This window comes from Hibiscus syriacus, unplaced genomic scaffold, assembly GCF_006381635.1.
Source record: "Hibiscus syriacus cultivar Baekdansim isolate YM2019G1 unplaced genomic scaffold, ASM638163v2 tig00003715_pilon, whole genome shotgun sequence".
Taxonomy (NCBI): domain Eukaryota; kingdom Viridiplantae; phylum Streptophyta; class Magnoliopsida; order Malvales; family Malvaceae; genus Hibiscus; species Hibiscus syriacus.
In genome coordinates, this window is record NW_024061980.1 from 44,198 (window position 1) to 116,286 (window position 72,089).

General features: G+C 36.3%; 2 protein-coding genes across 3 annotated transcripts; both read right to left on the reverse strand.

Moving 5' to 3' along the window:
* Window positions 1–830: 830 nt before the first annotated feature.
* LOC120179798 (structural maintenance of chromosomes protein 3-like) lies at window positions 831–42,434 on the reverse strand. Of its 2 annotated transcripts, none has more exons than XM_039185292.1 (29): window positions 41,489–41,503; window positions 41,308–41,383; window positions 41,059–41,097; window positions 40,888–40,955; window positions 40,732–40,803; window positions 26,782–26,861; window positions 26,584–26,662; window positions 26,344–26,461; window positions 26,056–26,231; window positions 24,232–24,477; window positions 24,014–24,135; window positions 23,135–23,279; window positions 21,898–22,064; window positions 21,705–21,804; window positions 21,273–21,409; window positions 20,968–21,169; window positions 5,679–5,766; window positions 5,435–5,584; window positions 4,780–4,931; window positions 4,475–4,666; window positions 4,204–4,387; window positions 4,054–4,124; window positions 3,824–3,975; window positions 3,359–3,527; window positions 3,113–3,259; window positions 2,084–2,179; window positions 1,418–1,592; window positions 1,033–1,224; window positions 831–935 (listed from the first exon to the last, which is right to left on the reverse strand). In XM_039185292.1, exons 1-28 carry the CDS (start codon window positions 41,501–41,503, stop codon window positions 1,034–1,036), a joined length of 3,609 nt encoding a protein of 1,202 aa, XP_039041223.1. In that variant the 3' UTR covers window positions 831–935; window position 1,033. The 2 variants fall into 2 exon arrangements, with proteins under 2 accessions (XP_039041223.1, XP_039041217.1); XM_039185286.1 differs by lacking the exon at window positions 831–935 and adding an exon at window positions 42,370–42,434 and having other exon boundaries at window positions 1,034–1,224; window positions 41,489–41,528.
* Window positions 42,435–48,579: 6,145 nt separating this feature from the next.
* LOC120179814 (E3 ubiquitin-protein ligase RHF2A-like) lies at window positions 48,580–50,778 on the reverse strand. Its single transcript, XM_039185298.1, has 5 exons — window positions 50,263–50,778; window positions 50,040–50,145; window positions 49,444–49,934; window positions 48,965–49,323; window positions 48,580–48,629 (listed from the first exon to the last, which is right to left on the reverse strand). Exons 1-4 carry the CDS (start codon window positions 50,367–50,369, stop codon window positions 49,014–49,016), a joined length of 1,014 nt encoding a protein of 337 aa, XP_039041229.1. The 5' UTR covers window positions 50,370–50,778; the 3' UTR covers window positions 48,580–48,629; window positions 48,965–49,013.
* Between the last annotated feature and the right edge of the window lie 21,311 nt (window positions 50,779–72,089).

Sequence of the window (72,089 nt, forward strand, 5' to 3'; positions counted from 1 at the left end):
AGGAGCCTAGAAGAAGAATATTCGAGCAATTATCATCAAAACAGATAGCAGAGAGGCATGTCACTTCTTGTGCAAGGGGTGGAGTTGGAGGGGTTGCCTCCAATGGTTCCACACATAATCCAGCTTATTAGGAAGGTGCAGTTTCGACATATCCTTCGGAAAATAGGGCTGCCGACTTCATGGCCAAAGCAGCGTGGAATATGCCTGCTGGACTTCATTCTTTCACTCAACCACCAGAGGAAACGAGAGAGCTAATCGATGAAGAAAAGGCACGGGGCGAACAGGCCAATGCTCCTTTAGTTTAAATTAAATTGTTCTCTCTTTTACATTAAAAAAATCAATCAAAATTAGAAAAATAATATAAAATTAATTTTTTAACTAGAAATGTTATCTATTTCATGGTAGAAATTTCTCCGAGAACCATGAATGAATTTAATCAGCTGTTTCTTTAATCAAGACATCATATTAAACTTTTATAGACTTTTTGTAAAATATTTTTTGGACTTTATACTTTTAAATCCTTAAATCTAAGCATGATATTTTCAATTTTCCATGACTTGCGAGGACAAGAAAAAACCCTATTTTTCCCATTTGTTTAATAAGTCAAATTCTTACCAAAACCCCACTGCCCCATTAAAGAATAACGGCTGTAGCTTTTCTAAGTTAAAAACGACAATGAGTCATTTCAAATTTGATCAACGAGTTGACTTCCAACTTTGTTTAACAGACAGCTAGAGAGTTTCAAAGCTACCAAGCTTAGTTGCAAATTATTTAACACAAATATGCCTAATACTATGTTAAATCCAGACATCTGTCTGAATAAAACGGGCAAACATCACTCCAGTCCAGTCCCTATAGCACCTATTCTTTACACAGCAACTGGGAAGTATACATTGCACAACAGCCAAACAGCTTGTGTTCTTAGCATGGGGCTCCTGTACATGCGAACGACCAACGGCGGTCCATCAAAACCATAGCCCAAGAACTTGAAAAGAAAGAAAGGGTAAACAGGTATAATGAATAGGTTCTGACCTTAATCGGCAATGTGAGACTGATCGTGATCGATAAAATCTAACGCGTCTTCCTTGGTGACAAGATTAACACTGCTCACCCTGTTTTTATGTGTCACACCATAGATCTGATCAGCAACTTTGACAAGCTCTGGCCGAAATGTGGTTGTTATGAATTGCGTATTTGCCATGTCTGCCAGTCGACGAATCATATCTAGACAGAAACTGATTAAGGATCTACCCGCTATTTAAGATTTGTTCATTTCTACTTACATTAAGTGAGAAAATGAAGAGCAGGCAAAAGAGTACAATTGTAATGAAAAAATCTCAGATACAGATGAAAATAAAAATGGAACCATTAATTATTAATAGTCAATAGACCTATTTATAAAGTAGAATTAGGATACTTCCAACAGCAGTTCGGTACTGAGGATCTAGAGCCGCATCTATCTCATCAAACAGATAAAATGGAGCCGGATCACATCGTTGAATTGCAAAAATTAATGTAAGGGCAACAACAGTTTTCTGTCCTCCAGACAATTGCTTCATTGATTGTGTCTCACCTTGCCCGGTAAAAGAAACCTATGACATGTATAACAAAAGCTTAGAAACATTACCCTAGAAGGTGTAAAAGATTATGCTTTCAGGTCAGCAATAAAATCGAGTCAGGTGCTGTACGATTATTTGCAAGTCAAGCCTAACTTTCAGGTTTAGACTTCTACCACCTTTACAAATACAGACCACATGAAAATAGGCAAATAAGTACTAGACCAGCAATGTTTCTCCTTATGTTTGTCTTAACTTTGATTTTCCCTCGAGCACTCATGGCTAACATCAGTGTACAAGACAATCCAGATATGAAATATGACAGTACAATCTTCCAAATCTAAGGCAAAAACTTTAAAGAAAAAGCATTGAGCATGCCTATATCCATGGTATCCAGTGTCCAAGTATCTTAGATTTCTACAGAGTTATACGATTCAACTAGTGCACCATCATATAGCTAGCAAGGGCAGTCAAATAGCAAACTTCGATCTCTTTTGTAAAAGATACGATGTGTAAAGTACACTCACCTTCACTTTTACACCAATGTATTTCTCAACTCTTCCCTCCAAATCTGCCTCTCGAGGTCCATCATCATGATCATCTTCGGCAGCAAGATCACCATCCTGTAGGGGAAAAAATGCAACACAATTATAATGAAAATAACAAGTTAACTCTCCACATATGATACTATACATAGACCTAATTAAGAGAACGAAGTACTGAGCACACAATTACAACTCTGCCAATACAGCATTAACATATATCATAAATTATTTCTAAGCTTTCATTTCATATATGATATATCTAATGTCAAATACATTATGCAACATGTAGAGTAAGAAATTTCTTTTCATTTTTTATGCTGTGAATGGGTGCAAGGGTCAAATACAACATGTTTCTTAAAATCCTGCTAAGATTGATCTAGGTTTTCACTCCAAGATTAGTGTAAGTTGGACATAAAAATACAGATTTTTTTCGAAATTATTTCTTGGCACATAATCAAATGAAGTTAACTGGATTCTTTGGACAGATACGGGTGTAGAATAGAACAGATAGAGTGCTTGAAATGAATCTAACGGTTAGAGCTAAATCTCCTCATGACAGCTCTCATAAACAAGACATAAGTCAGAGAAAGCAAAATGACTAAAAGAACCTATTCAACCTGAGGTTTGGTCTCAATGTTTCATCTAGATGCCTTAATGGGGGGACTTCCCCCAAGGCTGGGGTCGAGCCAGCTCAGCATATGTAATGAAGCGGGGCGGGACCGGGGGAAGCATTGACAACAAATGATACCTATCATATTATCTTAATGAGATTCGTTACAGATCTAAAAAAAATGAGATCATTAGAGGGGGAAATTGATGTTCCAGATGGAATAGACAAAAAACGACGCTCCAAAACCATAAATAAGAAATGACAATTGACAAGTTCACTAATCAGACAATTATGGATTGGACCAAAAAAACCAAACTAGACAACAGATGAGACACTACAATTTACAAGATCATTTGAAAACATTAAACAGAAAAAGAATAAATTAAGAAGCCCCAACAAACCTTTTTCTTCATCATCACCAAATGACCATGACCACCTTGCACAAGTTCTGAAAATACTTCTCTAAAGTGTCGGGCAACACCTTTGAAAGTTCGTTCTATTGACTCATCCTTGCGCTGATCTAGAACTGCTATAAGTTCCTTAATTTTCTGTAAAAGTAAATATAATGAAGTATAATGCAAGTTTAAGCTTAGCAAAATTCAATTTGACATCCCCATTTTCCAGGAAGATAAAGCTTTTGAGTTTACCTCATCACCTGCATCCAGCTCAGCCTGCCTTTTCTGCAGTTCTTCTCTTTGCTCTGTGAAATTTACATACTGGTCAAGTGCTTTCTTGTTGACATGGCTGAACTGTTGCAGTTGCTCATTGCACCTATGGAGCATTTTCTGCAACTCTTTTATCTGCTTTCGCTTATATCTATCATTTTCAACACGGAAAAGAAAGAATTAAATAATTTAAAAATGATAGATATGGATGCAATGTAGAATATCAGCAGATAAGCAGATACTATCACAACTAACCAAACTTATTGCATATCATATAAAACAAGAAACATATTTCTACATCGATTAGAATACTCAAAACGATCTAAAGACATAAGAAATCCTAAAATGAATATATTTATTGACAAATATCTTAACTTTTATGAAGCCCAGATACCACTTAGAGGTGAAATAAAGGATAGACACTAGAATTTCGAGTAGAAATTATACGTTTCAAAAGCATCTGATGACAAAGGGCCCAACTCCCTTATTTTCTTTGAGAACTCTTCCTGCCTAGCAAGGAGACTGCTCCTTCTACTTAACAACTGTTCTAACTCTTTTGCTTCATTCTGAAGTGTGATCTCATAATCAGCTTCCAATCCCTGCACCGCCATGGGATTTTCTCAGCTCTAGCAATAAGCATCAACGATTAGTGCTAAATATTATCAGAAACTAGTTACCTTAAGACCGTTCTTCTCATCTTTGATTCCCCTAAGTTGCTTTGTTAGCTCATCAATTCTATCAGAAACTCCTGCAGAGAAAAACCAACAACATTGAACGTTAGATCTAAATCCAAAACAAATATTATTCATTAACTATTCAAAGCTTACTTTTAAGTTGCTGCGTGGCATCTTCAACCAATAATTTAGCATCCATCAATTCTTGCCTCTTTGATTCAGCTTCATCAAGCAATGCATCAGCCTCTACCGCAGATATTATTGCTTCCAACTCTTGTTTCCGCCTCTTAAGGTTTGTTGTGAGATTAGTCTCGAGTTCAGCTTTTCTCGATTCAGTCTGACAATCCAGTTTGTACATGGTGAAAAATATGTAAATGCATACATGTCACAGCAAAAGAAATCAAATAATGTTCAGTGCATAAACCTCAATGCGATCACTCCTGCAATTGATAAGTTCCTCCTTAAGATCTGTTATCTCAGGGTTCAATCTTGACAGAAGGTCCTTCTCTTCAGGGGTTAAGTGATCAATAAGCTCTGTGCCCATTTCAGCTCGTTTCACTGCCATACTAGCTCTAAGCTGATCAATTTGCATCTGCACATCTGCAAGTGATTTTCTCTATAACCAAATAACAAGAGTCAGTGCAGATTGAACTAGATAAATACTTGCAAATAGCAAAAGAATAATCCCCACATAAGGTACAGGAAGTCAAACAAAAGTCTGTTTTATACCTTATTTTCAAGAGCTTTAGATGTATATTGTTTTTGCTTATCAGCATTAGCAATGTCCTGCTTATGCTGTTCCAGCAATGATTTGTCAAGAACCCGCTTAGCATCAAGTTGCTGCTGTTCAGTGACAAAAGCTGTAATTTGCTGCTCTAACTGTAAGCTAAATTAAGTTCAAACAAAGCATATAAGGCTTGATGGAAAACAATTCACGATTACAAAGAATGCAGACCTCGTGCCATGCTTGATAATTTTGTCATATAAGATTTTTAGTTTACCAATCCTCCAAAATTAATGGCTTTGATTTTAAAAGATGCTTCAAAGGAAAAGTTCATCTAAAAAACTAGGACTTAAACAAAACAGTTTATCAACCATCATACATTGGGAATAGCAAATACAAAAATGGGAATTGATGGCTGGGCTAAGGATAAACGATCAATCTCCAAAAAAATCCAAATTTAAGTTGGAAGTAAATGTTTTCATGCAACTTAAATTTAAAAGATTTATCCACAAACAAATACCAAATTCACAATAAAACCCTGTTAACTTTAAAAAAAATAAAAGATGCAAAGCTAAATGTACACAATTTCCCTATACCCTAAAACATAGAAGTTAGCACCTTGCTGCCAAAAGGGAAGTTTAAACTACAGAAAAAGGATATTTTGAAGCTCCATGCTGATTCCTTTCAGTTCTTCTTCCTTCTTATTAATAGACTTTGTGCTTTGCATAACTATATTCATGTACTTCAATTTTGAGCGCCTATAATCATAAAATCCCCCCGTCATACCACCCTTCTTGCTAACTTGATCACCTGTTATCAAATGAGCAGGAAGTTGTTAGAGCATTTGAAACACAAGCCCAACCCAAACCAAAGAAACGAAGAAACCATCATTGCCAATGCCAACCTTCCAAAGTTATGCAATCCAGTCCATCAGTTCGAGCAACTCTTGTAGCAACGTCTATGTCTCGGCAGATCACTGTTCTACCGAACACCTGACAAAAAACAGAATAAAGAATACAGGAAAATGAACAGAATGATGAGAAAACATTCACACAATATAGCAGTTAAGAAAACATTACAACCATCACTTAGACTTGGTATTCTTTTCCCAACAAGTGATGTACCCAACTGCAAACTAGGGTTATTTTTCCTTTTGGCAAACTTTACATCTTATTAGACCATCTTCAAATTAGATAAGATGTGAAGTCAACCATCTTCAAATTCCATTGATTTATTATCCAAAATATTACTAACATTGGGTGCTAAAATGGGAGAGAGAGTAAGAGAGAGAAAGAGAGAGAAATCGAAAAGTCAAGCTTCTTCAGTCAGAGTTCGAGAGGTTCCCTTTGGAATAACTTGGCATGTCTTCGGTGATAATCTCAGTAGGAGAGTTCACATGAGAGCTTTATGGGAACGGTTTAAACACCATGGAAAGGTCACCAGGGTATTCATTCCTATTGTTAACAAGAGACCGAATTACAAGGTTGCTACATTTGCTTTTGTTCATTTTTGCGAGCAAGGTGGATATGCTTGACGTTGTTAAGAAGATGAACAATGCCATGGTGGATGGAAGGAGAATTAAAGTAGGTGTTGCAAAATATGAGAAGCCTCGGTTCCAGAGGAGGTCGGGTGGTGCGAATACTGAGGGGTTGAAAGGTGTAGAAGCTTGGATGAGAGGATTGAAATCCTTTGTGCAATCTGAGGAAAAGACGGTCTTACTTAACAAGTTTCACGATGGTAGGTCATACAAAGATACGGTGGTAGGGGATAGTAGACCATAAGAGGGTTCGCATGATAGAATAATTGGAGGTCTAGGGGCAACGAAAAGACCTTTGAATGTATTTATTCCAGTTAAGGATAGGGAGTGGTTAAAGTCGTCCTTAACTGGCATCTATATGTCGGTCTTCGATGTTGAGTTTGTCCAAAAGGCTATTTGGAATAAGGGCTTCAACGCAAAGGTGGTCAGGTGGGGATACGCAAGGAATGCTTGCGTCATCGTCTTCCCGTCGGAGAAAGAGAAGAAGGAAGCGCTGGAGGGGAAGTTGAAGGAACTGAGCTTCTGGTTTGAGATGTTGGAGCCACTCTCGGTGGATGGGAGTGCTCCTTTAGCGTTTTGTGCGGTTTCTATGATCACAGTTCCCTTAAACTATTGGAGTGAATCATTCTTTTCCAGTCTGGCGTCTAGATGGGGGAAGCTGGTGAAGACTCAAGACGAAACTCTCCAAAGGGTGGATTGCAATGAAGCTCAATTACTTCTAAGGGTCAAAAGCTCCCTTGATGTCCCAACCCGTATCAATATCAATACGAATGGGAGATCGTACGTGATAAAAATCAAGGATGAGTTGACTGAGATTTTTTTTCCGGAATTATCTGCTTTAGATGAAGAGGATGTGTCAATAGAAGCCTCGGAGGAGGACTCGTAGGAATGGAGTAGGAGGGATGCTCAGGGTGGCCGGATGGGTCAGGAAATTCAACCAACAAAGCCGAATTCTCAAGAAAAGGTGGAGGCTTGGATACAAAGAGATTGAACAGGTGGCAGTACAGGGAACTATTTTGGGATTAATGATATGGGTGGCTCAAGGCAGATTTCTTCAACAAGTTTGTTGAGGGATGAGACAATTGAAGGCATAAACCCCACTCAGCAGACTGTGTCGGGAGAAGTTAATGGGGTAGTGAAAATAGTAGGCGTTTGGATGGAATTTCGAATGGACTTGACTCCCCTTTACAGGTTAATGGGTCCAACAGGAGACTGAATAATTTTATTGAGAGTGGACTTGATAAAGATAAACTTAGTAGGCCGTTAGGAGTTGATGATAATAGATTAGTTGGGTCAAGTGTCTCTCAGCCTCGATCAGCATCCCAAATGGGCCCCCTTTTTTCGGTTCGACACTGGCTGTCAAGTAGAAGTGCGTATGTCGGTAAAACTGAGAGTGGACTCTTTGATCGAGTTTATTCAAGATCAAGGAGAAGGGGAGCAAAGAGCTGCAGTGGTCAAGGTGTATCAATTTTATCTCCGAAAAAACTGGAGCTAGAGATAGAGGCGTTAGCATGTTGGAATGCCAGCGAATTGTTGGGCGTCACGTTTAGAGGTGGGAAGAAAGCTTTTATAAACGAATTTGTAACTTTGGCAAAGGAGAAGGGGAAGCAAGGGGAAAGTTAATTGGATAGGGTATATGTAGAAATCAGAGTAATTCTCTGTAATTTCTTATTCTTTTCAATAGGACAGATTACATATTTATATACAAATCATCTCTCTAAAGTAGGAAACTCTAAGAAAGGAAAAATACTAATCCTAGGAGATATGATCCCTTAAAATAAGGGATTGTAGAATATTTACAGAATCCCTTAATTAAAGGATATTTACATAATCATATATTTCTATAATTTCTATACTCCCCCTCAAGCTAGAGAATATACATTGTATAATCCCAGCTTGAATAGGAATTTATTGAAAACATGCTTTGGCAAATCCTTAGTAAGAATGTCTGCAACTTGTTCTTCTGAAGGAATGTATGAAAGTGTGGTTGTCTTTTTGTTAACTTGATCAGCAATAAAATGCCTATCAATCTCAACATGCTTTGTCCGATCATGTTGAACCGGGTTCTTAGCAATTTGAATAGCAGATTGATTATCACACAAAACTTCAAAGTGATCCTCTTGATTAGTGACAAGTTCTTTCAGTAGTTTAAGTAGCCAAATTCCTTCGCATATTCCCAATGCTAGTGCTCTGAATTCAGCTTCAGCACTACTTCTTGAAACGACAGATTGTTTCTTACTTCTCCAAGTTGTAAGACTTCCCCAAACAAAGGTGTAGTAGCCACTAGTGGATCTCCTTTCAGTAAGCTCTCCGGCCCAACTAGAATCTATAAAGATCTTAACAGTTCTATCTTGTGTCTTCTTAAACATTAAATCGTGTCTTGGAGTTTTCTTCAAGTACTTGAGAATTCTATTTGCTGCTTCCATATGCTCTTCAGTAGGATTAGTCATGTGCTGACTTATCACATTTACAGGAAATGCTATATCTGGCCTTGTCAATGATAAATAAATTAGTTTCCCAACTAATCTTTGAAATTTCTCTTTGTCTACCAAGGACCCATCTTCTTTGTTAAATTTCAAGCTTGTCTCCATTGGTGTATCATTCGGCTTACAATCAAGAAAACCAGTTTCTTTGAGTAAATCAAGTACATATTTTCTTTGGTTGATCACAAGTCTTTTTGACCTTGCCACCTCCATTCCTAGGAAATACCTTAGCTTTCCCAAGTCTTTGGTTTCGAATTCCTTATTTAACAACTTCTTCAAATTGCAAATCTCTTCATCATCTCCGGTAAGAATTATGTCGTCCACGTACACAATAAGGATAGCTTTCTTATTTGTAGAAGTTACTTTGATGAAAAGTGTGTGATCGGCGAGGGATTGGTTGTAGCCATTTTTTAGGATGACTTTAGTGAACCTCTCGAACCAAGCTCTGAGTGATTGTTTTAACCCGTATAAAGACTTGATGAGCTTGCACACCTTGTTACTTCCTTCAACAGACTTTAAGCCAGGTGGCAACTTCATATAGACTTCTTCTTCTAGCTTGCCATTAAGAAAAGCGTTTTTTACATCAAGTTGGTGTAATTTCCAATCGCAATTTACAGCCAAACTTAGGAGTACTCGAACAGTATTCAGCTTCGCCACAGGTGCAAAAGTTTCTGTGAAATCTATCTCATATGTTTGTGTAAAGCCTCTAGCCACTAATCTCGCTTTGTAACGTTGGATGCTACCATTTGAGTTATACTTTACAGTAAAGATCCATTTACAGCCAAAAACCTTTTTTCCTTGAAGAAGATCCGTAACAGTCCAAGTAGCATTTTTCTCCAGTGCACAAATTTCCTCTTCAACAGCCCTTCTCCATTTTGAATCCTTTAGAGCTTTAGCTATGCTTGTGGGAACCTATTCTTTATCCAAGTTTGCTGTAAATGCTTGAAAAGACGGCATCAATGAATTATAACCAACAAATTTTTCAATAGGATGCTTGGTGCACTGTCTAACCCCTTTTCTAATAGCAATAGGGAAGTCATCTAGAGTAGGGGAAGTGGACTTACTGATTTCTTCTTCTATTTCGGCAACTGGACCCAAATCCAATTCTTGGCAAGCATCAGATTGCAAAACAACCTTAGGAATATGTTTTCTTTTCCTTGTATAGAAACAAAGTTGTTTGATTGGTGTTGTTTGTGGAATATTTTGAATAGGAGTAGGTATATTTTCAGGAATGGTATTTAAAGTGGGTATGGGTGAAGTAGTGATAGGTACTACCGGTGGATCAATGGGAGTAGTTATAGGTGACAAATCTCTAGGTAAGGACAAAATTGGTGGCAATTCTGAAGGTTGAGAATGAAGAGTAGGAGGAGATACCTGATGTGGCTGAAAATCTTTCCATGTCTCTCCCTGAATTTTAGCATGAGTGAAATAGGGATCCTGCTCATAAAATGTTATATCCATAGTGGTAAAAAATATTTTTGAAGGAGGATGATATCATTTATAACCCTTCTTAAGTGAAGAATACCCAACCAGTACACACTTTAATGATTTAGGATCTAACTTGGACTTATTAGGAGCAATGTTTTGGATAAAAACAGTACAACCAAATATTTTAAGTGGAAGAATGGAGGAGATAGGTTTAAAATGGGGAAAGTATTGCAAAAATATAGATTAAGGTGTTTGAAATTGTAAAACCTTACTAGACATTCGATTGATTAAATATGTGGCAGTTAATAAGGCTTCCCCCCACAAATATCTTGGAACAATTGTGGTAAATAAAAGAGAACGAGTAACTTCAAGGAGGTGTCTATTTTTTCTTTCGGCAATACCGTTTTGTTGTGGGGTGTCAACACAAGAACTAATCTGAACTATGCTCTTTTCTCTGAAAAACGCACCCAAAGACTTAGCAAAAAATTCACTGCCATTATCAGATTTAAAGAGCTGAATTTTAGACCCAAATTGAGTGAGAACCATGTTATAAAATTGAGTAAAAACACCAACAGTTTCAGATTTATCTTTTAGCAAATAAGTCCAAGTTATCCTACTGTGATCATCAATTAAAGTGATAAACCACTTACAATTATCAGCATTCTTCACCCGAGAAGGACCCCAAATATCACTGTGGATCAAAGCAAAAGGGTGAGAAGTCTTATTTGTAGAAGGAGAATAAATTGATTTAGTATGTTTGGCAAGAGAACAAACTTTGCAAGAAAAAGAATTTGATCTTTTATGAATGAATAGAGTAGGAAAAACTTTTGCAAGACAATGAAAACTAGGATGACTTAAACTATAGTACCATAATATAACATTATCAACTTTTTCTAAAGCGGTGAAAGATTTCGAGATTTTGGTTTTAGTAGAGGCAGGAAGAATGTAGAGACCATTCTGCAAGCTGGTCTTACCAATCATCTTCTTAGAGTTCAGTGCCTGCAAATTACAATCAATATCATTAAAAATTGCAGAGCAGTGCAAGTCGGTGGAAAGTTTACTAACGGAAACGAGATTGCAAGCCAGATTTGGTACAAAGATGACATTTTTAAGTACAATCTGGTCATTGAGAATAACAGTGTCATGTCCTTCTATTTTGCACAAAGAACCATCAGCCGTTTTGACAACTTTACCAAAGTTTGAAAAAAAATTGCAAAACAAATCCTTATTACCAGTCATATGATCCGTAGCACCAGAATCAAGGATCCAATTAGGGGACGAATGGGAGGAGAAAAAAACTGTAACATGAGGTTTACCTTCTGATTCTTTCATGACCAGATTACCTTCTGATTGAGCAGCAGAACCAGAAAATTTTTCTGGATTTGAAGTGATCTCCGGAGTAGGAGAAGAAGTTGTGGACATCGTCTAGGTTGGAAAGAAATCATAACCTAAGCTGATACCATGTAGAAATCAGAGTAATTCTCTGTAATTTCTTATTCTTTTCCAATGTTATTAAAACCGGACCGGACCGGCCGGTTCGACCGGTTGAACCGTGAACCGGTGACCTGTCCGGTTAACTCCCAAAATCGGATTAGCACAGAACCGGTAAAGAACCGGAAGAATCGGCAAAGAACCGGAAGAACCGGTTGAAAACCGGGAAAACCATGGTGAACCGGCTGAAAACTGGCAAAATCAGTTTGAACCGCCGGTTCACTTTTTTTTCTTTAAAAAAAATTAAACCAAACGACGTCGTTTGTTCAACGAGTCAAATTCGAGTATTACTGAACTCGACTCGAACTCGAAAACTTTAAAAGTAAGCTCAACTCGACTCAAAAACTCACGAGCTAAAAATTATCAACTCGAAATATAATATTAAAACTTGAAATCGAAAGGGCTCGAACTCAAAAAAAAATTTAGAAGTTCGATTTAAGCCTAAAATTTGAGCTCAATTGAAGCGAAAGAATAGTTCGCTTTGTGCTCACCAAAAGGCTCCATGATTTTGAATGTCAAATTACCTCTATTATTTATAGAAGTAAGTTGGGATGCTCTTCTATGTTTCTTAGCCATGTGGGATTGTTTTGTTCTCATATTTTTACTCTTTAAACTTTTGGGATACTCTTCTATGTTTCTTAGCCATGTGGATTGTTTTTTTTTAAACAATTAAACCAAATGACATCATTTGTTATGATTTTTTTAAGCCTCAATTTTATTTTTTTTATTATAGTTATATAATTATATTTATTATTTAATATGTTTTACCTTAAATATTATGTTGTAGTTGATTTGAATCATTTTGTTTCACTTGATTTTATGGTTTTTTTTTTTTTGATAGAAGTTGGAGGTCTCATTAAAAACTCCCTTCGTATTCTTCCACATACTTAGAAGTATGTTGAAGAACAAGGAAGGGAGAAAAGAGTGCCTCATATTTTATTAAATATAATACTAAGTACATGAGGTAACACCAAACCCACATGCGGGAATAAACACCAATACAACCCATATCACCTAGAAATCTTACATCGTCAACCAAAAAGCCCCTAAATCACCTCAAGATGTAAGATAACATAACAAAAGTGTTACATATATATTAATATTGCTTTGAATATTATGTAAAATTAAAAAAAAAAAATTATTTTATATAAAATCCGGTTCAACCGCGGTTGAACCCAGTTGAACCAGTGAACCAGTACCTTCACCGGGTTTAATGTCCGGTCCGGTTTTGAAAACATTGTTCTTTTCAATAGGACAAATTACATATTTATATACAAATCATCTCTCTAAAGTAGGAAACTCTAAGAAAGGAAAAATACTAATCCTAGGTGATATGATCCCTTAAAATAAGGGATTGTAGAATATTTACAGAATCCCTTAATTAAAGGATATTTACATAATCATATATTTCTATAATTTCTACAGTATATAAGGTATTGGAGTTATCAGTATGGGTAAGTTGTCCTTAATGTCGTGGAATGTCAGAGGTTTGATTAGGAGGGTTAAAGCTAGAGTTGTAAGGCGGACAATTGACGAGAAGAAGCCCACTTTTCTATTTATTCAAGAATCGAAAGTTGAAGTAGTGCGCCTAGCGTTATTACGGAAAATTGGGGGAAGCTGCTACGTGGTTCGACGATGTCTTCTATAGTTGGCTCTGTTGGTGGTGTTATTTCTATGTGGAATGAGAATGAGTTTGTAGTCTAGTCGAAATACATCCATAGAAGTTTTATTGCAATCACGGCCAAATTGGAAGGAATATCTGGTATTTGCTGCTTTATAAATGTGAATGGACCGAGTGTTGATTCAGAGAAAGAAGAGTTCTTTGCGAATCTCTAGTCCTTCATAGAGCAACTTGATTGTCCAATGTGTTTGGGCGGAGACTTTAACGTGGTCTTATCGCAGGAGGAGAAATTAAGTGGACCTGTGAATTCATTTTCCATGGGTTCATTCAACGATTTTGTTTGCAAGGCGAATATGGTGGATCTTCCTTTGTTTGGAGGACGTTTCACATGGTGTAACAACAGGGAAGCTTCAATTTTTGTAAGACTTGATCGATATTTATTAGATCAAAGGTTTCTCTCTTTTTTTCCTAAAGTTTGTCAAAGCTTGCTTCCGAGGTCAATTTCCGATCATAATGCCATCATTCTGGAAAATAGCGAAATTAATTAGGGTCCTAAACCCTTTAGGATGTTTAACTACATTATGGAGGAGGAGGGGTTTAATGAGATGATGGAGTTGTTCAAGATTCGTAGAGACGATGAGAAGTCAATTTTCAATTTGCTTAAAGGGGTAAAATATGCAATAAAGAGATGGTCAGGGAAGAGGCATTTGGAGTTACCTGGCAGAATTTCTAGTCTTGAGAGATCAATCCAGGAGATGGAATTGGCTATGCAGTAGGGTTATCCTACGGTGTCTATGAAGTTATTGGTTGAAGCGAAAAAAAGTTATGGGATCTCTATAAAAAAGAAGAATTGATTTGGCTACAAAAGTCGAGACTGAAGTAGGGGTTGGAAGGTGACAGGAACTCAAGATTCTTTCATCAGTGTGCTGGAATTAGAGGTAGACTGAATGGAATTAAGTCTCTCAAAGTGAATAAGGAACAGATTTCTGATCCAAGATTGATTAGAGCTTGTGCGGTGGATTTCTTTAAAGAAGTGTATAATCAAAAAACTGCTTTGGATGTTGAAGAAATAGATTTGGTTTTTCCAAAACTCTCGGAGGTTCAAAGTTTGATTCTAGAGAAGCCTTTTCGGAGGAAGAGATTTGGGATGCAATAGCACACTCAGATAGTAACAAAGCCCCAGGACCCGACGGTTTGAATTTAAGGTTCTTCAAAAACAATTAGCCGAACTTGAAAGAAAAGATTGTAGTTTTCTTCAATGAGTTTTACAATGGGAAGGTTTGGGAGAAGGGGGTGAATCATTCATTTATCACTCTTATTCCAAAGAGGGTCAATTAGGATTGTTTGGAAGATTTTCGGCCTATTAGCCTTGTAGGAAAGCTATATAAAATTCTTTCGAAGGTGTTAACAAGAAGATTGAGGTTGTGCATTAATGATATAATTAGCCCTTCACAATTCGCTTTTATTCTGAGGAGACATTATGGATTGTTCATTTATTGCGACTGAGGGTATCGAATTTTGGAGGTAAAAGGTTGAAGGGGGTTGTTTTTAAAGTGGATTTTAAAAGAGCGTACGATTCATTGGTTTGGTCGATTTTGTTGAAAATCATGGAGTATGGGATTTGGTGAGAAATGTTGTTCTTGGATTTTCAAATGTGTCCACGGCTTCCATAATGGTGCTAGTAAATAGGTCACCTACGGAAGAATTTCAAATTGCTAAAGGGTTGCGTCAGGGCTGTTCATTATCCCCTTTGCTTTTTAATTTGGTGGGCGAGTTGTTAAATCTGCTGCTTATTAAAGCAGTGAACACTGGGCTATTTAGAGGTTTCGAGTTAGGTAATCAAGAATGTTCCTTCATGTTGTCGCATTTGCAATTTGAGGATGATCTCATAATTTTTTGCAATGCCTCTTTACAGGAATTGAAGAATGCAAGAAGGGTGTTACTAATCTTTGAAATGATGGTCGGGTTGTAGCTAAATCTAACAAAGAGCATAATTTTGGGCATTAACGTTGATCCGAAATTGACAAAGGACTAGGCCAAGGCTATTGGTTGTTCGATGGGGTCATTTCCGACAGAATATCTAGGTTTACCTCTTGGGACTAAGAGGAATTCGATGGCTATGTGGGAGCCGATTATTGAAAGATTTCATAAAAAGATGGTTGGTTAGAAGGCTTCATCTTTATCCTTATCAGGAAGGGTGGTATTGGTGAAATCAGTGTTGTGTGCTCTTCTCATCTACTTCTTTTCTATCTTTCGTCCGAAATTGATAAAGGACTGGGCCAAGGCTATTGGTTGTTCGATGGGGTCATTTCCGACAGAGTATCTAGGTTTACCTCTTGGGACTAAGAGGAATTCGATGGCTATGTGGGAGCCGATTATTGAAAGATTTCATAAAAAGATGGCTGGTTAGAAGGCTTCATCTTTATCCTTATCAGGAAGGGTGGTATTGGTGAAATCAGTGTTGTGTGCTCTTCCCATCTACTTACTTTCTATCTTTCGATTACCAACATGTGTTTTGAAAAAGTTAAATTTCATAATGGCACCTTTTCTTTGGGAGTTCGACAGATAAGAGGAATATCCATTGGGTAAATATGGCTTCAGTGTGTAGGCCATTTGGCTACAAAAGTCGAGACTGAAGTAGGGGTTGGAAGGTGACAGGAACTCAAGATTCTTTCATCAGTGTGCTGGAATTAGAGGTAGACTGAATGGAATTAAGTCTCTCAAAGTGAATAAGGAACAGATTTCTGATCCAAGATTGATTAGAGCTTGTGCGGTGGATTTCTTTAAAGAAGTGTATAATCAAAAAACTGCTTTGGAAGTTGAAGAAATAGATTTGGTTTTTCCAAAACTCTCGGATGTTCAAAGTTTGATTCTAGAGAAGCCCTTTTCGGAGGAAGAGATTTGGGATGCAATAGCACACTCGGATAGTAACAAAGCCCCAGGACCCGACGGTTTGAATTTAAGGTTCTTCAAAAACAATTGGCTGAACTTGAAAGAAAAGATTGTAGTTTTCTTCAATGAGTTTTACAATGGGAAGGTTTGGGAGAAGGGGGTGAATCATTCATTTATCACTCTTATTCCAAAGAGGGTCAATTCGGATTGTTTGGAAGATTTTCGGCCTATTAGCCTTGTAGGAAAGCTATATAAAATTCTTTCGAAGGTGTTAACAAGAAGATTGAGGTTGTGCATTAATGATATAATTAACCCTTCACAATTCGCTTTTATTCTGAGGAGACATTATAGATTGTTCATTTATTGCGACTGAGGGTATCGAATTTTGGAGGTAAAAAGGTTGAAGGGGGTTGTTTTTAAAGTGGATTTTAAAAGAGCGTACGATTCATTGGTTTGGTCGATTTTGTTGAAAATCATGGAGTATGGGATTTGGTGAGAAATGTTGTTCTTGGATTTTCAAATGTGTCCACGGCTTCCATAACGGTGCTAGTAAACATGTCATGTAACATCCTCAATATCGGGTTAGTGATCAAATTGTAAAGTTTCAGAATTTGATGACTAAAGTAGAAGAATGAAATAATTCAATGATTATTTGAATATATATTGAAGGTTATTTAGTAATTATTAAAGGAAATTAAGGGTTAAATGGTCATTTGATCATTCAAGGAATGATATACACGTGAAAAGGGGAGGGAACTCTCCAGAGTGCTCTTCTCCTTTCTTCTTCTTCATACGTGGGGGAGCAAGCCAAAGGTAAGTTTCTTTGTTTGTAAATGAATTGTTGATTTTAAGGTTGGGTTTTGATTATTAGATGATAACTAAGCTTAAGGAAAGCTTAAATCATCTTAAAAACAATGGATGGAGGGGTTAAGAGAGATTAAAGATTTGGAGTTTTTATATGAAATTTTGGAAAGGAATTGATAAGTAGAATTTGAAGTTAAATTTGACTTGTCAATAGTTAAATTAAGAGATTTGGAGTGATATAATTGGATTTAGAACATATTGAAAATTTGGTATGATTTTTGAATCTCATATGGAAGATAGGATTTTGAGGTTTAAGATGAAATAAATGAATATAGATTGGGTTAAGTATGTGTACTAGAGTTAAGAATGAAAAGGGGATGATATATGAAGTGTTTGAGAGGAAATGAAGTAATTTTCGGGTTGAAAATATGATTTCTGGGCAAGGGGAATCGGTACCCATTCAAGGGGAACCGATACCCCTTCAAACGATAGAATTCCAGAATGTCTTGAGGGAATCGATACCCCCATGGTTGGGAACCGATTCCCCCTAAAGAAAAATGTTAATATTGGTTTAATAAGTTCGTTTAAGTTGCTAGTATTCAATTACAAGGTGTAGGTATCTAATGATTACCTCGAAATGTACATTTATGTAGATTCTACGCATAAAGAATTCCGGAACGTTTGGCAAGTAAGATCGATCAAGGGGAAAGATAAGAGATTGGAATTGACTAGTGAGGCCAGGTGAGTGCATATTAATTAGTTTATGGTGCTAAATGGAAACAAGACTTGCAACAAGTCTATTTCCTCTGTTAGAATGCATGAATATATGATTATACGTATATGAATGACATGAATTGTATGTATGCATGATTATATGTGTTAACATGCTTTGAATGTAATGTTATGAGAAGTATGTGCTATGTAATGTATATATATATGAACATATGTGAAACTGAACTATGTGAACATGAGAAAACAAAGTATAAGATATGAACTATGTGATCCTATGAGAATATGAAAAGAAGCTATGTGACTACAAGTATATGTTATGAGATAAGATCTATGTGATTGCATGCAACATATGATATTAGATATATGTGGTATGTGACAGAAAAGAAGGAACATGTGGTTATGAGATCAATGATTACACGTACATGTGATACGTGACTGAAAAGAAAAGATATGTGGTTATAAGAGAAAGAATATGAATAAGTAATGTGAACTGTTATAAATGATAATGCCCATGTTATGTGATATGAGAGCTAGGGGTATAGTTGGCATGCCAAGGGTCGAGGGTTTACCTATGTTCTTCGGGACATATGGACTGTTTACCTATGTTCTTCGGGACATATGGACTGTTTACCTATGTTCTTCGGGACATATGGACTGTTTACCTATGTTCTTCGGGACATATGGACTGTTTACCTATGTTCTTCGGGACATATGGACTGTTTACCTATGTTCTTCGGGACATATGGACTGATTACCTAGGTTCTTCGAAATCTATGGACTGGTCCTTCGGGACATTGATCGAGCTGTGGTGACAGCATATGTGTGCACAACCTCAATGTACTCACATACCTTAAGTTCTCACTAGTGTACATGGGCTAATAAAGTGATTAAACAAGCATACTGAATGTGATATGTATACGATGGGGTTATAAGTGGTTTGAAATGTGTTACGTGAACCATATGATGTTGTGTGTGTATAGTGTTTAATTGAAAAGGTTAACAATAAAAGTATGTGATTACATGATAAACTGTTAATGATGAATTATGTGTCTGTATGTATTTACTGTAATTAATCTGATATGATTTTATATGATACGAAGAATGCATGGAATTGGTATAACATGATAGAACAGAACATGCATGTATTGATATATGTTATGAAGTGCATTGTAAGTCGTTATGCCTCACTAAGTCTTCGACTTAGCGTGTGATTGTTTCACACGTAGGTTTCGAGAAGAGGAAAGAGTAATGCGGAGCAAGACAGGTCAGTTTTCCTTACCAAATGTCAGATCAGAAAATGTATGTACTGTTTACAGAGTGTAGTTGGCATGTAGTCTAAAAATATAAATGGTATGAACTCTGATATCTGTTGTAAACGTTTTGAAATAATTTAAATGTTATCAAAGTTTTTAAATTACCCACTATTTTATACGAATGAATGTTTAAAAAGTCAATGTGACACTTCGGACTCGTATCCGGGTCGGATACGGGTTGGGGGTGTTACATGTCACCTACGGAAGAATTTCAAATTGCTAAAGGGTTGCGTCAGGGCTGTTCATTATCCCCTTTGCTTTTTAATTTGGTGGGCGAGTTGTTAAATCTGCTGCTTATTAAAGCAGTGAACACTGGGCTATTTAGAGGTTTCGAGTTAGGTAATCAAGAACGTTCCTTCATGTTGTCGCATTTGCAATTTGAGGGCGATCTCATAATTTTTTGCAATGCCTCTTTACAGGAATCGAAGAATGCAAGAAGGGTGTTACTAATCTTTGAAATGATGGTCGGGTTGTAGCTAAATCTAACAAAGAGCATAATTTTGGGCATTAACGTTGATCCGAAATTGATAAAGGACTAGGCCAAGGCTATTGGTTGTTCGATGGGGTCATTTCCGACAGAGTATCTAGGTTTACCTCTTGGGACTAAGAGGAATTCGATGGCTATGTGGGAGCCGATTATTGAAAGATTTCATAAAAAGATGGTTGGTTAGAAGGCTTCATCTTTATCCTTATCAGGAAGGGTGGTATTGGTGAAACTACCCGATTTTATTAAAAATTATATGATAAAACTACCCGCAAATTTTATTTTTTTTAAATTAATCAACCCAAGTCCAATTGTTGCATTGTATATTACTAATAGAAAAATAAAAGTCCATTTAATTAACACAGGTTAGATTACACGTGTTTGGTTGATTTTTTTCTTTCTTTTTCAACTTTTTTCAAGCTTGAATCGAACTCAAAATCGAGCTTCAATCGAGCTACTAAGATTTTTTTGAGTTCGAGCCTTTTCGAGTTCGAGTCTTTTCGAGATCGAGTCGAGTTTCAATATTATACTTTGAGTTCGAGCTAATCTTGATAATTTTTAGCTCGAAAGTTTTCGAGTCGAGTCGAGCCTAATTTTAAACTTTTCGAGTTCGAATCGAGCTCAGCAATACTCGAGTTCGAATCGAGCTCAGCAATACTCGAGCTCGACTCGGCTCGTTTATAACTCTAGGTGAAAGACATTGCTACTTTAATGGTTGAACAGGAAGTTATAGTTAGGCATATTTTGAGATCCGCCAACTGGGAGGCGGATGGGTTGGCCAAGGCTGGAATAGGATGATATTGTGTTGTAGGTCGGGGTATTTATGTTTAGGTTTAGGTTTTATGGTGGTTGTTGTAGTGTGTTTTATGTTTTTGGTTGGGTTATGTATTATGGTGGGTATTGTTTGTATTGTACTGGTTTTGTTATAAGTATTTCATTAATAAATTTTTTAGGCATTCTTTTCTTCCTTCTAATGTCTGTCAAGCTACAGATGTAGTTTGAAGGTTATGAAAGGGGCTTTTAACGAGGCCTCCCATAATTTTATAAAAAAAAATTCATTGTTTTTTTTTTTTTTTGATATTACAAAGTGGGGTTAAATTTTTAAAATAAATATAACAGCAACCCCAAACTCCACATCTCCTTTTCTGTGCTAAAGCAGTAAGGCCAAAAACTTTACCTATATCAAAACATGGTGAAACAAAGACCATATTGAACCTATCTAGCCAAGTGCAATAGGATGATGTTATCCCTGAGCAACTATTAGAAATCATTTTATCTAATGATAAATGATCTGTCACTTTCTCAATTGAAGAAAGAGTTTCAAATTTTCCTCATAGTGAAGAAAATGTCATCTTGGCTCTCGCAGACATCAAAACTCGTGCCCATTTACGGAAAGAAAAGAACTAACCTGTGCAAAGGCTGGAGCAAATTTGGAAGAAAAGTTTAATTTCTTTAACAGAGGTATCACATCAGAACTTTGTGGATACGTAACATGCGGAGCCTTCACGCGGTTAAGCGGTATGAAAGTAACACGCCCTCCTTTCAGTGAATTAAGATGTCGAATTATCTGAGTTGATATCTCATCCGTTTCAACCACCACATGAAATAAACTGTCAATAGAAAAACCATGTTTAGTCAGCAGCATGCACAAGGAAAGTCAAGTAGTTATCGAAAACATACAGTCTTGGAATTGAAATATCTGGAAGATTATACCTGTTTCCAGCAGTTACTTCAACTGCAGTGAAAAACTTCTCATCACAATTAAGCAGCTCAATAATTGGACCAAACACTCCACCTATATTATATTCTCTGCATATCTTCCTAATAGAATTCAGCCCCCTTCTTACATCCTGATAACAAATAAAGAAGTAAAAGAAGAAAAAAGTAAAAAAAACATTAAGATCAAAAAATGAAACCCCCATGTAAGAATCTCCTTTTTGGGCCTGGGGATAACTGGAATTTTACAAAACCAAAAACTAAGCAAAGATTAGTCTTCTACATGAAGTACCAAAAAGGTATAGAGGATATTAGCCATTAAAAAAACCAACTGCCATCTAAGAATCTGTTTCTCAAATCCTTTCTAAGCATTGAAGCAAAGGAGACATAAAAAAAATTAAGAGAAGCAAAGGGCAAGCAATCACTTACTCCAGGTGTTGCATGATCAAGGCTCTTCTCTGCTTTCTCAACTTCTGATTTCAGCTTATCAATTTCAGCAGAAAGCTTACTTTCTTTCTCCCATAAGGACCTAGCCAAAGATAATAAAAAAATTGAATCAGTTTGAGCACTTGAATAACTGAATACTGACTAGACAAATAACTAAATGTTTCAAAGGGCATACTTCCTTTGATCCTGCAGCTTATCTCTTTCTGTTTTCTGAGAATTAAACCGAGACTTGGAAATTGAAGATTCCAACTCTTTGATTTCAGCTTTGCGTCTTTCAATAGAACTATCCAAGCGCTCCAACTCCTCATTAAGCCCAAAAATTTCCTCCTGAAGTTTTTGCTCCTGAAAATACAAAAGTAATCAGATGTTATCAAAACATAAAACCCAGTTATAAAGCAGAATGACATACTTATTTCCCAATAAGAGAATAAGTAACTCAGGAGCAAAAAGGTACAAGGAAAAAGCAAGGAACACAAGGAATATAGAAAAATGAACGATATATCATTTAGATTTAGTTCCTCCGAAGCTAGCAAGCATACAAACTTTTTTTTTTATAGGAATAGAAGGCCTCATTAAAAACCTCCCTCATAGTTGCCTCTTGTAAGGAGACAAATAGCGGAAGGAGGAAAAGAGTGCCTAAATTTATTAATAACCCATAATTACATAAGATTCCAAACATTACATAAAATTACCTAACATAAACCATAACCAAAATAACACACCGTAACCACTACTCATAACAACAACCTCCACACACACTAACCAATTCCTGAAGCAAGCATACAAACTTGACAAAAAGGTATCCAAGAAAAACTAAGCTGAGTAAACAATTGGTAACCAAGAATTCACATCATTTAAATCTGTTATCCTACTAAAAATTGTTTATAACCCATACCCCCAGCCAGATATTAAGTCTTCCCCTATGTACTTACTACTAACACAAAACGCCAGTGTTGTTTATGAAATGACTTCCCTTCTAAGATATTTCCCTGCAGAATCAAATGATAGAATGAATGCTGTCCATTAACCATGCCACTCAGAAATGTAACAACCAACCTCTTTTCCAAATAAAATACTCTCTTCAGGATGGCCCCATCAGATTGTATAGTCAAGCCAATTAAGTATTATCAAACCATTAACCATTACAGCCTGCATTATTTAGGCTATATATGTCATTAGATGAAACAAAAGCACTACAAATACCAAAAGGCCCACTAAATTAAGATGGACATAAAAATATTGTGTATTTTTAAATACTCATTTTATTCAAGTTCTTTGGTCATTTACTCTAATGCTTCTCCACTGAGTTGCATTTCCCAATTACACTGACACAATAACGTCTCCACCCAACAGAATTTCCTAACAGCAACCAATATAAGATCTCAAAAGTCAAAACCAATGTTGAAACAAACCTGCGATGAATTGGAATAAAGCACTTTTTCCAAATCCTCAATTTCCCTTTGAAGCCATTTATCACGAGCAGCTTTACTAGAAAACTGAGTAGCACGACCTTGTTTCTGATAGAGGATGCTAAGTTGCTTTTCACGCTCCATGATCCTATAAATTGTAAGAAAAAATAGCATGAAAGAAAGAACATCAACCATAAAGTCTATTAGTTGGAGGGCAGACCATTCTATTATTTAGAAGGAAAAAATTGATATAAACCACAAAATGGAACTGCATAAAGGGCCAGTTCTCCATTGCTTTGCAAACCAGTTGTTGAGCCAAAATCACTTTTGGTACTAAAAGCAATAAAGAAAAAGGTTAAAAAACTTTTGAATAAAAAGTGCTTTTCAAACCAACTTCTAGAAAAGCTAAAAAAATAGCTTTTGGCTTTTGATATAAAACTATTAAATTACCATTTAACGTATTTTTTATTTTCTAACATCGTATCTAAAACGGACATTTTAACTTTTCACAACACTTCTTTTACAGCAATGCCAAACACCTTAAATTAACAGATCAAACTTCTCCGCCACATTTTTTCACAATACTTTTCAATCCAGAAATGGAGAACTTGCCAAAAATCATTAATATAAATATTCTATACAGATAAAGTTCAACAAAAGAAACTCAGCAAAGTATGAAGAGTAAACTAGGCTAATGCTTATACAGTTGTGAACAGGAAAGGCACTCAGCATAACAAAAGGTGTTAATCTTGGGAATCAGACCTGTAACAACTTTAAGACAAAAAAGAGCACATGTGAATTAGGCATCTGGAGATTTTAGACGTAGATAAAACACAGCCTACCAATATGTGCAACAAATATACAATGTTTGTACAGGCATACCCTTTTGTTATATTCTCCTCCTTTTTTAATTGGTTGTCATAGAGCGGTTTAATCCTGTTAAGCTCCTCTGTTGACTCCTGTATTTCATTCTGCAGCATTCGAAGTTGTTTGATTGCATCATCCTGAAAGTCAATACAACACGCCACAAACATTCAACATTTTCCCCAAGTAAAAATGGAATTAATCATTAATAAGGGCATTCTCTAATATAATAATACTTTGGCTTGCATGTTGCCAGACATCCTCTCTTCTAAATCTTTTACATCAAGCTCAAGTGCAGTTTGCTTCTTTATTGCTTCTGCTTGTTCAATTTCCAACACTTCTTTATCTTTGTTTAAACCTTGAAGCTCCTTTGTTAGATCTTTAGACATCTTGTCCAATTCCTTCAACCTTTCATGAGAATCCAGCACAGCATTATACCTTTCAGATGATTTTTCAGAAACCTTGGTACGAGCTTCTTCTACCTAAATAAAAAAGAGGTCAGAGAATCTCAAAAAGAAATGCCAAAACAAACATATTGAAGAATTCACCATTCATGAAAAATATGGTGGGTACGATTGTCAAAACAATCTGAGCAATAAAACATATTGTTAGAAAACCAATTTGAAAATAAAAGACCACCATGATCTCTAGCACATTATGGGCTCACAATGTCATCTTGCAGTTTCCTAGCATCCAAATAAATTTAAAATCAAGTAAAATGTGTTTTTGCATCATAAGGACCTGACAAGGAGACTAAGATAATAAAACCCAGTATTTAAATTAATTCCACTCCACTCAAAAAAGCACAACAAAATCCAAAATGTTTAAATTGTGGCAACTAAATATTGTTTGACTTCTAAATAACCAAAACATGCTATTTCTCTGCATTTATGGATGACGGCTGCACTAAATCTCTATATATCATGGCATCTCCTTCAACTAACTCCAATAAGGCAATGCCTTATGCGGCATACTTGATGAGGTCAATGTCAAAAGTCAGCAGAAACAACTCACAGGCTCATTCAACCTAAATATTTATAAGACAAACGGAGTGCTATGGGAAAAACGTGGGTGAGGATTTTGAGTTCATCCTAACAGCTAGGTGCAAATACAGCAACGCGATACAGGAAACAGATAAGTATTTTGAGTTCATCATAATAGCTAGGTTTAGATACACAACAGAATGTTCTAAGGGAAACATGAGTGAGGGTTTTGTGTTTGTCCTAACAACTAGGTGTAGATACCCAACACAGTGCGCTATGGAGAAAAACATTGTTGAGGATTTTGTGTTCATCCTAACAGCTTAGTTAAACAGCATATTTTTCTTCTTCTGCTGTTTTTTGACTTGGCTAAAGATCTTAGCAGTGGCTAGCAAGAGGGGGCAAAGTTGGAAAGCAAAATAAATGTCTCAGGTCCTAATATTCCCTCGTACACTGTTTTGTCTTCATCAGGTTATAACATCAACCAATTACTCCAAACAAAATAAATTGCTATTTATTTAAACACTACATGCAATTGTATTGAACTATAGAGAAGCTAGTCAGATCCAGTTGGCATCATCAGACCTGAGACATGTAGATAACAAATGCTCTGACCAATAATAAAGAATGGGTTAGACATAGGTGATAAATCCAAAATAGAACTCTATCTGTCAAAGATATAATTTCCTCATTGTGCCTGAGAGAAGACAGAGAGAGCGAGACAAAGGACGAACTAACACATGATATGTGCTTACCTAAAGGGGAGAAGAGAAAGAGACAGGAAAGGAAATAAAACTAGAAGGAACATAAAAGAAAGGAATATACAAGCACACAGAAGAAGCATTCATCTACAAAAATAAATAAAAAACTCAGACTTCCTAGTTTCCAAGTCTAATAAAATCTTATAGTTAAGATAGCACATTTAAATTGGCAATGATACTAAATTACTTATGGGACATACCGGATGACGATAAAATCTAATAAAAAAGAAAAAGACCATAGGTTTCTTTACCAAACATGTACAATAGTTAACACTCTTAATAGTAGTAACATTGTCCAAGCACCCGGTACTAAACTAACCTCTTCCAATTTACGCCGCGCATCTTGAAGTTCTTTATCATAAATGGTATATTCTAGTGACTTTCTCTTCTTGTCAAGCTGCTGATACTTTCTAAGCTCTTCTTTCTCTTCGTCCAGTTCTCTCAATCTCTCATCTAAGTACTGGACAACTTGTATAATTTGCTTCCTTTTATTGCCTGCTTAACAGAAATATAAATAAATAAATGTATCAAAGAAAAATGCAAAGGCAGATAATAGGATAAAAAAATTATTCCGAGACAGAAAAAGAGAGAATTCATAACGACTTGCCAGTTTCCTGCATGATTTTCAAGCTTTCACGGCGTCTCTCTTCATAAACTCGAGTACCACCAATTTCTTTCAGCAAGTCCAGCCTCTCAGAATCTTTCATCAGCGTTAATGATGCTATCTATAGACCAGGCAACAATTACTTTACAAATTGACCTAGAAAATGAAGCAGCAGCAGCTCCACAGAATATAACTTCAGAAAGTTATGCAGTAAAATGAGATTAAATAGCACAATCCACATACCTTGCCTTGTTGAACAACATAATAGGGATTAGAACGAGAGAAACCAGCACTTTCCAGTAAATTCATAACCTCTGTTTTCCTGCACATTAACTTCTTGTTTTATTAAAAACAATTACTTGTAAAGGTCATAAGGCACATTAGTAATATATATGGAGCATTAACTACTTTCCATTACTAGAAGGAGAAGAAGAAGCTCACGTAATATGTTTTCCATCCAAGAAATATTCATCCTTCTTCAACCCAATTGTTCGACGTAGGCGTACCTCCTCCTTGTCAACCTGCTCAAAAGTGAGAAAGAATGCTAAACATTTTTAATACAATAGCAGAAAATTTATTATTTAGCCCTAACTCATTTGTATCATTGTATCACCATGATTCAAGATAGATCATCAAAAAAAGAAGAAAAAATGAGTGAGAAAAAATGAGTGAGAGAGAAAAACGTAGAGAGAGAGAATTTTAAAGAAAAGTCAGTTCCCGATGAGTATTGGTCGACGTTTATCGACAACCTGAGTAGGAGGGTTTCTCGTCATACGCTTAGGGAATTATTCTTAGTCCATGGTCCGGTTATGAGAGTTTTCATTCCCAATCAAATTAGAAATCCAAAGTACAGATTTTCCACCTTTGCTTTTGTTCAATAAAATCCTAAGGCGCTCTTTTCCTCCTTCCACTGATTAAGGAGTTCATATAAACTCCATTAATCAAGAAGGGGGTTTTTAACGAGGCCTGAAATTCTTATCAAAAAAAAGGAGGGTTGTTGATAAGTTAAATTGGGTTGTGATTGATGGAAGGAAGATCTTAGTTAGTCCTGCCAGATTTAAGGATAAACGTTCAAGGTCAAGGGTGGTGCATACTTCTTCAAACGAGACTTCCGGTCAGATTAATGCAGATTCTTCAAAATCAAGAGAAAGAGAAAATATTATCAGAAGTAGAAGGGACGACAGAACTTATAGGGATGCTCTGATGTCAAATGGGAATACAAGGGGGTACAAAGAACTATTGTCTGAGGATATCCAAAGGAGGAATGTCAAGAAAAATATTATGGAGATGCATATTCCATCAGAAAGTGCCAATTGGGTGAAGAGGTCGTTAACAGGGATTATCAAATACTCGCTTCAAGTTGAGTTCATTCGGAATGCCTTATTTAAGGAAGGCTATGATGTTCAAATTGCTAGATGGGGTTATGTTTGGAACTCTTGCGTTTTAGTTCTTAATTCCCATGAGGAGATGATGGATTTATGGAGCAAAAAGAAAGAGGTTTTAGAACAGTGGTTTGAACGAGTGGAACCTTTATTGAATGAAGCCGGAGTTCCCACGGCCTTCTGCATGGCAAAATTAATAGGGGTTCCTTTGTTATGCTGGAATGAATCTTTCTTCGAGAAGATGGCTGGTAGATGGGGCAAAGTGGTAGGTATTCATGAGAGTACAAGGAAAAGAGAAGACCTTACAATGGCAAGAATTTTATTGAGGGTGGAAAGCCCCTTTGATGTTCCAGAGGTGATCACTCTTGGATCTTATGGAAGATCATTCAAAGTAAGTATCAAGATTGGATCAGCAAGTGAGTATTCAAGTTCGTTTTTTAGATCATGGGGAAGCTGAGGCATGTGCAGCAAGGACAAATCGTCTGTCAGTGGATAATTGGATTGATCAGGGTGTGTTCAGTGGTTCTGGAGGAGTTAGTGAGAACAGACAGCTAGCAAGGCTTTCCTTAGATAGGAAAGGTATTAATTGTAGTCTGCCAGAAAGTCAAAAGGTTGGGAGCTTAAAAGTTGGTGAGTTTGCAGGTTTGGGGATTAGAAGTCAAACATTATTCGGCTGATGGATCTCAGGCCCATTCTGAAGACTCTGGGCAGTCTGGGTCAAAAGATTTTTCGGGTTTCATTTCTGGACCACCATATACAGTTAATAAGTTTGGGGATTTTGTGGAGAACCTTAATGTAGCAGGAAAAAACAGGAAAACGTTTAGAGTATTGGAGACGAGCCCAATTACAGAGAAGTTGGTTAATGCAGAAATAGAGGCTGAAGAAGAAAGCTTAAGGTTTGTTGAACCGGCTACAACTAATTTAGGAAACATCTCAAGGGGGAGACAGTTACACCGTTCTAGAAGAAAGGTATCATCTGAGAGTGAGGTGCTGGAAACTAGAAGTTTGAGCAGTTGCAAAAGGGTCTATAGCAGGTCGAGGGAAAGAAGATATTGGTATGGAGATTTGTTGAACTTCACGAATGAAATAGATGGCAACAAGGTTGGACAGAGGAAGTTGGATGTGGAGTTCAGTACTGCAAAACAACTTTGTTTATCAGCAGAGCTCATTGATGATGGGAGTCTTCTTCCTAGCTTTGATAATGGTCTTGGGGATGGGTCCGTAGAGAGGGAGATTGAAGGTTACTTTTCTGAAGGTGAATGCTTAAGACCCAAATCTGGTTTGTTAATTAGAAGGAAGAGGAGAGCTAGAAGGATCTTGTTTCGAGAAGCCCTTGACCAGGTGAGCATTGATACAGCATCCTCCTCAGCTTTCTCGAGTTTATTGAAAGAAGCTGTAGAAACTTGGGAGGTTAGTAAGCTTTTGGGAGTATCTTTTAAGGAAGGGAAAGAAGCATTTTTGGAAAAAAATCATAGCTCTAGAGAAAGGCATGAATGGGATTAATCAAGGTTTGGTTGATTGAGGGTTTTGTTTGTACCTTTTCCCTTTATGAAGATGTCAAAGTTAGTAATATGTTCATGGAATGTTAGGTGTTTGGGGAAAAATGAAAAAAAAGAGGGTTGTTCAGAATTTAGTCACTAGCTTAAATCCTACTTTCCTTTGGTTGCAAGAAACCAAGACTGAAAAATTTAAGAGGTCTTTCTTTAGGAGAAGTGGGATTAATAAGCTTAAAGGAGTTTTGGAATCTCCTTCAATTGGATCAGCGGGGGGCCTGTTGTGTTGTTGGGATGACAATATCTTTGAGTTTGAGAGTCAATTTATTAGTAGGAGATTTATAGCTACTTTTGGTAAATTTCGGAATAAAAACTTCAGTTGTGGTTTCATCAATGTATACGGTCTAGCAGTGGAGGAAGAGAAAGCTGGTTTTTTTGAAGAATTAAGCAGTTTTCTTAGTGGACAGAATTTTCCCGTTTGTGTGAGAGGGGACTTCAATGTCTATTTACAAGAAGATGAGAAGATGGGCAGAGGTCAAAGTAGGAGCTCAATGGAGATCTTTAATGAGTTCGTTCTTCATACGGGCTTAATTGATCTTCCTATGAATGGGGGAAGGTTCACTTGGTGTAATAACCAAGAGAATCCCACTTTTGTAAGATTGGATCGTTTTTTGGTTGACAGTCAATTTCTAGCGTTATTTCCGGACATCTTGCAGTCTCTTCTATCAAGATCATTGTCAGATCACAATGCCATAATTCTTGTGAATAAAGGAGTGGACTGGGGTCAAAAACCGTTTAGAATGTTCAACTATTTGATGGATGAGGAGGGTTTTGAGGATATGGTTATTTCTTCTATTCAGAGTTCTAAGAAAAGTCAGAAGAAGGCAGGTGCTTTTAGTCTTTTAAGGAATGCCAAACATGCAATAAAGAAGTGGTCTGGAAACAGAGATAAGTATCCAGGAGACTTGATTTCTGAGTTAGAGAAGAAAATTTCGATGATAGAGACTGATATTCAACAAAAGCAAGGTGATGTCGATAGTGAGGTATTAACTGAGTTGAATAATTGTAGAGCAGAATTGTGGAAGCTGCACAAGATCCAAGAGCAGATTTGGTTTCAGTATTCGAGATCTAAATGGATTGAAGACGGGGATCGCAACACTAAATACTTCCATACCTGTGCTATGGTTAGGAAGAAGAGGAATGCTCTGGTGGCACTTAATTTTAGAGGAGAAACAGTTGAAGACCCAATTGCAATTAAGGCCATTGTTAAGGATTATTTTTTTAAGATCTACAATGACTGATCTACTCTAGAAATTGATGAATTAAATCTGGATTTTTCCATAATTTCTTTGGAGCAGAATCAGTTCTTAGAGCAGGAATTTTCAGAGGAGGAAGTTTGGGATGTTGTGAAATCTTGTGGAAGTAACAATGCTCCGGGTCCTGATGGCTTTAATATGGGTTTTTTCAAGAGGTTTTGGCAGGTCCTTAAGGAAGATATTATGATCTTCTTTAAGAATTTTCACTTGGGGAAGGAATGGGAACATGGAATAAATCACACTTTCATCACTCTTATTCCAAAAATTTCAAACATTGGTGGTTTGGAAGATTTTAGACCTATTAGCTTAGTTGGTGGTTTGTACAAGATCCTCTCTAAATGTCTGTCAAGGAGACTTAGGAGCTGCATTTCAGATTTGATCAGTCCATGTCAATTCGCTTTTATTCCCAGTCGACAAATCTTGGATTGTTCCCTTATAACCAATGAAGGGATTGACTTTTGGAAGAAGAATGGTTTAAAAGGATGTGTTTTTAAAGCTGATTTCAAGAAGGCATATGATACTCTTGACTGGCCTATTTTGTTCAGAATTATGAAGGAAATGGGCTTTGGTTCTAGATGGATAGGGTGGATTTCGAAGTGCATCACTTCAGCAACTGTTTCAGTCTTGGTGAATGGGGTTCCAACCGAGGAAATTCCAATGGCTAAGGGTATTCGTCAAGGCTGTTCCTTGTCTCCGTTGTTGTTTAATATAGTTGGGGAACTCTTGAATTTATTGATATTTAAGACTGTTTCAGGGGGACTCTTTTAGGGTTTGATGATTAGAAATGAAGAGAGGAATTTTTTTTTATAGAAGATTAGGCCTCATTAAAAACCCCCTTTTTCAACCTTCATGTTATAAAAGTAACATGAAGGACAAGGAAAGGAGAAAAAGAGTGCCTAGAATTTATTAGATGAAATAAAGTACAACAAAGGCAAACCCTAAACATCTGCAAACACCACCAGAAATTACATAAAACTTAAACACAACAGCTAAACATAGGAAATAAAATTATCTACTCCTCAATACAAGCAGACAGAAACCATTACATCACCCTATCCCATCCTTAACTAATTTGTCAGCTTCCCAATTTGCAGCCCTCACAATATGCTTGATAATGATATCCTTCCCTGCCATAAGAGAGACTATCTCCTTCACCAGTACTTGAAACATAGGAGTGCATAAACCTGGATTCTTGATCCACTTTAGGGCATTACTTGAATCAGATTCAAGAATAAACCTCCGATTAGGGACAAAACTTAAATCTTCCAGAAGACATAACCCCCTCTTAATCGCCAATAATTCTGCGAAGATAGGAGGATCACCCCCAACTCTTTCTGAAAACCATTGAAGCAACACACATTTACTGTCCCGAATCAAACCACCAATGCCTCCCTTATCCCAACCCTTTACCATCGCTCCATCAACATTGAGCTTTAAGAACCCATCCGGAGGAGGAACCCAGCAAATTGGTTTAAAGATGCCATTTCCTTGTCTTCCCACCAAATCTGCAAGTTTTAAATCTCCCACAAGAGAGTCTAAAGGAATATTCACATCCTTGAACTTTGCAACAAACCAAAAAGCTATTCTAAAACGGACAATAAAGAACAGTCTCACCACATCCAGCTTAACTTTATGAAAAATAACCTCATTTCTGCATTTCCACACTGACCACATCAACACCCCTGGAATAAATTTCCATATCAAAGAATTCGGAAGTAAATCATCCCACAAATTTAAAAAGTCCATGATATTCTTTGGAATCACAAAGGACAAATTCCAAATATTCAATAATCTGGCCCACAGACACCATACTACCTCGCAATGCAAAAATAGATGCGAAACTGATTCCATTTCCCTACCACACAAAGAGCATAAAGGATCATCAATCCCTACAACTCCTCGCTTCAGTAATTCCTCCTTCACTGCCACTCTCTGGTGAGCAACTTGCCATACAAATGTCTCCACCCGTGGAGGAGCAATCCCTGCCCAAATATGTCTCTCCCAGATCTCCATCTTCTGCTGACTACCATCTTGATCAAGGAAAATGTGGATACAAGATTTAGCTGAAAAACAACCCTCACCATTCCCTGACCAAATCCAACAGTCTTCCTCACATGGCGATATTGAGATATTGTTCAACATAGAAATCAATTGCAACAGCTGTTCAACCTCCCAATCCGCCAAATTTCGCCTCATTTGAATGTCCCACACCCAACCAGCGCCATTATTCACCCTAAACTCCATCACCTTACCCGATTTGTTGCTCGAAAGAACATAGTCTAAGAAACTGTATTTTCAAAGGTACTTCACCCAACCATACATCATTCCAGAACTGCACATAGTTCCCTTTCCCTGTCTTCAAACGCATATTCCTCCTAATACAATCCCCAAAACCATCATCGGAAAAGAAATTTTTAACCACACCTCTCCAAATCCATGATGCACGGCCTGGCCACGAATTCCCCATCATTATGCATTTCGGATCCAAGTCATAAACACCACATACTACCCTCTTCCACCAAGACTCTTTCTCTGATGCAAACTTCCAAACCCACTTCCCCAATAATGCTCTGTTCAAGAGTAATAAATTCGGGACCACTAGACCCCCCAATCTTTTTGGTTTACTAACCGAACTCCAATTTAACCAGTGGATATTTTTTTTATCCGCTGCACCCCCCCACAAAAATGAAGCCATGATAGAATTTAGTTTCTTTAGCACAGAAACTGGAATTTTGAAAATGGAAAGAAAACAAACAGGGAGCGAGCACAACACTGACTTAACCAACACCACCCTTCCTGCAAGAGACAGGGAATTAGACTTCCAACCGCTCAACTTAGCATGAAATCTCTCCACTATTGGCTCCCACATGGCAGCCGAATTTCTCTTATAACCCAAGGGTAAACCTAGATACTCTGATGGGAAACTTCCTACCGAACAACCAATATCATTCGCCCAAGTAGCTAACGCCCCATCCTCAACATTGATACCATAAATTCTGCTCTTGACTTGATTAATCTTCAACCCCACCAGTAACTCATATTAATAACACTCTTCTGACATTCCTCAAATCACGAATAGAGCCTTTACTGAAAATTATAAGGCCATCCGCAAATTGCAAATGCGAAAGCTTAAATGTCCTATCATGAACACCTACATCGAAACCTGAAAACAGTCCTATGTTAACTGCTTTAGTAAGCAACAGATGCAGTAGCTCACCAGCCATATTGAACAGTAAAGGCGATAACGAACAACCCTATCTTAATCCCCTCGCCGTGTGAAATTTCTCTGTAGCTGACCTGTTTACTAGAACCGAAATGGATGCTGAAGACATACATTGATACATCCATGACCTCCACTTGTCACCAAACCCCATTTTGCTCATAATTTTCATCAAAATATCCCAATCAACCGAATCGTAGGCTCTCTTGAAATCCACTTTGAAGACTACTCCCTTCAACCCTTTCTTCCTCCAAAAGTCAATGCATTCATTAGCAATAAACGAGCAATCCAATATGTTCCTTCCCGGAATGAAAGCAAATTGAGACGGACTCATTATATCGTTAATGCACAAACTCAATCTTCTAGCTAAAACCTTTGATAAAATTTTATATAGCCCTCCGACTAGGCTAATTGGCCTAAAATCTTCCAACCCCTCTGGATTAGCCTTCTTAGGAATGAGAGAAATAAAAGAATGATTTACCTCCGAGTCCCACTCCTTCCCCACATAGAAATCTTTAAAAAACAACATCACATCGTCCTTCATTGTGGTCCAGAATTTCTTGAAGAAGCCTAAATTTAGACCGTCCGGTCCTGGAGCTTTATTACTATCCGAATGAACAATAACATCCCATACCTCCTCTTCCGAAAATGGCTTCTCCAATGCTAGGCACCTCCCTTCCGATAGTCTAAGAAAATCCAGATTTAAATCTTCAACCTTCAAAGTATTCCTCTGATTAAACAACCCCTTGAAGAACTTCACCACAGAAGCTTTGATAACACGGGGATCTACTGTGACTACATTGTCAACTTTAAGAGATTTGATACAATTTATCCTCCCTCTTACTGCCGCACTATGATGGAAAAAACTAGTGTTCTTATCTCCATCCAATCTCCACTTTATTCTAGACTTTTGCATCCAAATCGATTCTTCTTTTTTTTGTAGCTCCCATAATTCTCTCTTTGCTTCGACAATAGATTGCATAGACACCATGGGAAGTCCTTTTTGCAAGTCTATTTCCATATCATGAATTTCTCTCTCCAACGTTCTGATTTTTCCTGGCAGCTGAAGATAATCCCTCATCGACCATCTCTTTGCCACATCCTTCACCCGATTAAGAACTTTGTATATGGACATCGGGTTCGCCCCTTTGCAGAATTTACACAACTCTGTTTTCATCATCTCATTAAACCCCTCTTCCTCCAACACATAATTAAACAACCGAAACGGTTTCGGCCCCGAATTACATTCCTTATTCTCCAACAAAATGATATTGTGATCAGAGACAGACCTTGGAAGCAAGGTTTGGCCTAATTTTGGAAAAGACGAAAAATATGAATGATCAACCAAAAACCGATCCAACCTCTCAAAAGTTGGAACTTCCCTATTGTTACACCACGTAAAACGACCTCCAAATAACGGCAAATCCATCAAATTCGCCTGACTAACAAACTCTCTGAAACTGTTCATAGTTACCGGATTCACTGCTCCTCCATCTTTCTCTTCCTGAGTCAATACTGCATTGAAATCTCCTCCTAAACACACTGGACAATCAAGCTGTTCCAAAAAAGATGATAACTCCCTAAAAAACTGCTCCTTGTCTGCATCAACACTCGGACCGTAGACATTAATAAAACAATAAATTCTTGGATCTCCTTCCAATAACCCTTTTAATGCCACAAATCTGTTGTGGATGACTTCTTCCTTTACCACAAAATCCTTTTGATTCCACAAAGTAATTAAACCACCAGCAGAACCCACAGCAGGAACTACTACTGCACCAGTGAGTATTTTACCCCCCATTTTCCTTACTAACAAAGGACTTACAACTTCCAGTTTAGATTCTTGTAAAAATAAAATTGTAGGCTTTTTCTCCTCAACAAACCTCCTAATTGCTCGAGCTTTCACCCTTCTACCCAAACCCCTAACATTCCAACACATTATGGACCACTCTACCATCAAAATCATACCATAACCTTAAATCCCTGTTCCTACTACCCACCATCAATCATCCCTCTCCTTTACCATAGGACCTACTTTAGTCAAGAACTCTATCTCCCCTCCTTTAAATTTAACCCCCAACAATTTAGAGACATTTCAACATTTCAAAGCTTCTGTCCTCCCCTATTTATTCTTATCTGAAACAAAATCCGACCCCTTACCACTGCAACTATTAACTTCCCCCCTCTTAGCATACACATTCTTATACAAACCTCTTCCAGCTTTACTAACTGAAGCACTCCTCCCAATAGGGCACCTCTGGGCCAATGAAACAGACCCATTCTACATACCAGAATCATCTTGTATACCATATGTAAAATCTGCATACTTAACCCCATTTCGATTTGATCTTGGACTCCTCTGTTCAGGCCCAAACACTTTTCTCCTCCCCATGCTGGAAATAAGCCCATCGTCTTTGACCACTTTATCTTGTCCCGAGGTAACATCTCCCAAGCTCTGCACCCTTTTTCTTCTTGCAGAAAAAACCCCTGACACTTGCTGTTGACTATGAACCTCACCTAGTATTGTCCCCTCAGAACAAAAGTCATCTCCTAGGATATTATTGACTTCTACCTTTTCATTCAAATTACCATCGGTAAGCGTGACACCTCCATTTGTAGCATTCCTAACCCATGCTTCAACACTGTTCTGAGCGTCTGTCAACATTTTGAAATTCAACTGCTCATGTAGACCCTCCCGGTCATCCTCTTGATTCCCTTCCGACGATGTCTCCTCCCATGGATCAATTGTTCCCTCCACAGAACCTTCTTCATCCACTCCTTCTATCACAGGAAAGAAATCCTCACTGTCATCCACTTTAATCTTAATAATAAAAGGCCTTCCATAAGTGTTAATGGTGACCTGGGACGGGATATCAAACGGACTCTCAACCCTTAACAACATATGAGCCACCCTGCAATCCAGTTTTTGAGTTGTATGTTCCTGGATCTTCACTAATTTACCCCATCTCGATGCCAAACTTGTTAAGAAAGAACTTGTCCAGCAATTTAAAGGTACACCTATCATGGAAACTGCACAATAAGGTAATGGGACACACTTCTCTTCCATAACAGGCTCCAACCTTTCAAACCAAAAGGACAAAGCCTCCCACTTGGTTTCCACCGCTGCATCTTTCTCCTCCACTGACCGGAAAACTATCAAACAAGCATTTTTTGCATAGCCCCACCTTACCACCTTGACATTGATTCCCTCACTCCTTAAAGCCCTCTGAACAAACTCAACTTCAAAAATCGCTTTACAAATACCTGTTAAAGACGATCTCAACCATATTCTTTCCTCCATAAGAATAAAGACTTCCAAAGGCTTCTTCACCTCCCTCTTATCTCCAGATCTGATTACATGCTGACCCTCAACATTTCTTACTCCCGCTACCGTCTCCATATATGTTCTGCCATCACGAAACTTGTTCAACAGCTCCTTCTTCCCAACATCAACATCTTGACATAATGGACTTTTCCTTTTGGAAACCTCCACACATGCATCTCCAGGCCCCGCTACACTATTGCACTTAAGGTTCCCTGGAAAACTGCTCTTCTGATATTTTGCAGTCGAAACCACTATTCTCCTCCCGTCTACCATGACATTATTCATCTTACTCATTGCATTCAGCAAATCCTCCTTGCTTGCAAAGTGCACAAAGGCAAACGTTTTATCTTTATAGTTAGGTCTCCTATTAACGAATGGAATAAACACCTTAACCACCTTGCCATGAAGACTAAAACGATCCCATAAAACACTTCTATGCACTCTTCTACTAAGATTGTCTATAAATGCTACCCACGATCCTCCACCAGGCACTGTTCTACCTCTGCCACGAGAACCATTACCTCTCAGCTCCACACACTCTCTCTCACTAACTTTCTCACTCATCTCACTACAATTTGCTGACGACCTTATAATTTTCTGTGGTGCGTCGAAAAAACAGATCTTGAATGTGAAGAGGGTGCTTCGAGTGTTTGAGATTATTTCTGGACTTCAATTGAACTTGAAGAAGTGCAAATTGGTTGGGGTGAACTTAAAGGAAGAGGAAATTAAGGATTGGGCAGCTACGATTGGATGTTCAGTGGGTTCTTTTCCCTCAGAATATTTGGGACTCCCTCTTGGTCCATACAGGAACTCTAACATTCTGTGGGATCCAGTGGTGCAAAGTTTCAATAAGAGGTTAACAGGTTGGAAAGGCTCTTCTTTATCACCTGGCGGGCAGGCTGGTTCTGATTAAATCAGTCCTATGTTCACTTTCTATATACTATTTGTCATTGTTTAAGGTTCCAGCTTCAGTATACAATACCCTAAACTCTATTATGTCAAATTTTTTATGGGGTGGAGGAGATGGGAGGAAGAAGATCCATTGGGTAAGCTGGACCGACGTTTGTAAACCAAAAATTGAAAGAGGCTTGGGAGTTCCTAATATAAATACGATGAATAGGGCTTTATTGGAAAAGTGGGCTTGGAGGTTTGCTATTGAGAGGAAGGCGATTTGGAGGGAAATGATTTGCATTAAATATAAAATGGATTCTTCATTGATGCAGTTTGACAGTAAGGTTTCTCCTAAATTTTCTTGGATATGGAGATCTTTGGTGAATAATCATTTTAAAGCTGATTCGATGGGCTGTAGTATCAGAAGCAATTATAGCTATAAAATTGGCAATGGGAGGAATATTCGGTTTTGGCAAGACAATTGGGCATTGGATCATCCTTTGATGGTCATGTTTCCTAGACTATTCTCTATTACAGTGAACAAAACTGGAAGATTATTTCAGTTTGGGGATTACAGCTCTGGGGGCTGGTTTTGGAACGTCCAGTTGAGAAGGGAGTTGAATGACTGGGAATTTGAACAATGGTCAAACTTGATGGCTGTTATTTCAGATTTTTCTGTTTCTGCTGATGCTTTTGATGGACTGTTTTGGAAGGGGAATGGAGAAGGGGTTTTCAATGTTAAATCATGTGCCAATCTAAATTATTCGGGGAGATCCGATTCGGAGGAAGCTAATTTTTGGAAATCTATTGTTTGGAGGGGCCTGTTGCCTCCAAGAGTGGAGACTTTTCTTTGGCAAGTTATCTTAAAGAAGCTGGCAGTGAAGACAGCTCTGGTTAAGAGAGGTGTTCAGGGCATAAATGATTCTATGTGTCCTTTTTGTAATCTAGAAGAAGAGTCTTCATCTCATCTATTTTTTTCCTGTTCGATTGTTTGGCCAATATGGACTAAATTCATGGGCTATTGGAATTTTCAATCTGTTTTTAATGAAGATGCTAAAAAATTCCTAGTAGCATGGACTAACTTGAAGACCAACTCTCTTATGTGGTCATTTATCCCTGGAGTGGTCTTATGGACAATATGGAAAACTAGGAATTATATAGTGTTTGAAGGAGGGAAACTTGATCGAGCAGAAATATTCTTTCTAGCAAGGTGCAGGCTTGCTTCATGGTTTCTAGCTAGGGAAACTCAGATTTCTATTTCCAAGGATGCTCTTATTGCAGACCCGTCCTTAGTGGATTCTTGCTCGTCTCATACTAATCGGATTTCAACTAAGTTTCCTTGGTCCCCTCCTCCAAAGGGTTTTATTAAACTTAATGTGGATGCGGCTACTTCTAGTGATTGGAAGAGGAGTGGTTTAGGTGGTGTTCTGAAAGACATTTCTGGTTCGATTCTTGGCTCCTTCAAAGAGCCGGCTGGTCCGGGACCTCCAACTTTGATGGAATTGAAAGCTATTCTAACGGGGTTATATTATTATGAATCTATTCGCCACAGATTTAAAGAGAGATTGATTATCGAGAGTGATAGTAAGGTGGCAATTGGTTGGGTCAAGGATGTTGGTTCTTGTCTTGTCGTTTATGTTCAAGTTGTTAAGGACATTATTCAAAAGCTTAGTGTTTATGAAGGTCTTATTAGATGGGTTAGTAGGACAACCAATATAGAGGCGGATGTTCTAGCTAAGGCTGGTATTGGTTGAGAATTATGTTCTGTTTAGGATTGTTTCTTTTTGGCTTTTTATCTCTGGAGGGAGATTAGACTTTGTATTACTTTGTAATGTTTTGAGGTTAATGAATTCCTAAGGCACTCTTTTCCTCCTTCCGCTGGTTAAGGAACTATTTTCAAGTTCCATTAATCATGAAGGGGTTTTTTAGTGAGGCCTACTATTCCTATCAAAAAAAAAGAAGAAAAAAATAGTAATACTAGGATAACCTGTGTCGCACCCTTGTTTTGGGCCTCGACAAGTGTGCTTAGACATGATTCATATCATATTGAACATATTCTATGACTAGTTTACATGACACAATAAAGCAACAAAAAGTTGTTAATGAGAATTACTATGGCAAACACACCACAATTTTCATGATACCACCACAATTTTCATGATACCACCACGCTACAAACTGATCATAATTTTCTGTGGCAGCAAATAGAACTCCCAAGCTAAACAAGGATCAGATAGAAGAATAGAAAGAAACTAATTTCTGAAAAAATAACAATATTAGAATAAGGTTTGTTGATCGCACAAGGTTTGATAGTTTTAGAGAAAGACGAATGTGGTTATCATTTAATCACTTCGTCAACATTAAATATTAGTGATTTTGAACAATGTTAAAATGGCTAACTTGTACCACCATGAAGCATTTAAAGAATGTTGACCTTGTCTCAATGTCCAAAAAACAGAGTATCATAGTTTGAAAGAATGATGGAAAAAAGTACATAAAATGTTAATATCATACAGAAAGAGCAAAAGAATAGCATATCAAAATGATTAAACTTAATTTCTTAGACACAGACAGGAAGCATTAGCCAATAAATTTTCAAAAAACCAAAATTAAAAAAAAAAGTTTTTAAGGGAAAAAAAGAATGAAAAAAAAAAGAACATCACAAACATTCATATAAAAAGGTAAAAAAATAGATGTGCTTCCCCACAACTTCCTCAGCTAAAGAAAAAAAAAGGTGAAAAAGTGGGAAGTAGCAAATTATTACCGGGATACGATTGTCAAAATTATCAAAAACAATCTCCACAAATGCAGATACAACTTGGTGTCCTGCACCTTCCTGTTTGAGTAGTGGCATGCATTAAAAACAACGAGCAAACCGAGAAAAACAGTTGAAACTGAAGAAATGTATTCCAATACATACATGTAGTAGAGCATGTCTATCTTCACCGCGCAGATTTTGGAACAGGTCACTCAAAACAAAACGAATTGCTACCAGAAAAAGTAAAACAATGAGCAAGTTCAATGTCACTTGATTAAAAAAAACGCCAGTCAACAAATAGAAGTGAAAAAAATATAATCAAAGCACAGTTACCATGGAAAAAATTTGTTTTGCCAGAACCATTAGCACCAACTGCAGAAGCAATTTTTTAAATAAATACAATTTGTTAGAAATGATTACAGATTATAATTCGGACATCAACTTAGCTAGACTAAAAGATTTTACTAAACACTGAAACATGATAAATCGTAATATAAGAGTTCAGTTTCTTTGATAATGGGACTTCTCCATGAACACGTGGTAAATTACCAACTAGCAATTTTTAAGTAAATTCAACTTTACCAACACAATTAACTTTTGGACTGAAAGGCTCAGTAGCAATCTGCTCCCTGTAGCTTTTGAACCCTTCAATAATAATCTAGATTCAAACAGAAGATAATGGAAAAAGATCGTCAAAAAATGAACTGAATGCATAAATTCCAAAATTAATAAACCATCAACAGCACAAAGAACTAATGATCACCTGTTTTATAAACATGATGAACTACCAAATTAGCAAGCCACTGTAAACGAATTAGGAAGAAAAGAAATTCAGTAGCAATTGCAGAAAAGATAGATAGCGTACACCACACTAAATAGATGCCTATACGATTACCAACTTTTAAAGTATCATGGGGTTATTGCCTAAAAAATATTTTAGGATACACAACAAAGAACACTGAAATTTAGAAAAAATTAAAACTGAAAGAAAAATATTTTTGTTAATATCAAATTGCATGATTTAACTGTAATACAGAACAATTGTTTTCGAATGTGTTTCCCATTTTAATTATTTGTTAGTTTTTAATTAAATATATGGTTTTAGTTTTCATGATTCCCTTGTGGTTTTTTTATCAACTACCTTCGAAAGCAAAAAACCACAAGGTGTTCTCGTTAGAATGTGGAAGCGTGAAGGCAAATAACAAAAACCCTAAGGTGTTCTCTTTCTCAATTCACTCTACCTTTTTTCCCCTTTCAAATGTAGTACAATTTATAAACTCCAATATAAGTAACAAAAAATGAAAAGCAATCGAGCCTCTTTAGCATATAGAAAACCTTCTCTTCTTCACAGACAGGAAAAGAAAACGAGAAAGCTCGTAGAAGAAAACATTCCGGGGCATGAAAAATAACACTGAAATCCACAGAAGCTAGGATTTCGAGCGCATGAGAAAACCAAATCAAACAAGAAAATAAAACCCTAGACAAACAACAAATAACCAGCGAAATAAGCAAAAATAACACAATTATCTCCTGAAATTTTGCACCAGGATTACTAACTACTTCAATCAATTCTAAAATAGCGGTTAAAAAAGGTTGAGAAATAGTAGTAGAAACTAATGAAATTAATGCCACAAGAGAACTTACCAGTAAGAGCAACTAATTTAGCTCATGTGCTGCAAAGAAGAAAAGTGAAAGGAAGACTAAAATAAGGCGGTCGATTAAGTTTTTAGATTTTTCCAGTTATTTTTGGGTTGCTCCGATTCTAAAGTTAGCCTTATAGCGCGTAGGTTAAGCAATGTGCGCACATTCTACAGATTAGTGAGATAGACTTCGAATCTGGGAGGGAAACCACAAATATGTAAAAATATGAGCGGCAAAAACTGAGTTGTTTCCGAGTTTTGCTACGGTGTGCCTTTAAATGGCGTATTTGTACGATTGTTATTTATGAGGTTTTTGTTGTCGAAAATCGTGTTCTGTATTATTTTTAGTGTCAAAACAATCAAGGTAAATGTTGATGGTGTGTATGATCCGGCTTCTAGAATTGTTATCGTGGGAGTCGTTGCACGTGATGAGCATAGAATGGTCTGGATGGACTTGCTACCACTTCGCTTGAGTACTTTGATTCAGCTTTGGTCGAATTGCATAGTTTCGGGGTTGCGATTAATATGGCGTTAGAATAGATCTGGCAACGTGTTCTCTTTGAACTGGACTCAACAATGGTTATGAACAACGAGTTTATTATCTAAATTTATTTACGTTTTATTCGTGATCAATGTAACTAAATTCTTAGTTGTATGGTGGTTTATATATATCGGGAGGTCAATAGAGTGGCTCATGTTTTAATTAGGTGAGCTCTCTCTCATCATGTTATTTTTTTCTTTGACATTGGTTATCCCGATTTCATCGAGACTGATGTAATAAACGATATGATTTTATATGATTAATGGATTTGTTGGTACTCTTTTTCCCTTATAGGACTCCAACCTTGTATTAGTAGAAGGAAATTTTATTGAGGCACTGAAATTTGCAACAAAAATAAGGAATAGCGTCAAAACACTTTTAGCTTTTAGGGTAAATTACATGAATTATTTTTGTATTTTACTCTCTCTCTCATGTTTCACTCATTGTATTTTAAATTTGTTTATTTTCCTTATTGAACTTTATACATTTTGTGTTTTTATCGCTAAATTTAAAACATTTAGTTTTTCGATCACATAGTTGTTACCCCTGACTAAGAGAGTGCTCACGTAACTTTTTTAAATAATAAAACTTGCCACGTATGATCAGTTAATAAAAAAAATAGGATATGTATGTATTTGAGATTAGATTTATGGGAGTCAAAATTCTTAACCTTAAAATCAAACAAAATAGAAAATGGGCCGTCGAAGAGAACTCCAGAATGACTGAGGCAAATCTGATTTCAATATGCATGTGTGGAATTCCAGTGGTGTTGAAGACAGCATGGTCGGACGACAATTCTGGGAGACGTTTTTTTTATTTCAATAATTATGGTAATCGGTGGTGTCGATCGTGTAATATTTTTCAATGGCATGAGCCACCGACGACTCCTCGTGCAAAGGTGCTTGTGGTTAGGCTGCTCATAAACATCAAAGCAATTGAAAATATGATAAGAAATGAGAGATTTGTTTGGATTTTTGCTATTATATGCTTTGCTTTATTTTACCTTCATTTTACGTGGATAAAGGTTAAAGAATATTTTTCATAGCTTATGTAATGGGTATTGAAGTTGGAGGATGATTTTTGGTAGCTTATGTAGTAGGCATTGAAATTTGAGGATGATTTATGCAATAAGTAGTGTAGTATTGTATTGAAACTTGAAGACGATTAATGATGTTATTTTGATGTAAATTATGCTAATGAAAATATGAAGATTAGCATGATCTTTTTTAAATGTTATGTTATTTTGATGTTAATAATGTAGATTTTGATGTTAATGACGTTAATGGTCTGTTATTTTATAGATTTGTTAATGTTAATGTTATGTTATTTTTAATGTCTTATTATGATAAGGTTTAACAATACAAAATAAAATCTACATACTTGCCTCATAAACTTAATTCAAAGACATATATAAATTACATAAGTAATTGAATAAAATAATGCATTCATTAATTTAGTCATATGTTCATACATATGTAAATAACAACCTTCAATCCTATGTTCTCTAAAAAATCTCAACTACAAGTTCTACCAAAATAGACTAGACACAATAGACTTCCTCACCACAATACATATTTTCAAAAAAATTACATCTAAAAAAATATATTTTACACACAAAATAGTTGTCACAAAAGGTTGTTGATTGACAAATTAATCTGGTTCGTATTCATTTCCGTCTAGACTCTTTGAAGTAGGATCTTACATTTGAGGTTGGGTGAGAGACCTCTGCTGAAAAGGCATCATTCACCTTACTGTCATGTCTGGTCTTTGTGTTTAAGGTTGTGTTTGACTCACTTGGTGGTACTGGCTTGGAGTTGCTACCACTGGTATCCTAATCTGGAATGTACAAGTTGTCTAAATTAATTGACAATGAAATACACAACACCAAAATTAATTGTTAATGCACTTGCATGTATTTTTATAACTCTTATTGTTGTTACATGTATGTCTCCAATGACTTGTGTGCTTCCACTAACTTGGACTTGAGGCCAGTTAGTGAAACTCTGCTGAGAAGACATCATTCATCTTACTTTGACGCCTGATCGTTGTGTTTAACTCCCTTGATGGTGTTGACTGATAAAGCTTTGTTAAGAAGGCATGTTCCCTTTTTGAAACCTTTTTTTGCTAGCATAACATGTGTATTGCCACCAATTTGTCCCTTACAAGATCTTTTATTGTGGCCTTGAATTTCACATTTTTATGTCATTCTAACAAGACTTTTCCTGACTATTTTTTCAGTTGATGTCAATGATTATTCAAGTCCCTTTGTTCTGTTTTTTTAGGTATACCCATTGGCCTTCTAATTCTATGGGGTAAGATAGGCTCGTTTTTGGTATGATGAGCCCATTGTTTTGAACCTCTGGGTGGTCTAATCATATTTGAATATATGTTCAATTGAGTTTCTTTTAAGTAGAAACTACTAACATAAATTCCAAGCCTCTCTTGATTCTTGAAAATGGCCGAAGTAACATGTATACAAGGTATGTCTAAAAACTTTGTCCAAATGATCAGTTCATTAGACATGGTAGAAATTAGACCAAATTGCAAAGTAAATGCATTATATCTGTAAGGTTTCACTTTCTATTATTGCATGAATAAGACTATAGGTCTACAACATGCCGATCTTTAAATTCAATAGAAACTCATACTTATGTCTCTTGCATGCTTAGGCCAACACCTGACAGAATGCACAAACTAATATTAAAAATCATTTAGGCAATTCCTATGGTCATCATTGGGGAAAAAAATTATGCAATTACCTCCGCTAAATTATGTACTAAATAATTAATCAGTACTAACATATAAACATAAAGTATATCTTAAACTAAGTTATAATGTTGGTACTTTACCTTCTGTTTGTCTGACATGAATGTGTAATGATAGGAATTTTTCAGCTCGAATTCTACTTCAAGCATTTGTAAAATCCAAGATCAAGAAGAATAGTTTTCACTCTCAACAGCAGCATAAACCAAGGGATATTATATCTACCCCAACTGCTGTCAAAAGATAACCTTGATGATAACCTTTAAGAAAATATCTATCAAGACTAATGATTGGTCTTCAACAGTCTTTGAAGCCATCCTTGCAGGCTTGGAGACGAATGTGCATTATGACAAATAACTTATTATCTAGATGGCATATGGTTGTTGTCCCAGGATTTGTTCCTCTCAGTTTAGCAAGGTAGTCATATATCCTTTAATATTGGTCATCTTGATTTCCATTGATCAGTGTTAGAGCAAGTTTCTTAACTCTATTGCATTTTGACATTGGTACATCAATTATGTAATAATTTTTCACATCCTGCCTTAGGAGCTAGTTGAGTAGTTCGAGTAAACTCTAAAGTTCTTTATATATTATAGGTACAATTATTATTCTTTATATCTCTAATACAATTATGCTCTCTAATATATGTTTGTATTAGTCTCATCATTGGGATTTACTCTTGATGCCCAAACTACATGCCTACGTGCCTTGTTGAGCAACATAATAGGGATTACAACGAGATAACCCAGCATTTTATAATATAGTGATTATAAACGTAGTTTACTAAAGTTGAATTGTTTTGAGTTTTGCGTGCCTTTAGGGTTGTAAATAAACATAGAGTTTGATGAATTATCATTAAGTTAAATAAATGTGTATGTTTAAAAAAATTATGTTCATTTAATACACGTATAGAGGTATGCTTGATTTATTTATGATCATGAATAAATTTATTTATTGATTCATTCATAAGCTTGTTTATTAATTAGTGTACGAGCTCGTTTACTTGTTTCTCTGTGGTTTTCTTTTGTTTATATTTTAAGTGTTGATGGAGATAGAGACTAAATTGAATACATGGTGAACTTTAGAGTTCAAATTGTGAAGCTTAAGAAATTTATGGAATAGTAGTGTAATTTAACTATTTTGACGAACATGTTTGTAAACGTTGATTGAATATATTGACAAACGTTAAACGAGTATGTTCAGGAACATTAAATGAACATGTTCATGAACGTTAAAGAAACATGTTCGCGAATGCAAACGAACGAGCATGAACACTTTTAAAAATAAATAATCGAACATAATATTACAAATTTAAATAAATACAAATCAAATATGAATACCTTCAAAATTAAACAAACAATCATGAATTCAATTTTTTTTCATTCAAGTTAAATTCATTTACACCCCTCTATGTCTTTAAAATACTATAATTTTATTATTTTTCAATTGGTGGACTTATATTATTTAAATATCTCTAATTTAAATAATTTATACGAATCAAACGATCTCGGTGATAAAGGAATTATTATTTCTTAAAATCCAGGGTTTAAGTATAGTACACCCTACACTTATTCAAATAAAAGTCTAAATACAGAGGAAGCTGCAAGTTCCAGATGAGGAGTTTGCTAAGGTCTGTCCTAAGTGAGAGCTTGTGCTCACTGATTCACTCTAATTTTACTGTGTTCACTCACTTTTCTACGATTGGATATACTTAGAGGTGCACAAAAAATTCGAATATTCGATTTTGCATAAAAAATATTCGAAACCGAATTTGGGAAAAATCGGTTTTTTTAAACCGGATCGGATATTTTAAAACCGGATAGTATAACCGGTTTGGGAAAAAATTGGAAGATCGGATTTTTTACCGGATTAAAAACCGGTTTGAAAAAAAACGGGATAAAAAACTGGTTTTTTATCCGAAAAAAAATCCGGTCTGGGGTTTAAAAATCCGGTTTGGGGTTTAAAAAATTAGATGACCGGATTTTTTACCGGATTAAAAACCGGTTTTTTTCAAACCGAAACCGGTTACACCGGTTATATCATCCGGCCCTCCAAACCGATTATGATCCGAACCGGTTTTTTTATAAACCGGTTATTTGGCTTAGTGAAAAAACCGGATTGGTTTTTATCCGATCCGGATCGGATTTAAATCCGGCTATGTGCATCTCTAGGATATACCTAGATGTGCACAAAAAATCCGAATATCCGATTTTGCGCAAAAAATATCCGAAACTGGATTTGGGAAAAACCGATTTTTTTTAAACCGGATCAGATATTTTAAAATCGGATATTATAACCGGTTTGAGAAAAAATTGGACGACCGGATTTTTTACCGGATTAAAAACCGGTTTGAAAAAAACCGAATAAAAAACTGGTTTTTATTCGGAAAAAAATTTTGATTTGGGGTTTAAAAATCCGATTTGGGGTTTAAAAAATAGGATGGCCGGTTTTTTTACCGGATTAAAAATCGATTTTTTTTAAAAACCGACTTTTTTCAAACCGAAACCGGTTACATCATCCGGCCCTCCAAACCGGTTATGATCCGAACTGATTTTTTTATAAATCGGTTTTTTGGCTTAGTGAAAAAATCAGATCGATTTTTATCCGATCCAGATCGGATTTAAATCCAACTATCTGCATCTCTAGATATACCGATTGGAGGACATTGACTGAATCTAACGCTAAATATAAATTTGATTTGATGATACGATTTCTTGAAGCCCAAATTATATTTTATGCATAAGCTGTACGGTAGTACAAAACTGTTGAAAATCCTAATAACGTTTAAGAGAACAAAGTGCCTGAAACGATTATTAAGTAGAAAAATACCAAAAGGTGTGCCAAACACTTTGAGAACCTTAAAATTATATAGCCATGAATAAAGTTAAGAATTACGTATTCACTTGCAATCAGTTCTCAGTCACCAACTGGTTTCTTCATATGTCTCCCAAACATCCATAAAAAAACAGAATACCTGGAAATACAACATTTGATCCACAATCGGAGACGAGGTGTCGTTAATAAATGAAGACGTACCAAAGTCGATGCCAAAGCAAAAGAATTAAGATAAGAAAAATCAAAGTGTAAGAAAGTTGGATAATTTCATTAGCATGCTGATTCGATGTTCAAGTGTCTGTATAGGTGCATTATGTAACTTAAGAAGATATGAATTATGAGAGATGATGATAACTATGTAGAACCGATCATAGTGATAGTCGATTTCAATAACTTAAATAAGAAACAATCATTTATATGCTGCAACCGAAAACAAGCAACATTTCTACACCTCTGCTTACCTTTTGATCTTAAAACATTGTTGGGTGATGCTGATACGAATACAAAGCTTATTTGGAAGCAGAACTTGTGGCACGTGAAGCTCGTGCACTGGTTTCAGTCAAAGGAGTTTCTCCACCAGCATCGGAAATCTGTCGACTATTTGATTCCAGGTTAAACCTGTCTTCCGAACTGTTTGATACAGTAGCTGTGCTTGTTCTATTCTCTCTGGTTTCTAAACGCTCCATCATACGTGAGACTGTCGCAATGCCTGCATTAACCTCTCTCTTAACTTGAGAGCCAAGATCTGACATGGAAGTGTCGCGAGAGAAAAACCTCTCTTTCCACCCCCTTGCACTCTTCGAAATCGACTCCTTGTATCTAAAAATACAAATTAAATCAAGATATGGTCACAAATTTAGAATATATCATGTAAAAGAAATCGTTGAAATGTTCCCTAGGGCCTAGATATAATCTCAAATGTTTGAGTATGACCAATACCTCATTGAAGCAGCATTAAACTTCGATTTTAGAGATTCTGAAAATGACTGGAATTCTGAAGGTCCTGCTCTATCATGACTATTAGGAGATTGATTAGGAGACGTCTTGTTCAAGGAATTCCCTTGATCACTGACCAAAAGAACACTGGAGCCAGATGCCGAGGCTAACTGTCGCTCAGCTTGGGCAGAAGGTATAGGAGTAATTGATGCTGAAGATTCTTCCCCCATGGTTCTCTCCGGAGAGGATGGAGTGCGAACCGTGTTTGCAGGGGCTGGCTCACCTTCTCTCTGAGTTGGGGATGATGAAGATAAAAGACCAGTAGGGGTAGCGTTCGGATGAGATGAAACTACCAAGAACTGCGGATAAGCTTGAGCAGATGACCTATTCCTCGGACCTTCCCTTCTTGCAATGTGACGTGCTCGCCCCATTGCAGCAGCCAATTGCTGCATTATGCGCTCCTCAAGCTCAGCTTCATTTGCCCCTACAGGCAGCTGTGTTGAAAGAAAACCATGAGTTTGTGGCTCCTTGAGCTTTAGGTTCAATGTGATGTAAAAAGAGGATGATATAAATCTAACAAGATGACAAGCAATACATACATGTAGGTCGAAATCCCCCAAATTCGGATGATGGAATATGGTTGCATTTCTAGACGGATTGACCCTAAAACTCCTTTCATTTTCAACAGCCTCAAGCAACTCCTGGCTGCCAAAGCAAGAGAAATAATTAGCGACTAATACTCACTAGCTAGAGGAATCTAGAACAAGCAAATAAAACATTGGAAGAAAAAAAAAGGGAAATAAAACATAGATGAAACGCAACCTGATTGGATCTTTCAGGGTGATAGGCTGCCAACACATGGGGCATTGAGAACTCCTTTGACACCTGCACAAGTAAATTATCAAATGATCTTCAAAAACACGACCCATAAATTCACATCAGATTCTTTTATTGAAGTGGAATTATTGCAGATCATGAGGACCACATAGTTCTTCTAGTATGTAATTATTTTATGATCCATAGCCTAGAATAACTGAAGTTTTCGATGATATTCTTTGACATCAGACTTCAAATGTGAAGTTTTCATTTTGAAAAATCTATGTTAGAATTATAGATCGCTGTTCTAGACTAGATCTGAGAATGAATTGCAGTATGGTGGAAGAAGGGCTGTCATGTTAAACTGGAGATTTCACTTGAATGTGACATCCGAAGCAAATCATCTCTACTACTGTCTCCAATATTTCGTATTACTAAAGTATTAGAATAAACAAAGTTTCAGAAATATTTGTCTCCGCAAACTCATGGGAGAATAGCTTGGAAAACCTCATTAACACGTCATACCACTAAACACCTCTGTTCATCATCATATTCTATATTTCCTACCTTAATAAAATCCTTTGATTGTGGTAATGGACAATGCGAGAGAAGCAGTTCCAACAAATAACAATAACTGGCATCTACAGAAATGTTATACAAACTCGACAACAACTCAACTTTGTTCAACCTATATAACTGACATCTAGAAGAATCATAGGTTAACACTTCACGCAAGTAAGTTCTGCTTTCTTGGTCAGGCAAAACGACTGTCAGGCATAATCAACTATGTTAAAGGACATTTATCACTTTTATGGTGATAAAAAAATGGAATCAACAATGTGCTTTCATATTTAAAAGTCACACCCTTATACTTCTTTTGACCCATCAGTGCACCAGACCTAGACAACTAGATTGCAATTTTATTTTACTTTAGCATCATAGTTTGATTATCTAATTATGAAATAGTTCATGTATAATCGACATTGAATATATAGACACTGAAGATACTATTTTTTATCCATATTATTATTATTATTATTATTATTATTAATATTATTATTATCATTATTAATATTATTATTATTATTATTTTTATTATTATTATTATTATTTTTTTTTACTATTATTATTAAATATATTAAATCCATATAAATTACAAACCAATTACAATTAAACCGGCCCAGTTACAAACCAACTAAAACCGGTCCAAATCCAACCAGAAACCCTAAATATTTGGGTTTCCAGTTAGGGTTTCCTAACTCTAATTTGATCAGCCGCCTCAGCTCACAGCCGTTGGATCTGATAAGATCCAACGGTCCAGATGATGCCAGAAGGAAACCCTAGGGCTTGATACCCTAGGGCCACGCGGCGCCGCTCCAGCTTCCACGCGGCTGCCGACAGCCCTCGCCGCCTCCGCCGCTGCCACATCCCAACCGAAGACTCCAGAAGATCATATACCAGCCGTCCATGCAAGGCTACGGGGTGAGTCACCACTGGTAGTCCGGTGACTCACCGAAGCCCCCTCTTCGGACCGGTCCGAGACGAACACCGGTGGTGGCTATAAAAGCCACCACCCACCTGCGAAGAAAAAAAAAAAGAGGACGAGAGACAGAAACAGAAAATGAAAAAAAATACAGAGAAAGAGAAAAAAAACAAAAAACAAACTAGTACCAAAGATCTCAGCAGCAAAGAACCAGAAGAAAAAAGAGAGAAAAAGGAAGAAGAGACTTACCGAGGAAAGCTACACCACCACCGGAGTAACCACGCGCCTCCACGCTCCACAGCAAACCTTCGAAAACCGAAGGTATTTTTCAAGATTTGCTCCGATTAGGAGCCGTTTAACGAAAAAAAACATCGGAACCGTCATTAGGACGGTCCGATCTACGTTTAGATAAAAGAAAAATTTTTCCGGCCACCGAAGACGGTGGCCGGCGGCGGTGGATGACGGCGGATGAACGCCGGCTAACGGCTGCCGGCCGGCTGGGCTTCTCTCTGTGTTAGAGATAAGCGAGAGAAATTTCTCTCTCTCAGAGAAGAGAGAGAGAGGGAAGAAATGAAATGAAATGGCTGGCCCTTCGGGCCAGCCGGTATGGATCATTTATAGTCCTTCCCGAACGACGTCGTTTCGGGAAGGACTATGCGTGTAATTATGGAAAAGTTAAATCCCTTCCGCAGTCCTTCGTATTTGTAAATTTTACATTTTGGTCACTAAACTGAATTTATAATAATTTTAATTCAGTCTTTGAATTTTAATTTTATTCATTTTAATCCTTTTTATTAAAATAATATATTTAGGATAAATGACAGATTTAATCCCTTAATTTTAATAAATAATTTTTTTATCCCTAGTTCATATTTTTAATTTATTCTATTATAAAATTTAAATTTTAAATAATTTCATTTTGGTCACTAAATTATTAAATTAAAAAATAAAATATTTAAACCCTATAATTTCAATTAATTATTAATTAGGAATTAGATTTAGTTTTATTTTTATTATAATTTAGTTATTTATTTTATATGTTTTCATTTTAATGCTTAAAATATTTTTTAGTGATATTTTTATTTATTATATTGTTAAATATTTTTATATATTCATAAATATACATATAATAAATAGTTTTTTAAATATTTATTTTTAATATCGAAGAAAAAGACAGTCTTAATACAACTGGATGTCTTATTCTGATATTTTAAAATTAAAAAGTAAACAATATTATTTAAATCAATATTTATCAATATCAAAGAAAAGAGCTGTCTTAAGGCACCTAGAAGTTCTTTTCAGATATTAAAAATAAATAAATATTTTTTATATAATTTTGAAATAATAGGATTATAAATTAAATATATTTTTGAATTTTTAAATTTTAATAAAAGAGACAATTTATAATTAAAAAGTACCAATTTTGGGCGTTGTAGGGGTGCTAATCCTTCCCTAAACGTAACCGACCACGAATCCCTTTTTATTATTAAAAAGAACGAATTTTTGGTTATAAAACGCAGATCAGTTCATCTTTTAAATATGGTTTTCTTAAAAACTATTTTAAAAGATAATTTTAGGTATTCGACCTACCTGATCCAAAAGGCCGATGGCGACTCACAAATTATTTTCAAAATTATTTATTAACATTAATTTCCCCGCTAAAATTTAATATTTCGTGCCCGGACGAAAACCGGTTACGACAGCTTGGCGACTCTGCTGGGATCTGGTCAAACTTTAAAAAAAAAATCAATTATAAATTGTCTCTATTAATTAAAAAATTAAAATTTATATATTTAATTTTTAATTTTTTCTTTTCAAAATTTTTATATTTACTTATTATTTTTATAATATTTATATGTTTTATTTGCAATTATTTTATATCATTATTTATTTTTTTCTGTCAAAGGTTTGAACATTTCTCCTCACGCACAACACTTGCATTGCATTACATAAAGCTCTATAATTGAGTTGTCCCTTTTAAGTGGGAGTGAAAGCGACGTCTTCGTGAGAATTTATTCTCCGTGTCAGACCTAGCAAGTAACTTCCGGGGTTCATATGCTCTCTGTCTTCGTGAGAATTTATTCTCCGTGTCAGGCATAGAGAAATGTATCCCCTCGAATTGAACTCGATCCACTTTAGTCTGTGATGGACTAGGATTGAGGGTTAGCAACCCAAGGGGGCACTAACAAAGACAATTCGGGTACCTTTATTCCTAGATCTGAAACCTTGCATATAAAAAACCTTAGAAACTCTTCCGATCAGAAGTCATGCCGAAATTTTGTCCAAAATAGGTGTACACACAGGAGAAATGAATTATGTCTTTCCTGTTAATTTATTTATTGTTTAAATTACATGTTTATTTAAATTATTTAAATTTAGAAAAGCATGTTTAAATTAAATAAATGTTATTATTGAATTTTTTATGTAAACTAATTTATTTTCTTTTTTGTGTGTTCTTTATTTTTCTGTTTGCATTGCATCATACAGGATAAAAGACATTGATCCTTGTGTTAATTGTCTCATTGGAAAGCCTTCATCTATGGATAAAAAGTGTTCAAGTCAAGTAATTCTAAACTCAGAAGTAAGACAGTGGGCTGAAGATTTACAAAGACAAGAAGGAGACAGTCTGCAGGATGATTATGTATCTGACTTGGTCAGTTATGCTTCAGTTTCACTAAAAAGAAATGATATGCAAGATTTGCGAAGCATTTGGGAAAGTTGGGATTCAAACAAAAAATTGCAGTTTTATCAGACTTACGGAGACATCCCATATTTGCTCTATGTTGAAGTTGATGATGAATTACTCAGAGCCCTAGTTCAATTCTGGAATCCAGGGTACAATTGCTTCACTTTCAATAAGGAGGACTTGGTCCCTACTATTGAAGAATATACAACTTTGTTACATCTTGAAGGTGCTTTGGAGAATCGAATATATTCAAAGTCAATTAAAACTCAACCCTTTCGAGTTAAATTAGCAAAGATTGCCGGGGTACGAGAAGAATGGGTAGCATCCCGTACAAAACAAAAAGGCGAAAGCGAAGGCATTGCTTGGACCAACATCAGAGAACTTATTCAGAGCCATCCAGATATTAAAGTACGATTCGATTTATTTGCTCTGGGTATATATGGTATGGTCATCTTCCCAAAAGTATTGGGATATATTGAAGCTGCAGTGGTAGACTTGTTTGAACAGTTACCGAAGAAGATTAATCCTGTTTCTGCCATCCTAGCAGAGACCTTCAGATCGTTAAATGCTTGCAGAAGGTTAGGAGGTGGACGATTCTCAGGGTGTACCCAGTTGTTATATGTTTGGATCCGTAGTCATTTCTGGAGGACGGAAAAGGTTTCATACCGACGCTTCAATACGGATTACTCACCATTAAAAGAATTTCTAGAGCAGGAATGGCCTAAAGAAATTAAGAAAGATATGTGGATTAATGCCTTTCGAAATCTGCAAAGCAATGACGTTGTTTGGCGAGCCCCGTGGCAAATACAAAGGGAATTCTTTTACAGGTGTGGTGATTACAACTGGATAATGCTGCTCGGATTATGGGGAGGAATTGGATATGCACCACTGCTGGTTATAAGACAGTATGAAGGTCGTCAATTTGTACCTGTCACTGCTGGACTACAGTCATCTGAGTTCGCATTTCACAGCAAAAATTATAAAAGAAATATCATGGAAGCCGTTACAGCTTGGAAAACAACTTTTTGTATTCGAGCTAAAGCAGCAAAAGAAATGCTAACTCCTGATTATGAAGATTGGAGATCTGTAAGAAAAAACGAAAATATTCCTCTACCAGATCAAAATGAGGATATCTCTATGGAAGATCGCATTAAGGTGGTTCCATCAGAGATTGAAATCTTGAGAGCTGAGTTTGAAGCAGAAAGAGATGGCTGGTCGAAAGAGTTAGAGCAAATGAGACAAGACAAAGCTATGTTGGGGGTTGACATTGATTTTCATTCATCACAATGTGCAATGTTGAGAAAAGATAAAGAAAAAGGTGAGAATGAGTACAGAGCCTTACAGAAAAATTACCAGGAGTTATATAAATCCCGAAAAGCATCAGGACCCAGCCAATCGACGGTACAGATGACCAGAGAATTGAACATTGAGAAAAGACGAGTTGAAGATCTAAAAGGGAAGAATAGCCGTCTACTCAAAAGCCTGGAAAAAGGAAAGCAAAAAATGGAAGATTTCGAGGTTGACAGAAGAGAGCGAATTATAAAACACAAGGCTGAACACCGTGAGATCATGAATGAAATGCAAAGAGAAAGAGATCGAGCCAAAGATTTAGAAGAGATGAAGAATGACATCTTTGTTAAATTTGAAAGCGAGAAAAGTATCATGTTCAAGGGATTTGAATCTGAAATGAACCAGTTGATTGCTGAGCTTGAAGTCAGAGGCCAAAAGATGGAAGAATCCAATGTTGAAAAAGAAAAATGGGAGCTAGAAAGAAAAAATTTCAACACCAGACTTGAGGTAGAGCAGGAGGTGGCTAGCAATTGGATGCAGAGATGCAGAAACAAAGATATTCAAATCCAGAAGCTTAATCAAAGAACGCAAGAAGCACGAACAAAACTGGAAGAGGATCTGGATCAGTCTAGAAACAAAAACTCAGAGTTTAATACTTACATTTTACAACTTGAAGAATCATTGTTTCAAGAAAAGGTTCGTCTAGGACCTAATGATCTCAAGGAAGGTAATGAGGAAAATGCTTCACTGCGAAGACGCATTAGAGATCTTGAAAAAATTCTGCACAATTGCCAAGTCAGAATCACTGAGTTAGAGCAAACTCTTGAAGGAACGAATGAGCAATGGCAAAAGTCAACTGAGTTCTATGTTGAAAGAAGTGAAGAAAGAAGTAATATGGTGTTCGAGGCCATGGTTCAAATGAGCGAGGTTGCCAGATATGTTGGGGAACTAGCTGTTGAAGCCGAAATAATTGAGCATCAAGTTGATCCAGTTTCTAAGTGCGGAAAGAAGGTGTCATGGTTAATGAAAGAAATTATAGAGCTTAATAGGAAAGCTATGCCTTATCTGTAGTTATGAACTATTATAAAGAAACTTTTGTATGCCGATGAAAGTTGTTCTATGATAGTTAACTTTTTGGGATCAATGTTTTTTACATACATGCATTTTGCATACATTCATCATTCATTTCATAATTTTCGCTATGAATTATTTTATTTAAGTTAAAGTTCATTAATTAAAATTTGAAAAAATAATATTAAAAGATTTTTCAATCGCAGTTACTCTGGCCAAAAGAGAAATACTACATCACTACGGTACTAGACAAGCTACTAAGAGAATTATGGATGATAAAATACAGCGTATTGAGGAACAGCATCATAAAGAACAAGAAGAAATGAGAATGAAGCTGGAAAAAATTGAAGCCAGTATTGCAAATTCACAAGACAGTATGATGAAGAAGATAGAGGACATGTTTAAAAGGCAGGCTATCAGTGGAAAAATGCATGAAAATCCTGTATCTTTTGACCAAGAATCTATGTATCCTCTAGGTTTTTCACCAGAACCAATTTATCATTCTGGTACTACACCTATACAAATCAATGCTCGTACATCTGCATTACAAGAAGCCAAACCACATGAAGATCAACAAGTGGATCCTGCATCTTCAAGCAAAAATCCGCTTATATCAGATGTGAAAATAGGGGATCTTAATACTGATCATTTGATCCCGGATTTGAATGAGCTGAATGAGAAACAAAAAGTAAATGAAGAACTGACCAGACAGATCAAGAGCTTAGAAGAACGAATGAAATCTGTGGAAATAACTGAATCGTTCTATGGGTTTGATGCTAGTGAGTTGAGTTTGGTTCCAGATCTAATCCTCCCTATCAAGTTCAAAGCTCCCGAATTTGATAAATATAACGGTACTACATGCCCTTCATCCCACATTACTATGTTTTGTCGAAGAATGGCAGGATATGTGAAGGATGAAAAATTGTTAATTCATTGCTTCCAGGATAGTTTGACAGGACCGGCTTTAAAATGGTATACTCAATTGACCAAAGCCAACATTAGATCCTGGAAAGATTTGGCTAAAGCATTTTTAGAGCAGTACCGCCATGTGACAGACATGGTCCCTGATAGATGGACTCTCCAGAATTTGGAGAAAAAGAATAATGAAACATTCAGACAGTATGCCCAGAGATGGCGTGACATTGCAGCCCAAGTTCAACCACCTTTGTCAGAAAAAGAGGCCACAGTAATGTTTGTCCATACATTGAAGGCCCCTTATTTAAACCATTTAATGGGGAATGCAACAAGAAATTTTGCAGATTTGGTCATTTCTGGAGAATTAATTGAAAATGTCTTGAAAAGTGGCAAGATTGAATCAAATGATGGGTCTAGTTCCAAAAGACCTACGTACCGGAAAAAGGAGAATGAAATCAACAATGCAAATTCTTACAGCAAGGATTCATCGAAAAGTGTCACAATAACCCAGCCAAGGGTTAAGAAAGAGGAAACAAACACGAATCGAGTAGAATCCAGAGGATCTCGAAAAGAAAACGAAAGGTTGTCTTTTACACCTTTACTAGTACCATATGCAGAGATCTATGATTCGCTGTTAAAAGCAGATGTTATACGGCCCTACCCTTTGGTTCCCATGCAACCACCATTCCCTCCTTGGTATGATACAAAGGCACACTGTGTTTACCATGAAGGAATTACAGGACATTCTATTGAAAACTGTCTAGCATTCAAAAGGGTGGTTCAAAATTTGATCAACACTGGGAAGTTGGAATTCAATACACCATCCGCATCAAGTCATCCATTGCCAAATCATGGAGATAAAAACGTGAATGCAATTCAGGAAGAGAATAGAAAGAAAGCAAAGACTGACATTTCTGAAATTAAATCTCCGTTTGTTTGGATATTCCAACAACTTTCTTTAGCCGGTATAATTCCACAACAATTCAGGCCAAAGCAGAATGAAGGCAAGAATTATTGTGAATATCATCAGGAGAAAGGGCATAAAATTCAACTATGTCCTGAGTTTAGAGATTTGGTGCAAAAATTGATGAACAACAGAGAAATAGAATTCTTCGAAGAAGAACCCGGGAAAAAAGAAGATGATGTTTGCTCATCAGAGGATTCTAAACCAAATCAAAGAATAAATAATCCTGTGATCATTAATGTGAAATCATATACGGTGATTCCTGCACCAATAAGGCCAAAAGTAGTTATTACCACTCCTCTACCATTTCCATACAAAGATACCCGCAGGGTACCTTGGAATTATACTACCAATGTTTCAATGGTAGGAGGATCTGATTCTCTAGATAAAACAGAAGAGAAAATACAGAATTTGAGTACTACATCGACGTCTGAAGCAGTGGGCGAGGTCGGTTTCTTTACAAGAAGTGGGAGATGTTACTCTCCCGAAACATCCAATGCTTCAGAACAAGTGAAAGCAAAAGGAAAAGCTGTGGCAATACCTCAGAAGGTATTTGAAGATGAATCCCTTCCAGCATTCAATGAGCCTGTGACAGAAAAACAAGCTCAAGAATTTTTGAAATTCTTAAAACATAGTGAGTATAGTGTGGTTGAACAACTACACAAACAACAAGCGAGAATTTCTATTCTTGATCTATTGATGAATTCAGAAGCGCATATGAATGCTTTGATGAAAATTCTCAATCAAACATTTATCCCCGAAGATATATCCCTCAATAAACTTGACAGAATTGTGGGACATATAGCCGCTGACAATTACATAACGTTCACAGATGATGAAATACCGGAAGGCGGAATGGGGTCAGTAAGAGCTTTGAACATCACGACACACTGTCATGGTCATGTATTGCCAGGAGTATTGATTGACAATGGATCTACTCTCAACTTGATGCCTCTAGTTACATTTCAAAGAATGCCTCTGGATCAATCACACATGAAGAGTTATCAGAATGTGGTACGAGCATTTGATGGTACTAAAAAAGAAGTGCTTGGGAAAATGGAAATACCGTTGTTAATTGGCCCAGTCGTGTACAATATTGATTTTGTGGTGATGGACATCCACCCCACATATAATTGTCTCTTAGGGAGGCCATGGATTCACTCAGCAGGAGCCGTTCCTTCTTCATTACATCAGAAATTGAAATTTGTTGTTGATGGACAACTAATATGCGTCAATGCTGAAGAAGAAATCATTGCGTCTGTAACAAGCGATGTTCCATATATCGACACCAATGATAAGGCTCTTGAATGCTCTTTTCGAGCTCTTGAATTTGTAAATGCAACCTTTGTTGCAGAAGGAAGGAAAATTCCATATCCCAAATTGTCTGATTGTACCAAGATGACGGTACAACAAACTTTAGGCATCGGAGCTAAAGCTGGAAGAGGTCTAGGAAAGAATCTTCAAGGGATTTCAGTTCCTATCAGTATAAAGATGAAAAAAGACCGTTTTGGGCTAGGGTTTAAGCCTAATTTTCAGCAAAAGAATAAAGAGATGAAAAGAAGATGTGAAGACAGAAAGACAAAATTGAAAGGGGGAGAAATCTTTTGGAAACACATGTCTTTCCCACAGTTGAAGACAACATTCAGATCAGGGGAACAATTAATGTGGAACAGCAGCTTGTTGAAGCCTTTAAAGAAGAAAAGTTGACGAAAGATCAAAACATAGTTGAAGAAGCTATGAATGGATTATTTATCAACATGATCACGAAGGACAACAAAAATGGCAAATACTTGGATAGGATTCGACCATGTCTTCCTGGAGAAACACTCACCAATTGGACCACTGAAGATCTTCCTATAGTTTTTAATATTAATGCAGAGTAATATTCAGAACTAATCTTTATGTTTAGCTCAAAAATATGAAAACTTTTTGTTATCTTGTAAAAGAAATTATGTTAAATATAAGGAACTTTCTTTAAAATTTTCAGATGGCAATCATTCTTTACATTTTATTACATTTTTACATTTCATAAATTTACTATATTCTTTCGTAAATATGTCCGATTTAAATTTGCAGGTGTCACAGTGTTAATAGCATGTTTATTCCTAGATTTAATCCAGTGATAAATTTAGAGCAGCCTATATGTCTGGAAGAGATCAATGGTTGTGAAGATGAACTGGAATGTGATATTCCTACTGAACTATTAAGATTGGTAGAAAAAGAGGACAAACAAATTCTACCACACAAAGAAGAGGTTGAGACTGTGAATTTGGGAACAGATGAAGAAAGAAAAGAGGTGAAAATTGGCACTACTCTGACAATCCAGATAAAGCAAGAATTGATAAATCTCCTTCAAGAGTTCAAAGATATCTTTGCCTGGTCTTATCAAGATATGCCTGGTTTGAGCACAGATATAGTGATACACAAGCTTCCAATCAATCCAGAATATAAACCAGTCCAACAAAAGCTCAGAAGAATGAGGCCAGAAATGTTGTTGCAAATCAAAGAAGAAGTGATGAAACAAATCAATGCAGGTTTCCTACAGGCATCTAAATACCCAGAATGGGTAGCCAACATTGTTCCCGTACCAAAGAAGAATGGGAAAGTTCGAATGTGTGTGGATTACAGAGATCTCAACAAAGCTAGTCCGAAAGATAGCTTTCCATTACCCCACATAGACACATTGGTGGACAATACTGCAGGACATGCATGGTTTTCATTTATGGATGGCTTTTCAGGATATAATCAGATAAAAATGAATCCTGAAGACATGGAAAAGACAACATTTATAACCATGTGGGGCACATTCTGTTATAAAGTGATGCCATTTGGATTGAAAAATGCAGGGGCAACATATCAAAGAGCCATGGTAACTTTGTTTCATGACATGATGCACAAAGAGATTGAAGTATATGTAGATGACATGATTGCCAAATCCCGAACTGAAGAAGAACATATTCAAAATTTGAGGAGGCTTTTCCAGAGATTGAGGAAGTATCAATTAAAGCTCAACCCCGCTAAATGCACTTTTGGGGTAACTTCTGGGAAACTTTTGGGATTTGTGGTCAGCAAAAAAGGAATCGAAATTGATCCAGATAAAGTAAAAGCAATTCAAGATCTTCCACCACCCAATACAAAAAAAGAAGTTCGAGGCTTTTTGGGAAGATTAAATTATATATCTCGGTTCATTTCTCAATTAACTGACAAATGTGATCCAGTGTTCAAATTACTTCGAAAGAACAATCCTGAAGTCTGGAATGAAGAATGTCAAGAAACTTTGGATATTATTAAAAAATATTTATCCAATGCCCCAATTTTAGTATCACCAATGCCTGATAGACCATTAATTCTCTATTTGACGGTTTTTGAAAATTCGATGGGATGTGTACTAGGACAGCATGATGAATCAGGAAGGAAAGAAAAAGCTATTTATTATCTGAGCAAGAAATTTACTGATTGTGAAGTTCGATATCCACCAATACAAAAATTATGTTGTGCTTTGGTGTGGACTACTCGAAGACTCAGACAATATATGTTATACCATACTACTTGGTTGATATCCAAACTTGATCCTTTAAAGTTCCTAATGGAATCACCAGCTTTGACAGGCAGAATGGCTAGATGGCAGATGTTATTATCTGAGTTTGATATTATATATGTCAACCAAAAAGCAATAAAAGGAAGTGTCATAGCTGATTTTCTGGCCAGTCGTGTATCAAATGATTATCAGCCTTTGAACTTTAATTTTCCCGATGAAGATCTGTTGTGCATATCCATGAATGAAGAAGTCAGAACAAATGATGAATTTGCAACTTGGAAGCTTTATTTTGACGGAGCATCTAATGCTTTGGGACGAGGAATTGGGGCGGTGCTAATTTCTCCAGAAAATGTTTATTATCCCTTTACGAGTAGACTAGAGTTCCTTTGTACCAATAATATGGCGGAATATGAAGCTTGTGTCATGGGGTTAAAAGCAGCTATAGAAAGAAAAATCAAATTTCTCAAGATATATGGAGATTCATCGTTAGTGGTGTATCAATTGCGAGGAGAATGGGAAACAAAAGATCCCAAATTATTGGAATACCGAAATTTTACACTCGAATTAGTGAAAGAATTTGAGAGAGTTACCTTCAATTATCTCCCTCGAGAAGAAAATCAAATGGCAGATGCTTTGGCTACATTAGCTGCTATGTTTCAGGCAAATAAGAAAGTTGATATGATGCCAATCAAAATGCAAGTATATGAAATTCCTGCACATTGTTATAGTGTGGAAGAAGAGGTAGATGGTAAACCATGGTATCATGATATCCTGCAATATATCAAAAATCAAAGTTATCCACCAAATGCATCAGAAATTGATAAAAGAACTTTGAGAAGAATGGCTGCTGGATATTTTCTTGATGGAGAGATTATGTATAGAAGAAACAGTGACCAAATGCTATTGAGATGTTTAAATACCAGTGAAGCTCGAAATGTTATTAAAGAAGTACACAGTGGAATATGTGGAACACATGCAAATGGTCTTTCCATGGCCAGAAAAATAATGAGATATGGATATTATTGGGCTACCATGTACACAGATTGCATTGATTACGCAAGGAAATGTCATAAATGCCAGATATATGCAGACAAGATTCATGTACCCCCATCTCCTTTACATGTAATGACAGCACCCTGGCCATTTTCTATGTGGGGAATAGATGTCATTGGGGCAATCACACCAAAAGCATCGAATGGACATTGCTTCATCCTTGTGGCAATTGATTATTTTACCAAATGGGTTGAAGCTGCTTCATACACCAATATTAAGAGGTCCACAGTCTGCAAATTCATAAAGAAAGAGATAGTTTGCCGATATGGCCTACCAGAAAGGATCATTACAGATAATGCTCTGAACCTGAACAACAAAATGATGACCGAACTTTGTGCACAGTTCAAGATCAAACATGCAAACTCAGTGGCATATCGTCCAAAGATGAATGGGGCAGTTGAAGCAGCAAATAAGAACATCAAGAGAATCATTACAAAGACTACTGAAACTTACAAAGATTGGCACGAGAAGTTACCTTTTGCTCTATATGCATACCGAACTACTGTTCGAACATCTACTGGGGCAACGCCTTTTTCTTTAGTCTACGGGATGGAAGCAGTCTTACCAATTGAAGTTGAGATTCCATCGCTCCGAATATTGAGAGAAACAAAATTGGATGAATCTGAATGGATCCAAGCTAGAGTTGATCAATTGAACCTTATTGAGGAGAAAAGATTGAAAGCTATTTGCCATGGACAGATGTATCAGAAACGGATGATGAAGTCTCATGACAAAAAAGTACATCCAAGAGAATTCCAAGAGGGTGATCTAGTATTAAAAAAGATCTTGCCTATACATAAAGATTTCCGTGGGAAATGGATGCCTAATTGGGAAGGACCATACGTTGTGAAAAAGGCCTTTTCCGGAGGAGCGTTGATCTTGACAGAAATGGATGGAAAAATTCTGAGAAATCCAATAAACTCGGATTCTGTCAAGAAATATTATGCTTGAAGAAAAAAGAAAAGAAAAAGAAAAGAAAGAAAAGAAAAAAAAAGAAAAAAAATAGAAAATGAAAAAAAAGAAAAGAAAAAAGAAAAAAAAGGATTAAGGTGAAAACCCGCAAAGGGCATCTTATAACCAAAGGAAGGATTTGAGTTGAAAACCTGAAAAGGCGGCTCAAATGCAGGTTGATATTAGGCATCTGGCAATTGAACCCTCTTAAGATTTTGACAGTTTGGAAGAAACTTCACATCCACAAGCATTTTGACAACGTTTGAGATCTTCCAGACAAAAGCTTCCATCATTACTCTAAATTGTGTCAACTTGATTAATTTAGAAATACTTATGCTTATAATTTGTTGAGACATTTGAATTTTTATTCTTATGCTTGTCATAACTTTGAATACAATTATATCTATTTCAAGTTCAATTTATTTGAGATTCAATTTATTTTTGGAAATTCAATTTATTCTTTTCTATTGAATTAACATAATTTTGAAATAATTTAAAGATTTCTGAATATCACTTTATGTTAATACTTTTAAATACATGGAATACAAAGTAGGCAAATCATCACTAGCTTAAAACCATGAACATCAAGATTGTTACAAGTGGTGCTACCGACAACAAGGTCGAATCCGCCAAATCTACTCATCAATTGCTCCAACCGATCACCATTCAGTTCTTGCACATCTGTTTTCAAAGATATACTAAAACAGTAGAAGATGATCTTTGCAGTACTGATTCCAGCAAAAAGAAACAAGACATTGATATCACTAGGAAACATGTTTCTATACAGATCCTTGTATATGGTTTTTAAGGAAACCTAGAAGCATTTCCACCTTATCATGTTCAAGTGAAGTAACTTTATTCCTTCCAACCCATACTAGATTCCATTTTCAGCACTCATCAAGAACATACTTCTGGACACTCGAAGGTGGCTCATTGTCATAAGCTTCAAAAGCCTTACAGATCCTTTCTGTCAATTTGGCACTTCATGTACATGTTTATAAACAGTTCAACTTTGTTCTAGGATTCCAAGAAAGCCATCATTTCTTTGTCAATGGAAAAGCATCAGCACATGGATGAAGCATAATAAGAGAAACTTTGTTTTTAATTGGCAGAATTATATAGCCCTTTTCAGTGTAATAGCATGGAAATGCTTCAAATCTACAAATTCTGGCTTTACATCGAATAAGTACTGTGATATCCCAGTCCAAACATTAAATAGAACAAATGAATTTACCAATAGCATCTTCTGGAAGTGTTCTTTGAGTTATCTGATATAATTGGACAGAATCAAGCATCTTCTGGAAGTGTTCTTTGAGTTATCTGATCTGGTTTGACAGAACCAATCATTGAATTTGGAAGATGAATGTGCTCCATAACATCTTCTGGAAGTGTTCTTTGAGTTATCTGATCTGGTTTGACAAATCCAATCATTGAATTTGGAAGATGAATGTGCTCCATAGCATCTTCTGGAAGTGTTCTTTGAGTTATCTGATCTGGTTTGACAAAACCAATCATTGAATTTGGAAGATGAATGTGTTCATAGCATCTTCTGGAAGTGTTCTTTGAGTTATCTGATCTGGTTTGGCAGAACCAATCATTGAAGTTAGAAGATGAATGTGCTCAATAGCATCTTCTGGAAGTGTTCTTTGAGTTATCTGATCTGGTTTGGCAGAACCAATCATTGAATTTAGAAGATGAATGTGCCCAATAGCATCTTCTGGAAGTGTTCTTTGAGTTATCTGATCTGGTTTGGCAGAACTTACAGAACCAATCATTGGAATTAAAAGATAAACTGCATGATCGTCTTCATAAAGAAGTTTCTTTTCAAGCTTATTTTGCTTATTCCTTTCCCAAAAATCATAACCCAGGGCTATTTGAAGTTTCAGCCTCTGAGAATCACATTTTTGTCAAGTATAACAGTTTATTCTCTTCATCAGAATCAGAAGTCAAGATTTCTCGGTATTAGAAGAACTATCGATATATGTGAAATCATCTTGAAAGGTCACTTCATAATCAGATGAATTGTTATCAGAATCAACATGTTGACTGAATACAAGCTTTTCAAGAGCCTATACTATTGAGTTTTATTCTCAAGAGGTTTTGTGACATTATATCTATATTTGTATTTGTCAAAGATGATAGATTCTCTGATTTGAAGAAGAAAGATCTATTGTGTTTCTACAACTGAAGAAATACTCAGTTCACCAATCTGAAATCAAATAACTTAACATTCATGCATCATATTTTAGGTGTTTACAAAAATAGGTGCATTTTCATTCATTTTTATTCTTGTTGAATTTTTAACAGGAATTTCAAAGATTTTAGCAAAGATTCAAATCTATCATTTGAAAGATTAACATTGCAAGGTAGAGTTCATAATGAGAAGAACTCATCTGAAGAAGGAAGAAGAAGTTCATAATGAGAAGAATTTGTTCAACCTTTTACCTGAATCCATCATTTGGTGGATCATCTTTTCCAGAGAAAGTTCATAATGAGAAGAACTCATATGAAGAAGGAAGAAGAAGTTCATAATGAGAAGAATTTGTTCAACCTTTTACCTGAATCCATCATTTGGTGGATCATCTTTTCCAGAGAAAGTTCATAATGAGAAGAACTCATCTGAAGAAGGAAGAAGAAGTTCATAATGAGAAGAACTTGTTCAACTTTTTGTTTAAATTCATCATTTGATGGATCAACATTACCAGAGAAGGTTCATAATGAGAAGAACTCATCTGAAGAAGGAAGAAGAGGTTCATAATGAGAAGAACTTGTTCAACTTTTTGTTTAAATTCATCATTTGATGGATCAACATTGCCAGAGAAAGTTCATGAATGAAAAGAACTCATCTGAAGAAGGAAGAAGAAGTTCATAATGAGAAGAGCTTGTTCAACCTTTGTTTGATATTATCTGAAGAAAGAAGAGAAAGTTCATAATGAGAAGAACTCATCAAGAGCTTATGCAACCTTTTGAATGACTCTATCACAGAAAGGAGGTCATCATCATCCCCAGCAGAAAGTTCATAATAAGAAGAACTTATTTGGAGAGAGAGAAGAATTTACTCAATATCTCCATTATGATCAAAGTAAAGTCAAATGGATAAAAAAATTTATTATCTTTTCATCTTTGCCCTATTCTTGTTAACACAAGAATGGGCAAAGAGGGGCAGCTGAAGATACTATTTTTTATCCATATTATTATTATTATTATTATTATTATTAATATTATTATTATCATTATTAATATTATTATTATTTTTATTTTTATTATTATTATTATTATTATTTTTTTACTATTATTATTAAATATATTAAATCCATATAAATTACAAACCAATTACAATTAAACCGGCCCAGTTACAAACCAACTAAAACCGGTCCAAATCCAACCAGAAACCCTAAATATTTGGGTTTCCAGTTAGGGTTTTCTAACTCTAATTTGATCAGCCGCCTCAGCTCACAGCCGTTGGATTTGATAAGATCCAACGGTCCAGATGATGCCAGAAGGAAACCCTAGGGCTTGATACCCTAGGGCCACGCGGCGCCGCTCCAGCTTCCACGCGGCTGCCGACAGCCCTCGCCGCCTCCGCCGCTGCCACATCCCAACCGAAGACTCCAGAAGATCATATACCAGCCGTCCATGCAAGGCTACGGGGTGAGTCACCACTGGTAGTCCGGTGACTCACCGAAGCCCCCTCTTCGGACCGGTCCGAGACGAACACCGGTGGTGGCTATAAAAGCCACCACCCACCTGCGAAGAAAAAAAAAGAGGACGAGAGACAGAAAGAAGAGACAGAAACAGAAAACGAAAAAAAATACAGAGAAAGAGAAAAAAAAAAAACAAACTAGTACCAAAGATCTCAGCAGCAAAGAACCAGAAGAAAAAAGAGAGAAAAAGGAAGAAGAGACTTACCGAGGAAAGCTACACCACCACCGGAGTAACCACGCGCCTCCACGCTCCACAGCAAACCTTCGAAAACCGAAGGTATTTTTCAAGATTTGCTCCGATTAGGAGCCGTTTAACGAAAAAAAACATCGGAACCGTCATTAGGACGGTTCGATCTACGTTTAGATAAAAGAAAAATTTTTCCGGCCACCGAAGACGGTGGCCGGCGGCGGTGGATGACGGCGGATGAACGCCGGCTAACGGCTGCCGGCCGGCTGGGCTTCTCTCTGTGTTAGAGAGAAGCGAGAGAAATTTCTCTCTCAGAGAGAGAGAGAGAGGGAAGAAAAGAAATGAAATGGCTGGCCCTTCGGGCCAGCCGGTATGGATCATTTATAGTCCTTCCCGAACGACGTCGTTTCGGGAAGGACTATGCGCGTAATTATGGAAAAGTTAAATCCCTTCCGCAGTCCTTCATATTTGTAAATTTTACATTTTGGTCACTAAACTGAATTTATAATAATTTTAATTCAGTCTTTGAATTTTAATTTTATTCATTTTAATCCTTTTTATTAAAATAATATATTTAGGATAAATGACAGATTTAATCCCTTAATTTTAATAAATAATTTTTTTATCCCTAGTTCATATTTTTAATTTATTCTATTATAAAATTTAAATTTTAAATAATTTCATTTTGGTCACTAAATTATTAAATTAAAAAATAAAATATTTAAACCCTATAATTTCAATTAATTATTAATTAGGAATTAGATTTAGTTTTATTTTTATTATAATTTAGTTATTTATTTTATATGTTTTCATTTTAATGCTTAAAATATATTGTTTTAGTGATATTTTTATTTTATTATATTGTTAAATATTTTTATATATTCATAAATATACATATAATAAATAGTTTTTTAAATATTTATTTTTAATATCGAAGAAAATGACAGTCTTAATACAACTGGATGTCTTATTCTGATATTTTAAAATTAAAAAGTAAACAATATTATTTAAATCAATATTTATCAATATCAAAGAAAAGAGCTGTCTTAAGGCACCTAGAAGTTCTTTTCAGATATTAAAAATAAATAAATATTTTTTATATAATTTTGAAATAATAGGATTATAAATTAAATATATTTTTGAATTTTTAAATTTTAATAAAAGAGACAATTTATAATTAAAAAGTACCAATTTTGGGCGTTGTAGGGGTGCTAATCCTTCCCTAAACGTAACCGACCACGAATCCCTTTTTATTATTAAAAAGAACGAATTTTTGGTTATAAAACGCAGATCAGTTCATCTTTTAAATATGGTTTTCTTAAAAACTATTTTAAAAGATAATTTTAGGTATTCGACCTACCTGATCCAAAAGGCCGATGGCGACTCACAAATTATTTTCAAAATTATTTATTAACATTAATTTCCCCGCCAAAATTTAATATTTCGTGCCCGGACGAAAACCGGTTACGACAGACACCACACCGATCAATGCATAAAATCAGTTATTCTAAGTTATAACATGAGGGCAAAAAAATTAAGACCTAGAAAACATCAAAGAAAATAAGCTTTACTAAAACAGAAACTCCAAAAATCAAAACAGATTAAAAATTCAGGCAAATTCACCAACTTTTCCCATAAAAATATTAAAACTTTTAACTCCATTTTCTGACCAGCCAAACACCTGCAAAAGAACCGGGAAACAAAATAAAAAAGAAACACCCATAATATACTTTACCTCCATTTTAGATTTCAAAAGGAAACCAGCTGATGATCAACCCGGCAGATCGATTAATAAAACAGGGGATTTAAAATTAAGTACAATTTTTCATTTATTTTGAAGATTGAGCAAAACGAAAGACTTTGAATTTGTTTTTTTTTTTATTTATTTTGAAGATTGGGAATCAATGAAAGTAATGACTTTTATTATAGTGTGAAACTGAAGACTGCAGAGAGTGGCGAGTCAGAGAAGACTTTGGGGCTGGGTAAAAGCAAGTTAAAACAAACAAAGAACCTAAAGCTGCGTTCTGTGGTTTCGCCACGTGGCAGATTCACAGTAGTACCTTTGAGACTTTGACGTGCCCCCCCCCCCTTTTTTTAATCATTCTGTCACTCCCGCCAAACTAAAGTTTCATATACTAACTTTTCTAATTAAAAAAAGGCAATATTTATAAAATTATTATGAATGATCTACCTTCTAAAGTTATTGTATCTTGACCCATCCTTAATTAGGGTTTCTCGGCCGCCTGGACCGTTTATTTTCGTTTGCTTTTTTTTCCTGTTTTTTTTTTTTATTTCAGTGTTTGAGTGGGTGTGATGGTTGCTACCGAGAACGAGTTTGTAGGTCTCAATTTGGGAGTTGAGGAATAGGAAGTGCTGGATATTGTCCGACCAGGTTCTACACCATTGGCGTCGTTTGATTTCTGTTTGGTGGGTAGATTTCTAGCTACGGATAATATCAATTTTCAAACAATGAAGACAACAATGGCGAATGTTTGGCACCCTATTGGTGACATCTCCATCATCAATTTGGAAGAAGGTTGTTACCTATTCAGGCTGTTTAATGATGTGGATGTAGATCGGATTTGAAAGGAGGGGTTGTGGTATTTTAATTTACATCTGTTGATTCTCCATTGCCTAACTCGAGGGGAGGACCCGACAATAGTGGATCTGAATTTGGTAGCTTATTGGGTGTTGATTAATGACTTGCCAATTGGTTTTATTTTAGAACAAGTTGCAGAGTAGTTTAGAAATTTTATTAGAGTTTTTGTGGAGTTCGATGCATCAGTGATGTCACTAGGTTATAGGGGTTGTTTGCGGATCAGGGTTCTATTGGAAATGAAGAAGCCATTGAAGCGAAAGAATAAGATAGCATTGCCAAATGGGGGTTTCACCTACGCAACCTTTCAGTATGATAAATTAAAACTATTTTGTTTCTATGTGGGAAATTGGGACATGGTGAAGATTTTTGTTCCCTGCAAGTTCTACAACCAAAATAAGATACCATTCCATAATGGGATGTTTCGCTGAGAGCATCGCCGAGATGTCAGAATTATGCACCCAACCCAAGGCTGCAAGAGGACGGTGATTTGAGGGATTTGAACAGTGTGTCGAACTTAGAGGGTACTCCTAATACGGCAGATAGGAGTGTAAAGCGAAAACAGGCTTGGATTTGGTCTTCACAAGAGGTCTCTAAAGATTCAGGCAAAGTTTCTGACGTGATCATGGTTTCCGCATAGAAGGAATCTGAAATGCGAAAACCATATAAGATAAAACAAAAAAGGAATTCGTCGTCTGAGAATTCAGGTGTAAGGAGTAGTGACGGTAATACTATTTTATCGGTAGGCCTGACAGCAAATGTCAGCCGGATGCCATGAAACTCATAAGTTGAAACATTTGGGGTTTGGGGATACCACAGACGGTTCGTCGTCTCTGGCGTATGCTGAGAGACAATAATCCTTATGTGATTTTTTTATGGTGACAAAACTACATAATTAGCGCATGGAGAAGGTTCAGAGGTCTTGTGGTTTTCTTTTTGGTATTGAGGTTGATTCGTTCGGTTCTCGAGGTGGATTGTGTTTGGCTTGGCGTCATAATTGTACTGTTACTTTGCATTCTATTTCTTGTTCACATATAGATGTTTTATTTAGTTCTGATATGGATGGTTTTCTTTGTGATGTACGGGTTTTTATGGTGATTCGGTGGAAAGCAAAAGGGGTGAGCCTTGGGAGCTACTGAGGCGACTTAATGATTCTCCATAGGTGTCGTGGGTTGTGATTAATGATTTCAATGAGATCTTTTATTCTTTTGAGGGACGCTTGGTTCGAAGTGAAAGGTAGATGTCTTCTTTTCGGGAGGTGCTCGATGAATGTGGTATGATTGATTCAAGTTTTAATTGTCTTTGGTTCAAGTGGGAGTAGGGACAACTAGCCTCTAATAATATTCGGGAGCGTTTAGACCGAGGTGTGGCTAACGAGGTGTGGAAGAATCTATT

Coding starts and splice junctions, on each gene's coding strand:
- LOC120179814 (XM_039185298.1), bottom strand. CDS start 50,369: ATGGGTCGTGTTTTTGAAGATCATTTGATAATTTACTTGTGCAGGTGT. Junction 49,935..50,039: donor TGGGGGATTTCGACCTACAT/GTATGTATTGCT, acceptor CTTTCAACACAG/CTGCCTGTAGGGGCAAATGA. Junction 49,324..49,443: donor TTTAATGCTGCTTCAATGAG/GTATTGGTCATA, acceptor TTGTATTTTTAG/ATACAAGGAGTCGATTTCGA.
- LOC120179798 (XM_039185292.1), bottom strand. Junction 4,667..4,779: donor CTAAAGCTCTTGAAAATAAG/GTATAAAACAGA, acceptor ATTTGGTTATAG/AGAAAATCACTTGCAGATGT. Junction 1,593..2,083: donor ACATTGGTGTAAAAGTGAAG/GTGAGTGTACTT, acceptor TACATGTCATAG/GTTTCTTTTACCGGGCAAGG.